At 37.2% G+C, this 72089-nt stretch overlaps 4 protein-coding genes and 1 pseudogene across 7 annotated transcripts; 2 read left to right on the plus strand and 3 right to left on the minus strand.

Annotated features, from left to right (window-relative positions):
* Positions 1-7164: 7164 nt before the first annotated feature.
* On the minus strand, positions 7165-12695 carry LOC104000268 (hydroxyproline O-galactosyltransferase GALT2). Its single transcript, XM_018819266.2, has 8 exons — positions 12361-12695; positions 11345-12220; positions 9932-10164; positions 9510-9800; positions 8337-8465; positions 8067-8240; positions 7667-7774; positions 7165-7580 (listed from the first exon to the last, which is right to left on the minus strand). Exons 2-8 carry the CDS (start codon positions 12213-12215, stop codon positions 7374-7376), a joined length of 2013 nt encoding a protein of 670 aa, XP_018674811.2. The 5' UTR covers positions 12216-12220; positions 12361-12695; the 3' UTR covers positions 7165-7373.
* Positions 12696-15514: 2819 nt separating this feature from the next.
* LOC103969081 (40S ribosomal protein S12-like) lies at positions 15515-17119 on the minus strand (annotated as a pseudogene). The gene is given in 3 exon segments (NR_165479.1): positions 15515-15791; positions 16955-16983; positions 17086-17119. The product of NR_165479.1 is annotated as a 40S ribosomal protein S12-like (transcript).
* Positions 17120-17417: 298 nt separating this feature from the next.
* Positions 17418-41508, minus strand: LOC135596477 (uncharacterized). 2 transcript variants are annotated; one of them, XM_065088523.1, is made up of 19 exons: positions 41098-41507; positions 40739-40842; positions 37509-37595; positions 37348-37423; positions 37184-37258; positions 37014-37067; positions 36328-36387; positions 36087-36203; positions 25359-25453; positions 25037-25239; positions 22684-22781; positions 22286-22389; positions 22043-22208; positions 21710-21832; positions 21098-21180; positions 19477-19615; positions 18785-18814; positions 18421-18488; positions 17418-18334 (listed from the first exon to the last, which is right to left on the minus strand). In XM_065088523.1, exons 1-19 carry the CDS (start codon positions 41134-41136, stop codon positions 17740-17742), a joined length of 2316 nt encoding a protein of 771 aa, XP_064944595.1. In that variant the 5' UTR covers positions 41137-41507; the 3' UTR covers positions 17418-17739. The 2 variants fall into 2 exon arrangements, with proteins under 2 accessions (XP_064944595.1, XP_064944601.1); XM_065088529.1 differs by lacking the exon at positions 18785-18814 and having other exon boundaries at positions 41098-41508.
* Positions 41509-45192: 3684 nt separating this feature from the next.
* On the plus strand, positions 45193-47533 carry LOC103969098 (patatin-like protein 3). The gene is made up of 3 exons (XM_009382531.3): positions 45193-46922; positions 47085-47147; positions 47231-47533. The coding sequence occupies exons 1-3, from the start codon at positions 46008-46010 to the stop codon at positions 47510-47512; spliced, it is 1260 nt and encodes a 419-aa protein (XP_009380806.2). The 5' UTR covers positions 45193-46007; the 3' UTR covers positions 47513-47533.
* Positions 47534-54673: 7140 nt separating this feature from the next.
* On the plus strand, positions 54674-61426 carry LOC135596494 (cold-responsive protein kinase 1-like). 2 transcript variants are annotated; one of them, XM_065088541.1, is made up of 7 exons: positions 54674-54983; positions 57101-57238; positions 57369-57484; positions 57564-57774; positions 57889-58126; positions 58404-58554; positions 60870-61426. In XM_065088541.1, the coding sequence occupies exons 2-7, from the start codon at positions 57169-57171 to the stop codon at positions 61233-61235; spliced, it is 1152 nt and encodes a 383-aa protein (XP_064944613.1). In that variant the 5' UTR covers positions 54674-54983; positions 57101-57168; the 3' UTR covers positions 61236-61426. The 2 variants fall into 2 exon arrangements, with proteins under 2 accessions (XP_064944613.1, XP_064944617.1); XM_065088545.1 differs by having other exon boundaries at positions 57378-57484.
* The last annotated feature ends 10663 nt before the right edge of the window (positions 61427-72089 follow it).

Genomic DNA, 72089 nt, shown 5'->3' on the forward strand with positions numbered 1-72089 from the left:
GATCCCGAAATTCCGGGAATTGACAGTTTTGAGCTCCAAATTTGAACCGGGTTGGGGCCTATAAATACCCCACCCATTCAGCACTGAGAGAGTAAGAACTTACCCGAAATCTTGATCTTTTTCAGTGATTTTTAGAGCTCAAAATTGTTGTAAAGGCCAAAAGTTCTCCTCCCTCTTTTCTTCCAAGTTCTGAGTTGTAAAGAGAGGAGAGAAATTTCTGTAAGGGTTGTCTCCTAAGCCCGTCAAAAGGAGTGAAATTGTAAAAGGGTGGTTGGCCTTCGCCTATTGAAGGAAGGCCTCTAGTTGACGTCGGTGACCTCGTCGGTGGAGGAAGCCAAAAGTGGAGTAGGTCAAGATTGACCGAACCACTCTAAATCTCGGTTTGCATTTACTTTGAGCATTTTATCTTTACTGCAAACCTCCTTAATAGCTTACTGCCCTCTGCGCTCTTAACGAACGAGTTTCTAAGTTCAGAGCTTTCTGAATCTGCGTTTAGACGTAAATCGGCTTTTTCGTACGAGCATCATATTTCAGTTTACGTTTACGTTTAGACTTCAATCATAACTGCAAACTGCCTTCTGCGCATTTATAAAACATATCTCAAAGTTCAGTATCTTCAGAATCGACATTTAGACGTAAACTGGTTTTATCGTACGAACATCGCATATCAGTTTGCGCTTGCATTCTGATTTCCATCATAAACTGCAAACTGCCTTCATAGATCTACTTTAACGTCATCTCGCTTAATCTTAAGTTAAAGTAATCTTAGAATCGGCTTTTACATCGAAATCGTTTTTATCGAACGAACGCAGCTTTCGAAGTTTTAATCGTCGAAAGATTTCCGCTGCACTAATTCACCCCCCCCCCCTTTGTGCTCTTGATCCTAACAGATATCATCACGAGAGAAACATTACATAATGGTTTATTTATGCTAAACACTCCACATATCATGATTGTATGTGTTCAAGAAGAAATGAGATGAGGTGAATAGTGTATACTTGTGGCATTGTAGGCTAGGTCACATAAATGAGGAAAAGATTCAAAAGTTGCTAAATGATGGATATATAGATCCATTCGTCTATGAGTTATATGCAACTTGCGAGCCTAGCCTCCATGGAAAACTGACCAACTCTCCTTTTAGTGGAACTAGAGAGGGAGTCATTGAGCTGCTGGAACTCATATACAATAATGTATGTGGACCCATGTTAACTCATGCTATAGGTGGTTACTCCTGCTTTATTACTTTTACTAATGATTTCTCAAGGTATAGACATGTGTACTTGATGAAGTATAAGTCCGAGGCTTTTGAGAAATTCAGAAAGTATAAGAATGAAGTGGAGAACCAGACTGGAAAGAGTATCAAAACTCTTCGATCATATCGAGGAGGTGAGTACTTGAGTACTGAGTTCACCTAGTTCCTTAAGAATTATGAGATTCTATTCCAATGGACACCTCCTTATACACCTCAGCTCAATAGTGTATCCAGAAGGAGGAATCGTATACTATTAGACATTGTGCAATCCATGATGAGCTTCATCACCTACCCATCTCATTATGGAGATACGCTCTAGAGACCGCAGCTTACCTTTTGAATAGAGTTCCAACAAAGTCGGTAGTGTCTAAACCATATGAGATATAGAAAGCGTAGAAACCTAATCTTAATATTATTAAGATTTGGGGCTGTCATCCCCACGTTAAAAGACACAACCCCGATAAGTTGAAATCGAGGACGGAGCGGTGCAAGTTCATGGGATACCCCAAGAAAACTTATAGGTATAATTTCTATCATCCCAATGACCAAAAGGTCTTTGTAGCCAAGAGAGCACTGTTCCTTGAGAAGGAACACATTCTTGGCAGAGATAGTGAGAGCGTGATAGAGTTGAGCGAGGTTGGAGAACCTAGCTCAAGCACCACTCCACAGCCTGAGTCTGTTCAGGTACCTAGCACACAAGTTCCGACTTTATATAGGTCTGGTAGAGTATCTCATTCTCCTGAGAGATATGTGGGACATATTAGAGAAGATGATGTTAAGGATATTGATCCTCAAACCTACGAGGAGGCTATTACGAGTATAGGCTCCGGGAAGTGGCAAGAAGCCATGAATTCTAAGATGGATTCTATGTACTCCAACAAGGTTTGGAACCTAGTTGATGCACCCGAGGGTATTGTACCCATCAGTTGCAAGTGGATCTTCAAGAAGAAGATCGGAGTAGATGGAAAGATAGAGACCTATAAAGTAAGGCTAGTGGCTAAGAGGTATCATCAAAGGCAAGGGTTGACTATGATGAAACCTTCTCACCCATAGCCATGCTAAAATCTATCCGAATTCTATTGACTATCACAGTATACTATGATTATGAGATATGACAGATGGATATGAGAACTGCGTTCCTCAATGGCAACCTCGAGAAGGAGGTGTATATGACACAACCTAAGGGATTCGTATCTAAGGACTGCCCAGATAGGGTGTGTATGTTATTTAGGTTCATTTATGGACTAAAGCAAGCTCTTCGAAGTTGGAACATAAGATTTGATGAAGCGATCAAATCTTATGACTTCGTTAAGAATGAAGATGAGTCTTGTGTGTTCAAGAAGGTAAGTAGGAGTGCTATCACCTTCTTTGTGTTATATGTGAATGACATCCTAATTATTGGGAATGATATAGGAATGTTATCCACAGTGAAAACTTGGTTATCTAGACTTAGGGGAAGCATCATATATCTTGGGGATTCGAATCTATAGAGATAGATCCAAGAGAATGCTTGGCTTGTCTCAATTCAGGTACATAAACACAATTGTCAAAAGGTTTAGCATGAAAAATTCCTAAAGAGGTCTCATACCGATGAGACAATGCTTGGCTTGTCTCAATTCAGGTACATAAACACAATTGTCAAAAGGTTTAGCATGAAAAATTCCTAGAGAGGTCTCATACCGATGAGACATGGGATATCGCTTTCTAGGAGTATGTCTCCAAAAACTCCTAAAAAAGGACAAAAATGGATAGGATACCCTATGCCTTAGCAATATGGTCCATTATGTATGCCATGCTATGTACCAGGCCTAATATAGTGTATGCTCTGAGTGTCACAAGCAGATATTAGGTGAATCCAAGCTTGGAGCACTGGAAAGCAATAAAGGGTATACTTGAGAAGGACTAAGGATCTTTTACTAGTATATGGATGTAGTAGCCTTAGGGTTGAAGGCTACACAGATTCGAGTTTCCAGTCCAATGTCGATGATAGCAAGTCCAATTCGGGGTATGTGTTCACCCTGAATGGAGGAGCAGTATGCTATAAGAGTTCCAAGGCAGATACTACTACTGACTCGACCACAGAGACAGAGTACGTTGTTGCAGTAAAGGAGGGGGTCTGGATGAAGACGTTCATCACAAATCTGGGAGTCATCCCAAGTAGCGAGAAATCGATTCCCTTATATTGCGACAACAATGAGACAATTGCTCAAGCAAAGGAACCCAAGTCCCATTAAAAGTGTTATAAGGAGGTTCTATCTGATTAGAGAGATCGTGGCCGGAGGAGATGTAGTAGTGAAAAGAGTTTCATCCGAAGATAATATCATAGATCCACTGACAAAGCCGTTGTCTCAGATTGTCTTTGAGCATCATAAAGGTCTGATGGGGATCAGATATATATGTGATTGACTTTAGTTCAAGTGGGAGATTGTCAATCATAGGTGCCTTGCAAGCCAATCATGTGAGTGATAGCACGTGTGACATGATATGCATTCTTTTTGCTTATTATATTTTTGACATTTTATAACTTTATATTGCTTGTTGCATATATGCATATATATTGTGATGTACATGGATCTGTGCAATAAGAATCAGATCGTGATAAGATCATGATAATAAGACTGATTCACCTTTAAACATAGATCCTTAATAATCTTGGTCATAAGTTATTCGAAAGGGACATTGAGATAACCAGACAGACTAGTGTGCTATATACCCATCCATATGATGGAGGCAGTTGGTCGTATAGCTGTTCGTGTGGCGCTCATCGGAGAATGAGTTCACTGATTGATCCGCTCACGGAATGCTGGATGGTTAAGAATACCTCATTGTCAGACAACGATTCCGTTGTCCCAGTGGTGTATTTGGTTCTTAAACTTGAGACACCAAGGATGTTTTGTATGAGTACTCTACTATTTGATATTGGACTTATAGGCTTGGAAGTTCTAGATCTAGCACAGTCGGTCATCGAGAGTAGTAACCAACCTTACGAGGACTATTGAGTGTCGATAGAGGATCCTCCACTCTCGGTGTCATGAGAGGAATATCTCATGTGTTCTTGCTCAAACAAATCCCTAGCTAGGGTCATTCGGATTGAGAGAGAAAGAGTTCTTTTGGAGAATCCGATTATAGCGAGACTCGACCAGAAACCGTATGGGTCTGACAACACCATGCCCGGTATACGGTCTCTGAGATATTCGATGAATAAGAGACTATATGTACATTGTAACTGAGAATAAATAGGTCCAAAGGATTGGATTCTCCTAAATCATATAGGGACTGCGGCGTAGTGGTCTACTACGTTCGTAGTCGATAAGTCGAGTGAATTATTATGAAGATAATAATTCATTAAGCTAGAAGGAGTTCTAATAGGTATGACTCATGGCCAGCTTGATATTGGGATAATTATACATTCATTTGTGTGCTTTCACAAATGATGACATCTAATGGTTGCGAACATAATTGGTCAATATTCATATTGATTCACACGAAGGTCCACAACAGACTTTCATATAGACAGTTGAAGAAACTGGTATATGTCCATTATAACATATAGCTAAGGTTGCGGTGTGACAAGCCAGATAAGGAGCTAAAGGAACCATAGATTGATCCATCGACCTCCAATTCTACAATGAAGATTCAAAGACGATGATAGAGTGGGTCAAAGCGACGAAGAACCAAGATGATACTCTACTTGATGAGGTGGGAGATCCTCAATGTCTTTCGTGTTTTATCACCGAGGCAATAGAAGAAGAGAAAGCACAACCCCAATAGGAGGAAATCCTCCTTGGTCAGAACGTGGTCAAAGGAGTAGAAAAACATCGAGTTAGATTGCTCGAGGAACTACAAACACCCAACTATCATGGTCATCCGCTCAGAGTGCAAAAACCTTTACAAAGGGGAAGGCAGTAATATCAATCGCACCATTGGAAAGAATCGAGTCAAGCGATAAGACACCTTCACAATCGCATTCAGCAACTTGTTCAGTCCAGAGACATGACAACAACGTGGATCGCATTAATTAATCGATGATGATGACAACGTCGGGTAGTTATTGGTCTCATCTACACAACTTGAGGGTGCGTGGACCAAAGAGTAGTATTTTACACATGCCACCTAAGATTCAGATCATGGAACCCAAAAAGGTACTAGTCAAGTTTATGCACGGAAGAGAAAGGGGAAGCTAGTGGATGAATTTGAGTAGATGCAACAAAGCCTACACGATGTAGACATCGAAAGAAGCTCATCGTATTTACAGTCATCATATTATGGAGAATCTTACGACCAAAAATAATACGATGATAGTTGATCATACTTTTTCGAGCAACAGTATGATACAGAATAACAGATTAGTAGCGAAAGTAAAAGCTCTAATATTCATCAATACATACCTCAAGAGCCACCTCGAACACGTGATTCATGACGATCAACCTACAATGATCACCATATTGATGCACTAGGCTTACGGTGTATCAATACATTATGTCGTAGGATCAATTTCAAGATTAAATCCAACAAACATATCATATTGATATGCATATATATATATAATTGAGGACCCCGATCCACCACCCGTGGAGGCCCATTGTTCGTTTTGGTGATAGAATCAAGTATATCTACACATGTGATTACTTAATTAATTTAAATCTTAAAATTTATATTATCTACAAAATAATATAATAATTCAAATAATTTTTTTTAGATAATTCAATATTAACATAAGGACTATTCGTAATAGACCAAAATTTTGAACCTTGCACAAGATTACTCCTCAAAGCCCGAAAAAAATATGTAATACTATTCTTACATAATTTACATTAATTTTGTTAAAATTATACTAAATATATATTTATTTCTAACTTAAGATCCTTTTTTTCTACTTTTAGGTATTTTCAGAGGATTTTATACCATTTTAAGATGTACTACTTGATATGTCATACCGTACTTTATCGAGTAAAGCTTAGTATACTAATACGATACAATATTCAGAACCCTGAGCACAGAAATGTTCGAGGTGATAACCGAAGTGGCTTCAAGGTGAAAGTGTCAAACTCTCGAGGCGCCGCCACCTACACTAAGACCAATGTCGAGAAAATTTTCTCGAATGAATCCCTCCGAAACTCAAATTAGTCACCAAAGTCTTTTTTAGATATGAATTTTTTTTCGGAAGAAGCGTCCCTCCACGTAACGCCAAATATTATCTTTTATACCTAGCCTGGGAGGGGATAACCTATAACCTATAACTTGTAGCATCAAAAATTATCTTTTATCTCAATATGTAATAGACAATAAATAATTTATCTGACACCATAAAAATTGATCTGTGCCACACCACTAACTGAAAATAAGGAGTTCAAAATCTCATCTAATACATATATCCGCATGCCGTTTTAGCACTGTAACTAGAATGAGCTATCCTCAGCAGCATCTTGAACGCATGTCTAACAATGTAGGATCATCTTTGTAGATGAATACTAACACAGTACACAAAATGGAAATTTAGCATGATATAACATAAATCTTTAGATGCCCAGCTGCTGGTTGAAACTGATTCAAGCAAATCCACAAGATTTCTGACCACCCACATTGTCCTAGGAGCAGAAGAAAAGGTGACTGATAGATTCTAATCACTGGGATTACATGGATCATTCGACACCAGCTATCAGCATGAGACAACTCGATGAAAGCCTAAGCCTTGACACCAAGAATCAGGAAAATGGTCAAACAGATGGAGAAGCAGATATGATGAAGATTTCTCAAGACCTTCAATTCTTCTGATGGTAAATTCTGCCTCAAGTAAATCTTTTTTCCAGAAAATAAGCAGGAAATCTTTGTTTTAGCATCAACATAAGTTTCAAGGTACAGCAAGTATACATCCAAAAAGAATGTCTTCCATCTTACTTGGAACAAAAAAGAGTCCTCAAAATTGTGTCCTTCAATCTTATCATTTTAAGTGCTGCCTGACAAACTAGTGGATGATAGAAATTGGTTGCAAGAAAAAGAAAAACATATACACTCATTTAACAAAATCCCCCGGTAGATGCTGTTTTCACCATGGTGAATGTCAATATAAAAAGAACAAAATGGGGATGGGGGAAACAAAGCACACGTACCACTGAACTTGTCATCTAAAGTTGCAACATTGGGCTCGCCCCCCAGCCAGTTTGTCCCAAAGGCAAAGCATTTGCCTAGGAGATTGATAATGAGCAGTGTAATAGTTCAGCATACATCCATACTGGCAGAACTTCCAACTATGAGAGTATTGTACTGGTATAGAAGCATTGAACTGTTCAACCCACATGCCCATACTTACATCCTCCATCTTGAATAGCTGCAACAACAATAACACAATCTGGTTCAGATGTTATTAAATTCTGTATTGGCAATGCACGTTCGCTCAAGGTATCAGGTTCTCACCCTTAGGCTTTGATTGGCATAAAGGGAACCAATGAACCTTGCGATGTCTCTCGAAATTATGTAGCCAGGCCCATTAGCATAGGGCGGGTATACGTACTCTGGCCACTCCTGTATTCACAATGGACAAATTTAGACAACATCAAAGACTTTCTGGTAATAAACAAGCAAAAGAAAAGCAGGTGCAGCAAATTTTCATGCATCAGTGACGATCCATAAAAATTTACACTTAAATAAACCAGCTTTAGAATAGTCCATATTTTGTTTTTATTCATATCACCACTATCGATTCCACAAACTATGAGTTTAGTGTAAGAAATGAGTAACGTATCACTACTTTGCAAAGAAGAGAGAACTTTATTAATCCAGAACCATGCATCAGAAGCCCCAAAAGTTGTTATACCTCGTATGAAACAGCCCATTTTCCACTTCTGAGAGGCCTATGCAAGAGATTAAGGTTCCCCATATACAATGGTCTTTTCTGAGAGATCCGCTTTATTTCCTTTAACACAACATCTATCCGTATGAAAGTATCATCATCACCCTTCATAATGTATGGAGTGGTTAAGTTATGAACCTGTACAATGATCAATTTATTACTTAACACTGACCAAGGAACTGCATTAACATGATGAACCAAAAAGCAAGGGAAAAAGTAAACTCATTAACTCACCCCATAGTTGCAAATAGCAATTGTCTTGAGAACCACCAGCTCATAATGATCCATAAATGGCAAAATGACAATATCTCCAAAATATTCTGCTTCTTTCTTTAGCAGAGCATTTACCTCCTTCCTTGGGTTCTACAAGTGCAATCAAAAACATATAAAATCAAGTTTGCTAATATAATATGAATATTTTGGACCATGGACTACAACAACAGTCTGATATTTCAAATAAATCTCTGTTGAATTTTGACTATAATGTTAGCATATAGATTTATCTAAGAAAACAAAATTAAACCTAATTTCTAAAGAATAAAGAACATATCTTTCAACCAAAATTTTGAGAAATTTCTTATTATATTTAAAATATTCAAAAATGTCTCTAGCCAAGCATAAGAAACATAGTTACAAGATATAGATCAATTTTAGCAAAGACACATTGATGGAGTTTTAAAAATCTTGAGTTGCCTAAGATGAAATTAGAAAATCAATTCTCCTAAAAAGCACCATAATTGGCATTGCCATAAAAGTAATAGTGTCAATTTCAAGCTAGTTACCATTGTCAAGGACACTTGTTCCTGTTGCCATTCACAGCAGAAAGATCATTATACATCTTTCTGAATAGAAGCATAACATAATCTGAATACTATAACCATTCTGAATCGTACAGTAAACAGTGACAATCAAGTCATTCCAAAACCACCCAAAAGGAAAAGGGGAAAAATGTATACAGTAACAATCAATATGGTGATCCCACATTCAAACCCTATCAAATGTAAACATTCACAAAATGTCATCTCACCATTGCTCCTTGCTTTTCTTCTGTTCTGTCCCACCATAATTAATCAAAGCTTTGTGCCATAATTCAGACTGAACAGAGGCACCAAGAAGCTAGCCAAATAGCAATTGACTAGCAGAACCAATCATCACCAGTAATTTTTTTAAAACGAATTCTTTGTCATTATCTTATTTAGATTACTAGGCCTCACATGATTGATTTTCATAGTGAGCTTTCTGAGTTCAGTTTCAAATTGATCATTTTGGTCAAAGTAAATTTCTGAACCTTCGGCTTACATGATTTAGTTCATCTCAAATTTCTTGCAGCAGAATGTATAAATAAGTCATTCCCAGGCTAATTTGTTATTTAAAACCCTCTAGTTAATTGTTAAAAGAAAAACTTACCAGTGCAACAAAGAAGCGAGCCACCACAATAGATGACTTGATTTGAGAAGATTGCATCCATGTTTTTCTAATAGCCATGCGCTCAGCAAAATGATTTGAAGCAGAAATAATTCCAATAAAAAGATCAATTGGACTTTCAAGCAAAGGACGAGACTTCCAATTCTCTGACATTTCCAAGACACGATCAAGTGAAATACTGGGATGAGACGTGGGAAGCGAAGTGGCATACACCGAGTGTACATCAACATCTCCTTTTATTGCGAATCCAGTTGCATCTTCAAGAGTGAATCCCTGAAGAACCAATCAACTACTCAGTAAGAAACTATTTTGTAACATGATTTCCTTGACAATAGTCTCTTTAACAACAACAAGAGAATAATGTTCAACATGCCAGAAATAATCAAACTTGCCAACTTGTTTACCGGTCGATATGGAAATGAAGCTACATGTCGTCCTCCAACAAAAATATGATAACCTTCAACACCAGCTTGCATTGTTAAGACAAACAGTCTTCCTTCCACAAATGGAAAAGACCATGTCATTTCTGGCTTCTTTGCGCGACCTATAAACCTCCTCAGCCATGAAGTAGTTTTAGATTCTTTTGTGTCTATCATATCGCTACGAGCCCATTTCTCACATTTTCTGAACCCATCAACTGTCCAAAAAAGGATTCGAAACAGGTCAAACATATATGCAACTATGCAAGCCTCGACATATCATTAATTGTCATACTTGAAATCAAGGTTCGTCGTACCACGACATACCGTCCGGTATTGGTGGTACGTATCGGTCCAATAAGGGATCGGTATGAATGGTATGTATTAATCCATTAGTACACTCCACTGTACCATGTATCGATATATAGGTACATACTGTATTGACAACTGATCGGTATACCGGTATGGATCAGTAAAGACGAACCATGCTCGAAATGACTTGTTATCATGGTCAACATATCATTGAAAACAAGCATCTAAAAGACTCAAATATAGTTCCAACTAGAATTAATAAGTCTTATCGACAATGATGTGACAAGAAAACATAAGGAAATATCATCATGTACATGTTTAAAAAGGACAAGAAACAAAAGAAATGGTCAACTTATACAAGTGTTTTTCATGTTCCTTAGAATTTTAAAATCTTAAAAGCATAATCACAAGTAATTTACAATAAAGAATTGAAGAGATGAAAAGAGTTAGCTGAGTGCATTCAGCAAACAAACTCCCGACAAACATCTATGCATATTATATCCACTTGGTAAGATTTGAGGACTCATTTTCTCGTCTAATAAAATTTTTCTTTGCAATACACACACACGTATATATATATATATATATATATATATATATATATATATATATATATATATATCAACTTCTGCTTATGTATATACAAAGAGAGCAAAAGAGAATGAGAATATTTATGCTTATATATATAGAGAGAGAGAGAGAGATAAAGAGAAAACTATAGATAGATATATTAGGAATGTAGATATGCAGATACATACCCAATATATCATAATTTTAAGTCATAGATCATATTCAATGGCATATAAATGGTTGAATGATCAAAATAGTATGATAGAAATGGGGAACACAACCAAGTATCAGTGAAGAGCAGAAAAGATACCCATTATAGATTTACCAAGGGCACAAAGCAACTAATACTACTTATTCAATATACTGATGGATCTTAAAATAAAGCACGAGAGCTATTGTTTCAAGAAGATGCAGATTCTCTGCTCTATAAAACTAAGTACATTTTTGTGGAGTTGGAAGGAGTTAAACTTGTTTAAAAGACATTGATAAGCGTGTTTGCATAGTCAAATCCGATACCTGTGTCATCATCATCTCCTGAAGGCAAGCCATCACACCTTATTGCTGTGCCCCATTGCATCCTGTAACATGAATTAAGCTCAAGAATAGGTCTCTTGCTCCAGTCCCCTGTGAGCCTTGGATTCAAATGCAGGATCTTTGGTGGGTCCTCCCCATCCACCACCCTCAATCCCTGAAGTTCAACCATGAACTGTGAGACCCAGACAGTTCCATTCCCATGCCTCATCCTTGCCAGCTGGGACACATACTCCTCATGGGCCTCCTGAGGCTTGCCAACAACTGTAATCGAAGAGCCTGCGGTGAGGCCACATGGAAGAAACAGGAGGAGCTCCCCATCAGAGCTCATTTCAGCTGAACTCTTCGCCTGCGATGAAGGGCAAGACTCAGGCTTTCCTCCTGTGACAGGTAGTTCATCCTTGTTGTTCACAGGGTCATAACTCTCCACATCATCCCAAGCCTTCTGGCCTAGCGTCCATGCCTCGTCGACCATCGCCTCCAGCTGCGTCAAGTTACCTCCAGATTTACGACCGAACCAGCGCCGGAAAGGCTTAATCGGTGCAAATCTGAGGGAAGGCTGCTCCTTTTGAAGGGCAGGAGGGAGGTTCCGGCTGTCCTCCAGTTTCCGGTGGAAGGTATCATGGTGGACCAAGACAGGAGTCGTATGGCCAAGGTGGAGGTGGTGGGAGGTAAGGTCGTTGACTGGCCGGTCGAGGCCGGAGAAGCTGTCGTCGCCGCTCAATGCATTGGCGATCTCAAGAAAATGGTGGAACTTAAAAGAAATAAAGACCAAGTAGATCAATGCAATTGCCAGGAGAGCATGAGAGAGCCTCCACCTCCTCGTCCCAGAGGATTCAGTGCTTCTGCCCCTCATCGCCTCTTCGCCCCAAAATTGGAAGAGAAATAAAGATCAAATTCCCCCCCCCCAAACAAAAGAGGGATTCATATACAAATACAAATCTAACGTTTCTCCTTCGGTGCTTCAACAATGTCATCAATGTATCCACGAGCTAACGAACCTCAAGGCTGCCGCCAAGATGCAAACTTTGGAGCCCGGATGCGGTAGCGGGCGGAGAGATTACCGACTGAGATGCGTCGATCTACGGCGGAAGTTGGACAACGGTGGAGATCGGACGAGGAGGGCTAGCAACCAATGGGATTTCCGCTCCGGACGGACAGATCTAACGAAACCCTACCCGTGGGGAGGAGAACGGAAGAAGACCGGGAAGCAGAGAGGGTGTTGCGGGTCCGGTTATCGGACGGTCCAAATGCGATCTCAGCTTCGAGATTGAAAGCGCCACTAGAGGCGGCGGGGCCCAAACGTTGACAGGACGCCTCGTTGGGGATGAATGTGTCAGGATTTAATTTAATTTAATTTATTTTCTTTAATTTATTTTTGGTAATATGCAGGTTTTAATGTTAGAAAATTATAAATAAAAAAAATTTAAGAACATATTACTTTATTCTTATAAGTATGGATTATTCTGATTTTTTTATTATTTTGACACATTTTTATCAACTAAGCTAACTTGGTATCTCCCTCCTAAAATTTGCTATGGATCAAAATTCACAAGTCAGATGTTCATTGGATATAGTTTCATGACCATTTTTCATATAAGCTATTGATCAATTTTTACAACATGAGCTACTTGACGATGCTGATAATGATGTCTTTATTGGTGTAGAAACTTTCATCTTATAATTAAAACACAACTGAATACATATTAAACTATTTTTCATCATCAATCCATCTAAAAACTTAAGCTTCTTGGCATTTCCTTGAGAAGCTCTAAGCCAAAAAACTTGTCAAAGTAATGTATGTTACCATCAAAATCTGGTCTTTACGGGTAGATGTGAAGATGCTCCTGAAATCCATATACTAAACGTCTGTAATAAAGTTGGATGACAAATTAACATCATCAAGTTAGCTACTAAAAAGTGGTTCAAAGAGTAACACCACGGGCAAACTTGATTGCACTCTATGAAAGACTAACAGCACCAGCCTGCCAATTTCATTTCAAGCACACTATTGAAAGATGACCTACCCTAAATGACTAAATACAAGGTTTTCCACCTCTGCAAATCCATCAATCACAAGCGGATTGTCAAGAACATCTATCTACTCTCAACACCTTTTGGGAAGAAGGATGGCAACAAGAAGGCTAAAGAAAGGGATATCCAGGATACCTACAACGAGAGTCAAGTTTGGGAATGAATAGGATTGCAAGGTCTTCTATCTGATATCATTCCTACATGACAGTGGATCAAGTTCTCCAAACATCCATACCTACCAACTTGATTGAACTTAAGTAATACCTATAGTTGAATTTGTGATAACTATTAGCAAGAGAATTGGCACCTGAGTTGGTCTAAGTCAAGTTTGAACGAGTTTGGAGATCTAGATAATTACTCGAGTTCGGGAATGGATAGGATGATAATTCATCCCGTTCCTACTTGGATATACAAGAATTTGAAAAAACCAGAATCCCTGGAGTAGGCAGTCAGAATTCACATCTCAAAGCAAAAGACTATGGCCAACCAAAAGGGATTATCCAGTCGAAATAACTCAAGCATGCTTACTAACCAGAAAAGAGAAACATCATGTTAAAGCACAAGAAGTAGAAATGGTTACCACAAACGCTAGGAAGTTCAAATTTTATGAGCTGTATGTTTCTACACTGCACCAGCAATCTGTCTCTTGAAATCCATAAAAGTAACAATTTATCAAAACTCAGTGGGATTTAACATACTCCTGAACTATATGAAGGCCCTCTGATTCCTCACCATAATCCTGTCGAAGAACATTAACAGATTGTATCATGACCAAAGATGATAAAGAAATGACAAGTATACTGCTATTTTCCGATTGATTACAGTACCTTGACGACCACACATGAACATCCCACAACTTTTCTAGCCTTTCCCTCAGAATCAATTTTGCATAGCTGCATTGCATGAACCAACTAATACACATTAGAAAAACATATCACAGAAGAGCAGTCAACATCACAAAATAACAGGAAAGCCCAAATGGCTGCAAACTAGGGCTACATCTATGCCTAACCAAGAAACTAGAAAGCGTGAAATAACATTTTCGAGCCTAGGCATCTTTGATGACAAAACAGCCTTAGTTGATAGAGACAAACAGATAGAAAAGCACCATCAACCATAAATGGAAATTACATTAAAGTATTGTTAGAATGCAAAATCTTAAGGGAGGTAAGAACTGTACTTGACACCTCAAAAGAAAAAAAATGCATTTCTAATGTCATCATCTTGGAAGATATCTGAAGTTTGTCATCAAATATTTCTAAAAATGTTTGACAAAGTGATTCATGTGGGGGCTGGACCAGAGACTCCATATTTTACTATGATCGTGAGAATTTTACATAACACCTAGGAAAAAACCAGAGTTAGGGAAAAGGATTGGACAGGACAAGAATCAGATAGCTTACCCTTGTAATTTGACTTAATTCAGTAAAAAGAAAGATTAGCTACAGCCAAAGATATGTATATATATACATACATATATATATGTATATATATATATATGTATATGTATATATATACATAATAATGGAGTTATGTATATGTATATATATACATATATGTATGTATATATACACATATACACGTAAACGTACACGTACACACACACACACACACACACACACACATATATATATACATATATATATATATATATATATGTACGCGCTAAGAAATCAAGGTGCTAAATCACCTTTTGCTAAGAAACTATATGGTTGCAAGGAAAACTGTTACAGAAGATATTTTCATAGAATTATACAATATTTGTATTGTAGGTAAAGTTAAAGAAAACTGATTTTCTATTCCATTTCTTGTGACTGAAGACCAAAGTGAAAGAAAGCCCAAAACATGGTATGCAAGGATGAGTGAACTAACAACAGAAAGGCCAATAAGGAAAGATCTATTTTCCATTTCACAAAGAAAGAATCTGATGAACAACCAGAAAAAGAACTTTTGTGAGAAATCTGGAAAACAGTTCTCCAGATTTTTTTGGTTTTCCTGCTAACCAAACATTAAAATAGAAGTTCTATAAGAGAACAATATTTTCCATGGAATTTTTATGTGCAGTAAAACACAGCCTAAGTTAAAAGTCAGAAAAGACAACAAACAAGAAAAGATACTAACCCCTGCCCACTCGCCAAGGGTTTTGGCACTTGGCACTGTTACTAGATGCACATTATGATCAGCACAAAGTGCTTTGACTAGCTTGACATAGTCAGCCTGGTTACAATCCTCAGCTAGAATGCAAAGTTGTGCTGCATGCTTCTCAATTGCCTTGGCCGCCTCATGGAGACCACGAACAAGCCCATCATGAGCCAATGATTTCTTCATCACAAGTTGGAGAGCTGTCATCAAGTCCATAGGCTCCCCAAGAGCTGGAGCAGTTTTTTCAGCCTCTTCACTGCAGAACCACAGGGAAAGGGAAAGAGTGTCAATAGTATACGATGCAAGAATACAGCATGTAAGGTGTAAGCTTACTGCTCATGGAAGAAGTGAAAATAACATAACATGCACCTTGATATAAACAAGAATCCAACAAATAAATAATTCTTTCTAAACTTATTAAGCAGTAAATTCAACCACTAACATTGCATATAATTAACTTCCATGTCAAAACCAAACTAAAATGGAGCCTCAGTGGCTCATTGCAATGTTGAGAACTATGAACATAACAACTAATTCACCAATTCCATAGAGAAGTGGCAGTGATATTGCCATACAATATTAGTGAAAAAGATCAACTATCAGTTGAAGGTTACACCTGTTGAAGAGTAGTGTTCAGTCAAAAAAACTGTCCCTCTCATGGTTTTGGCATAGCTAAAGCCTAAACGTCCTACAATGTCAGAATAATCCAACCATAAGCATATGTCCACTAGGAACCCTTGAATTAATCTCTGGCTAAATTTGCTGCTAGGTGGTCCTCACTATGGACTGTTATTATCAGTACAATGTGGCCAAAGGTAGATCCCTGCATCAATATTTCGGCCTAGCTCAAGCCTATGCATCCTAGTATGTCAGAATTATGCAACTAAAGAGATATTTCCACTAGGAACCCTAATAAAATCTCTAGCAAAAATTTGCTGTTAGATGGTCTTCAATATGAACTCTTATTATTAGTACACCGGCCGATGGTAGATCCATGCATCAATCTTGTTACTTGTAGATTCTTCTCCATGACAAGAAAAGCTTTTAGGCGATGACAAGTAATCACTCTTGTTATCAAATTTACACATCATATGAGCGGGAAAAGGACTAGGAACTTAAACAAAATCAAGTATGACAACAACGCACCCAAATTGCAGAACCTAATGAGATGCATTCTCCTTTACTCATACCGCAGATCCTAAACTAGACGCAAAGAGATAGTATATAGATATGATTAGTAGAAGCAACTAGTGTTCGCCTGATATTAGAATAAAGTCCCCAAACTTTTTGCAAGTATTCAGTTTAATACGGAAAATAAGCAATAACTATTCAAACAAACACAAGCTAATTAAAATCCTTGTCACAAGTCCAAATAGATCAACCGAAGACAAAAGGGAGTGCGGGGTATGGACAACGTACACGGCCATCTCCTTCAACTCGATCTCGATCTGAAGAAGAGAAGAAACAAAGAAAAAGAAGCGTGAGAAAAAGAGACGAATAATTGTAAGGAAAACAACACGCAGAAGAGTTGAACGGAGAGTGAGCTCCACCAACACGTGGTCCGATGGTCTTCGGATTAGGGTTTCCAGATGCGGAGAGCGGAAACGCGAGGCGAGATGGTTTATGTACGAAAGGCCGGTTTGGTTTCGACGAACCCAATCCGGCGCGAACGGGCCGGACTTGGACTTCCACGAGGCAAATGAATCCAACTCAAGTCTTGCATCAAGATCCGTGCTCATGTCCATGCTTTCAATACTTTATACGTACTTGGGTTCCGTATGCATCAGTCACGAAGGAGCGAAGGAACAAAGTGGCATCGGTAACCATGCACAGACTCGACAAAAGTAGAAAAAAAGGTGCTCGCACAAATCGACAGTGGGTGTCCGCTGCAATAAAATGAACGTGCATTTAGTAATACCACCGTGAAGCATCACAGCGTACAACAAAGAAGCTAAGGAAACAACAAAAATGCCAATGGTATTGGCACCAATCAATGTCAAAAATTTGCCAGAGAAGAGAAAGGCACAGAGAGAAGTGGCATCAGGAGAAATTGCCGGAGCTTCGTGGTCTCTCTCGTTGCTGCAGTGCTGGGTAAAAAGGAATAATGGCAGAACAATGAATGAGCCTCTTAACATCATGAGCTTTCCTTCAAGATGTACAAGGCTCTAAAGTTACAGTCGCAGGGGTGGTGCTTCAACTTCATCTCACTTCCCTGTGTTCTCGACAGTCGAGAATGCAAGTGGCTCCGGTAAATCTCCACATGGATTACCCTTGCTGGACTCTGGTAGTTTGACAGCGGGAATGTTGGTAGATCCTGGCAATACACCGGTTTCCCCGCCTTGTCCGTCTGCATCTCCAGACAAAGGTCGATGCTTATCTGTGTCTACTGCCACTTCATCCATGTTTTTGTCCATTCTGAGCTGACCATTTGGGACATCTGCAGTCGGCTCTACGCCAGGCATGTCAGATCTCGATGTCTCCCTCCACTCAATCCACCCTAGGGGCTTGTCACCCTTGCTTGTAGTTGAGTTACTAGTGTCCTCTCTGGGCTCATCCACAGGACCATTTCCAGATATTGTAGCTTCAGATTCCCCCGAGGTAGCTCCAGGATCCGTCACTTGCAAAGATGTTTCTATGTCACTAGGATCCTTGTTTTCACCAATAACCACCTTGTCTGGCTCATCCACACGAGGTGATGTCTCACTTGAATTTGGAGATGAAGCAAGAGAATCATTCGAATAATCAGTAACCCCTCTATCATTTTCAGAAGCAAATAAGTCGGAATTTGTAATTTGGGAGCTGCACGAGACAGAATTTTGATCAGCCTACTCAAAATTATACCAAGCAACCAAAGGGTCAGTGGATGTTTTTCAGTTTGCAACTACCTGTCCTGGTCATCCCCAAGACTCAAAGATGAAATAACTTCTGCCGACTCATTATTGAAGTAAGCATCCTGCAAAAATTATATAATACATAAATGCCTTTGGCACAAACCGAACATAAATTCAACTATATGATTGAAAAGTATTGACAAGTTCACCTTGTCCTACCTCCTCCAGATCTTAGTAGCACATGATATGAAATAGTAAAAAAATGAAATGAAACGTTTGTCGAATTGGCAAATCAAATAAATTCAAGAAAATAGATTCTCAAGGTTTCACGTCGTATTTATTACTAGAAAATCATTCCAAAGTTGATAACGAGAGCAAAAGGAAATAGGCAATGACGACTGTGATCATTGTATCATACCTCATCATCTCGTTCAAAAGATCCTTGAGCCTGCACCCAGCAGCCAAAGGCAGATAAATTAACACTGCCAAAGAATCCAAATAGTATACACAAAACCACAGAAATCCCGAAATAAAATTTCTTTATCATTTAACTATTGTGGGAATGGTAAAATCAGCTTCACAAGCATCTTAGATATCAATTGTTATGCAGAAAGCTTGTCTCAATGTCAGCTCCAATGAAAACAAGAATGGTGCTTCCAACCAAACAACTTTCCCAAACTATACAAAGGAATGATGTGACACTTGTTGTTTATCATGCTAGAACAGCTTTGCATGTTAGATACATTCGATTTAAGGGCATGTCCTAGTAGTGCATAGATCATGCCAACTCGAACCAACCACCACCTTAGGCCATGCCAAATGCCAGGCAAAGCTGAGCATGGGGGCATGTCAGTGCAAGAAAAACCTTGCATGTTTTTGCCTGATTCAAATATCACTGACAAAAGACAGAATGACATACAGAATGGCAAGTGACAATTGATACCACATTCGATGATCAATCTAGAAATCAAAGAAACATCAATTCAAACCAAACATAACATACAATCTAAGCAAAGAAACGATTCACAGATGAAATTTAACAGCAAGCAAACATTCAAAAAGCAGTACCTTTAAGAATTAAAAACATTTACAATGCATCATGATGTTTACCTCTTCCATGTCATTTGCATAAATTCCATGCCGAAAAGTTTGACTCAGATTACCAGCCAGTGTTGCCACATCAAAATCCCGATCTCTGAAGTCCTCATCATCGCTATCCCTGATTCGGTCATGTAGTGTACTAGGACGCCTTAAAAATAATGAAAAATATCAGGATTACTTCGTCCAGAGAATATCCAAGATGAAGGTACGTAATCACAAATGTAAAAGGTTTCAGTTTGTCCAAACAGCATAACTTTCATTAAGTTTCAGCATGAAAATGAGAATAACTCTTGAAAACTGGAATACACTTTAACAGGTCAAATATGATAACCATCGGACAAGCAATCGGTTTACAGGATCCAAGTATTAAAAGAAATCATCCCCAAACAAGAAAGTAATGGAGGTCTTTCGTGAAGCTTAACGCTTTGACAACTCGCCATGCAAAGATGAACTAGGTTTGACTGCCCTAGATCATCAATCAAGTGAATCTCCTACAAATTTCTATATTCAGAATATCTATCTCCAACTTTGGACAACTTAGAATACAATTATAATTGCATGTAACGAAAGTAAAATATACTAATGCAATATAGAGATTATTAAGTTCTAGAATTATCTGCAAGCACATGTTTATACAAAATTTCAGCAAAAGTGGTTGTGAAAGATTTGAGTTCAACTTAGATTATGTACACACTTGATCTATTATATAAAATCATAGCTTAAGTCATTATAATGCAAATGACAACTACATTTTAAACCAGTGCCTACCCATATGCAAACTGTAAAATCACATAAAAGAAATCTACACACTCTGAATGCCACAAATCCATAATCAACCATGATTGTGCCTAATTGAAACTTAAAACATATGTGGGATTTCTTAGTCAAATATGCATCACCAAATTTTGCAAATTTTCTTTAGTAACCAAAACTATAACAATTAAACCTTCCAAAATTTGTTGTTAACTTACCACCAAGTAAACTTCAAAGAGGAGAAACATTTACCTTGGAAGATCAATGATGATAAAGCTCTGATTGAAATGTTTGCATTTACCATATACAACAACAACCATAATGCAAAGGGCGATTAGTCAAAATTTGTCACATGGATTAAGTTCCATAAATACTTATGGGTACATACCGAGAAAAGGGTGTGTTCTTCTCTAAGAAATGATAAATAGAACTTAACAATAACAAAAAAAACAGATTATTCTATGTTGAAGACATAAAATGTTTGAACGAAATATGAATCACGGGGAAATTTGATGCTAACATAACAGAGTATGCATTCTAAGGAAATTTGATATTAATGAGGAAGAGTAGGCAAAAGAGACAAGTTAAGATAGAGCATATAGGATCTTGAAAATTTTGTGGCATCCTTCAAAACAACCAAAATGTCCATGTGCATTCAAGAGTTTTATTTGGAGGTATCCTGTTATCCTACATCAATATCTTTTTTTTGCTATTAATCACACACTCCTATAGACATCTTCCATGAAAAGAAGAAAATATACGGAACACTTGTTCCTCGATAAATTTTATCATCAATGCCATTCTAGGTTGTAAACTAGTATACAATAATAATGTTCAAGCGTCCTGGACTAATCATAAAAAGCATGAAATAGCCTACCCACAAGCCCATTGATGCACATTTTCAACAGAATTCCGCTTGAGCAAGATGTGATTATGCCAGTCAACCCAGTCACTGTTTTCCTGAAAATAAAAACCCAGCTGATGGATCAAGTTTTTAAACAATGAAGTATAGGATCAGAAGAAAAGGTAATCAGTATAATTACAAGCATCAGATTTCTAAATGGAGCATAGTCTGCACACTGCCAAAAAAAAGAATGATCTCACAGCTATGTAAATAGTAAAATCATCTAGAGAACTTTGGGTAGCATGAGCAGCAGGAAGTAATATCAGATTTAATAAAGCTATACTTATTTAATATATATTTCATAGTTTTTTTAGTAATCTCCTTGGAGATTTTATTGCTTTGTCATCTTATAACAGGTAAAATTATAGAACAACACCATATAAATGACAAACCCAATATGCAATGGCTGTACAAAGACCAAAAATTTTACCATACAAAAATCTAAAAAATAAGTTAAGCTTCCAACTTCCACAACAAAGAAAGTCCACAATCCACCAAAATACTTTCAAAAATTACATTGAACCATGACAAAGTAGAATTTTTTAAAAATTACACACACAGACATATATAAGGAAGCTGATTGACCTGCAAGTGTGTCTGGATTATGCGCTTGCTATTTGCCAACTGCATAAGCTTGTTCGCTATGCGTGTCATGTGTCCCACATTTCCTATTCTTGGCGGTAGCCGTCCCTCTGCAGATATTGTAGCCTGCAAACAGAGTTTTACACTTGCATGGTTGTTAATAAATATTCTGATGTTATCCTTGAGAAAGGGAACACACAAGTATCAGATGAAACAAAGTTAATTTGTGGGATATGACACATTTGGAGTATGAGACATAATAATTTGAGCATCGTAGTAGCATTCTGTTACACAAACATTATCTTATTAAGTTATGGTATTACAGGAGTTCCATACCTTAGTGGAATCAGTTGACAAGGAAGTTTGCTTTTCTGCCGCAATAATTTTACCAGCAAGGTCACAATCATGCAAAATATGTTCAACTAAAAGAGTCCTCTTACTCTCTAAGCACGATCCTACAACATTCTCAACATGATGATGCAAAAAATTATTGTAAGGGTACCTACAAATTCCATAAAGTTTTCACGGTAAGATTCAAGTGGATTGAAGCATCAGAAGTCATTCAGGTGTGCAACTTACTCAAAAAACAAATCTACAACATGCTTAATTGCTCCCAGCTGGGTCAGTTCTTTCTCAGCAGCTTCACTACCAATCGTCAATAAAACAGAGATGAACTCCACAATCTGAAAACAAATAAGTCAGGCAAAAACTAAATAAATATGGCATACAGTTTGAACTTTTAGGCAAGGCATATTTCAAGATACTAACAAAGTAACAAAGAATGATGATTTGTCAAAGTCAAACAATTAAGTTATTTTTCATTATTTAATAATACCAAAATAGACATGAAATATATCTTCAAAACTGTTAAGAAATCAAAAACTACAATGCTACACTCAAAAAGTAGGGGACATAATGTACTCAACAATCTTGACAACATGAGCTCACAAAAGAAAATTAAAATGATAGCAGTATACCTTCAAACGGTGTTTTCCAAGAGGAGGCTGTAATTTGCCATATGTGGTCTGTAAGTTGCTTTCCAATGAAGAAACAACCAATAGTTTCAGTAAATCACCTGTTTCATATTTGAATGAGCAGAAAACAGAGACAGAAGTTGATAAAGAGAAAATTAAAGTTATTGTCGACTGGAAAAGTTTGCCATACAAGCCATAATGATCATTCCCAAGAGAATAAAAAGAGTATAATATTAAAAGTCAAAATTCTTTTTTATAAGACCAAGTATGAAATGCATGACATCATCTGCGCTTCATGGCATAGAAAACTGTACGTATGTCGACAGTAGAAGTCTTCTGAGATCTTATTTATAGTTAAAAACATTCAACTACGACATGTATGCAAGTTTGAACATTTCATGCAACTGGAAGTTTTTATGGTTTCAAGAACATAATCATATCAAGGTGAATAAAAGATCAAGAAGTACTTTAAAATCAGTAAGTGTATAATCCATCATAAAATGAGTAGAGTTAAGCAAAAGAAAATCAGCTAAGTATTTAGAAATCATCAACAGTTATCACCAATCAAGAATCTACAAAGAAGAACCTCACATAGAAATGAGTATACACACACAAAAACTGAAATGAATGCTAAAAAAATATCAAGAAAAATTATAATGAAGTTGGATTAAAAAAACTAGTAAAATGAATGGACTGGCAAAGTTGTAATATATATGTGTATGTGTGTGTGTGTGTAGTATTTAACTTTGACCAGAAGAAGCATGCTCCATCTGCAACAAAAGAGATTCCAATTCTTCTGCAGAAATAGTTATTCTAGACAAGCTCAATGCGCTCATTCCAGAACCCAGAGTGTTTGATTGTTTGACCAGACAGTATAACTGTAATCAAATTACCATCTGATAGTAAATTGTCAGACATACATCACAGTGTCAAACATTAATGTGAGCAATGACATCCATGACACCCATATTTTTATATAACACCTCTAGATATATATGCACTTTGAGACAATTGGCAGATAAAACTTCACAATCCTGTTAAACCTAGAGGTTTGAGTAAGCTTCTTATCATTGTAGCAAGGCCATTGTACAAGTAAAAGCTTCTGAGGGATAGAATGGACTAGAATCCTTCAAGATCTTAGAGAAATATCCTAGTGATTTATATTATGGAGGCATACATGGCTTCAAGAAGAAGCTCAAACCTTTTTTTGGGGATTCGCCAATGGGTCTTTGGAATAAACAAAATAAACTAATCCTTAGCCTGCAAGCCTTTATGCATCTAAATCAAGACGGCTCAGCGCACACACACACACACACACACACAAATATATATATATATATATGTATGTATGTATGTATACATATACATATATATACATAAATATATATACATATATATATACACACACTTATAACTTAGTACAGGAAAAATAGAACTTAATTTAAAATTTTAAACGCTACAAATGGTATTAGCTTGATGGGCACACTATGTTTTGCAATAACAACAACGCTACAAAAGATTTTCAGCCAAATTTAAACAACCTAGACAACTACCATGGTGCTAAGTTGCATCCCCAGACTGGCTCAGAAACAAAGTTTGGTAAAGGGCGAGCGTAAAATTTGCAGGTCATCCAACAAAGATTGTTGCTTCATCACAAGGAATCAGATCTCATGCCACCATGCCAGCTGGCACAAGCAAAAAGAAAGTAAAAAAAAAAAGTTGACACCATTTCTATTATAGTGGTTGACCCCACTATATGTTGGCATCTTCAGCAATGGTCAACCTGACATGTGGCTATATCTTCCTAGCATGTGAAACTATTGACACATGTGAATCGGCACATCAGTACCAATACTACCAATAAGCTTCAAAAGGAAAGCTGAATCGCTTGTCAATCGATTGCTTTTCTGATATGTGAAGTCCAGTTCATTATCAAACTAGATTCTTTTACACTTGCACTTTAGGAGCAGACCTGCCTTTATGGTAGACCCATGTTTTCCAGTGACTTCTGCTGTTGCTTGACCATCATTGCATGTAGTCTCAAGATCTCATATAACATGAGTAAAAAGGACGGCATATAAAAGAAAGGGTGAACTGAAGAAGACCTGATGGAAATTGTGAAAAATAATAACTCAAAGTCTAAAATAATTCATGATATAGGATAACAATGGGCAATGAATGCAAAACTAAGAAACAATGTTAGAGTTGGTTGTAGTGTACCACAAATCCTACAGTATATCTTGAAAGTCAAAATGTTTAGTCATCCTAATAAGGCTAGACTTTTCTGAAGAGCAATAAGTTTTAAATCTTCGAATAGCAGCATTGTGCCAAAACACCAACAAAAAGAGCAACATACCTAATCTCTCTAGCATGCCCTCAACGGTTTCGTGACTAGCAATAACCAATGATCCATGAGTTAGCTGGCTTCTAAATGCTTGATAGGAAGATGCTACCAGTCGTTTGGGATCTAACAAACATATGCAGAAAGACAAGGAGTGAACTAGGACAGATTTAGGTCTCGAATCTTCCAGCGCATGATGAAATAATCTCCCCACATAACTGCATTTTTGACAGCACAATGGCATCGATGAAGAGTAGATCAAAGTTCAAAACCCATATAAACTACAATACAAGTTCTATAACAAGTTGACATTATATAGAAATCAGGTCATGTTTACCTTGGGCTGCAAATTTTAGCTGAAAGCGCTGGAGGGGCACATCGAGTAATGGCACAAAGAATTTCTGCTGCATTGGCATGGACATGAGGAGAGTCCTGCACAAGCATTGCAAAATTAAAGTACTCAGTCTCAGATAATAAACATGTTTCTTTTTTCTTTCTCTATTTTTTACAGTATATAGCATGTCTCATACAGGAAACACATGTTCCCCCTTATTTACTTATAGCAGAGTTCCAAGAAGGGATAGTCTAATACATAGTTTTACAATAGATTAATTTAATATACAAACTTGAAACTACACATCATCATTCCACGATGACTAGAAAATTTTAATGTATTGCAGTTTTCAGTGGCAAAAGTGGCCCAGTAATCTATATGCATTCAAACATAATCCAAAGTTGCGAAGTAAAGCTGTGTGCTTTTGTGATGCCTATATATAGCTGTTTTGCATACTCCAATGAATTTCACTGTGCCTAAATGACATGATCAAGACTTCATGTATGGCAGATAATCAATTCGAGGTCGAAAGAAGGCTGTTCAGATATTTAAAAAACAGTTCAAGACTGTTTGGAAAAGAAAACAACAGTACACCTGATGTAGAACAGCGAGAGAGATTGAGAGAGAGCAAGAGAGGAGTGAGATTCAAGAGGAGGACAAGAGAACAGAAGAGAGAAGATGCAAGTGTTTTTATTCAAATCTGAAGTGTTTCATCCATTGATAAACTCCACCATTTATAGGGGTTTAGAAGTCTTAGTACAATGAAAGCAATGATTCCAAGAGTGACTAGGAACTTGTATGACTTTAAAAAATCCAAAATATGACTTCTATGAGACATAAATAGTTTTTAAAAAACTTATCACAACTGAGAAGTAAAAGCGTGCACTTAATATAAGAGTGCACTTAATTCAAAAGCAGAGTCCCAAGGTTAACACCTAGATTCTTCAATTTTTCACACAACTCTAAGAGTTTCTAGTAGGGATCGTCGTACCGCGATATACCGCCCAATATGGGCGGTACATACCAATCCAATAGGGGACCGACATGCGGACCACTTTGTACCAGATGATCTATACTAAGAGGCTCTATATCGCCCAATACGAGCTTGTACCGCTCGATAACAGTTGAAATCCGACCATTACTGATCAGTACATAGGCTTGTACCACTCGATAATAATCAAAATTCAACCTATACCAGTCGATAATGATCGGATTTCGACCGTTACCGACAAACGGCTCATATCTAACCCTTTCCAATGGTCATATCCATTTGAATGGGTTTTTAAACCATTTCCTACCGCTCTTTCACCCCCTTTCATTCTCTTAAACTCTTATACTAAACTCTTATACTCTCTCAATTTCTTTCTCACTCCTTTCTCTCGTTCTCACATTTGCACTCTCTTAAAACTTCACAAAGCTATAATTTATGGATTGGATCAAGCTTGAGAGACTAATTATGAAGTATTAGCATCTAAGTTGAGGAAGAACTCTCTAATCAAAGATATATAAACAACTTCTCAATCAAATTCACCAACCCACTCAGTCTAGAGACATGGCAACGACGTAGACAACAGTGTCTTGACCGACGATGGCAACAACGCCAAAGAGTCAATGGTAACATCTACACAGTTTGAGGGAGGTGTATGGATCGAGGAGCAGTATTTTACATATGCCACCTAAAATTCAGATCATGAAACTCGATGTGATAATTAGTCATTCTTCTCCGAGTAACAGTAATAGTTGGTCATTTTTCTCTCTGAGCAACGGTACTATGACTGATCTTATAATATAGAATAGTAGATCAATGGAGAAAGTAAAAGTTCCAACATTCTCCATACTCCGCACCAATACATGCCATAATCATACTTGCCTCAAGAGTCACCTCGGACACATGTGGTTCACGATGACTAAACTACGACAATCACCACATTGATGAACCAATGACATACAGTGTATCGATATACTATATTATGGGATTAATTTCAGGATTAGGTCCGACAAACATATCAAATTAGTATACAAATACATAGGATCGAGGACCCCGATCCATCGCTTATGAAGTCTCATCATTCTTTTTGGTGGTAGAACCAGACATATCCATTAATCAATTACTTGATTCATTTGAATATTAAAGTTTAAGTTGTTTAACAAATAATCTAACAATTCAAATCATTTCTTTGTAGATAATTCAATATCAATGGAAGGATGATCTGAAACGGTACCATAAAGCTACTTCTCAAAGCCCAAAAAAGATATATGCAACTATTCTTTCTTAATTTATATTTTTTTGTTAAAATTATACTAAATTTATATTTATTTCCAACTTAAAAATCCTAATCTAGCTTTTTTTCTATTTTTAAAAAATTTCAAAGTTATTTTCAACCATATTCCGTGTCATCAGTACGCCCCACCATACCAACACATGATATGTCAGTATCGAACAGTACATATCATACCATAGGCCAACCAACACATCGGATTAGATCGATAAAGTGAACCTTGATTTCTAGGTCACCAATTCATGATTTTTTGCTAATTTCTTTGCCTTGAATAACCTCTTCTGAAATCCTTTGTAAACCTAGATGGTTCTCTTTCAGTGGAAAAGAACTTGATCCCAAAGAGAAGTCTATAAGGTACTGGTCCAATAAGACTGGTGCAAAGTCACGACGTTCCTCCAAAGTAACCCAAGTAGCATCGGAAGCTGGACGATCACGTCACTTAATAAGAAAGTACTAAGGGATGATAGTAGTATATGTAATAAAGCGATCATCAAAATGGTCTCTATGTCATCCCTGTATTGTGGGAGAGTCAATGCTTTAGGAGGACTAAATAAGGCGATCATCAAGAATGAACACTGATAGATAGAGGACATTCAAAAATACCATGACTCTAAATTGAAAACAAGACTCAACATGCAAATCATGGATATGTTAAGCGAAGGAGTGGGCTAGTCCAGAGGCACGATAGTTAAGTGGAATGGGTGCAAAGTCAATGGATGCAAGGAGTATAGCTGAGGACAACTTCAAATGGGCCTTTTTCCGGTGAAGCGGCTTGGTTATTATATGCCAGTGATTTCAATAGGCGCTCAGGCGCTCGCCTAAGCGCTCGAGCAAGGCGAGGCGAAGCACCCGACGCCTGGGCTCGGTCTCTGGTGCTTTAGTTGGTTTAATCGAACCAACTAAAGCACCGATATTAGCTGTCGCTGCCCAACCCTAACCCTACTCGTGTTCACGCTACCGCTGTTGCAGCTCGCTGCCACTCGCCGCTGCCGCTGTCACCACTCCTGCTCCTGTTGCTCACCGTTGCCGCTGTCGCCGCTCGCCACTCTCGCTGCTGCTGCTCACTTTTACCGTTGTCGCTGCACCCTCGGTCTTCCCTTACACACCTCTTTCTTCTCCTCTTTCGAAAGTATACTGTTAACAGTATACTTTATACTGTTAACAATAATGTATTTGTATTTATTAGATTAATAATATATTATTTTGATTTTAATACTGTTAATTTTTATTTATTTGAAATTATTATTAGATTTCAGGATAAATGACAAGTGTACAGAACAACTCAATAGAGTCTCCAATGGTATCAAAAAAAGATCCTGCATGGAAGTATAATTATATGAAGGATCCGAAAGATCCTAATGCAGTGACTTGCATATTTTGCGATAAAACTATTAGAAGTGGTATTTTTCGTGCAAAACAACATCTAGTAGGAAATTTCAAGAATGCAGCAGCTTGCAAAAAGTGTCCACCTGAGGTAAAAGAAGAGTTGCTTAGTTATATGAATGAAAAGAAGACACAAAAGGATAAATCTTACGGAAATTTACCATAAGACAATGTTGAACATCTCAGGAATGAAGAAGAAGATTATTCTATAAGTATTAACCCAAGTAGGAAAAAAGTATACGACAAAAAGGAAAAAAATTTATGAGTACTAAGAAGGGTAAAAAAGGACCGATGGATCTATATATGTTTCAAGGATCCCAGAAGCAACAAGGGCAAGCAGGAGGCTCAAAATTTAGACAAACAAATATAAGTGATGCTTGTGATAAAGAAATAAAAGGAAGAACAATTAAGCACATTGCTCGCTTCTTCTATCAAGCTGATCTTCCCCTTAGTACAACTCGTTTAGACAGTTTTAAGGATATGATTGAAGCTATTGGAAGATATGGTGCGGGATTAAAACCTCCAAGTTATTATGAGATGCGAGTTCCATTATTGCAAAAAGAGTTGAATTATACAAATGACTTACTAAAGGGTCATAAAGAATCATGGGCAACACATGGTTGCTCTATTATGTCAGATGTTTGGACTGACAGAAGGGGCAGGAGTATAATTAATTTTATGGTTAATTGCTCTTTAGGGACTATGTTTGTGAAGTCAATAGATGCTTCATCTTTTGTAAAATCTGGAGATAAGATATATAATTTACTAGACAACTTCATGGAAGAAATTGGAGAACAAAATGTCGTTCAAATCATAACCGACAATGGAAGCAACTATGTATTAGCCGATAATATTCTTCTTTTGAATTTTTTAATTATTTTATCTTCAATTAAATATGTTAAAATCTTAAGTCTTATCATTTTTGTTATCCTTTGTCTCAGGTAAATTGCTTGAAACAAAAAGACAACACTTATATTGGACTCCATGTGCAGCACATTGTATTGATTTAATGTTGGAGGATATTGGAAAGATCTTAGACATCAAGAAAACCCTAGAAAGGGCAATTTTTGTTGTTGGTTTCTTTATAATCATATTGGGGCTTTGAATATGATGGGAGAATTTACAGGAAATAAAGAATTAGTGAGATATAGTGTCACCCAATTTGCTACTTCATTCTTGACATTACAGAGCGTGCATCGTCAAAAACATAATATAAGAAACATGTTTACCTTTGAGAAATGGGTGACAAGCCAATGGGCAAAAAAAGCAAAAGGCAAGAGGGCTACTGATATCATCTTAATGTCATCCTTTTGGAATCATATAGTTTATACATTAAAGGAAATGGGCCCTCTTGTTCGAGTCCTTTGGTTGGTGGATAATGAAAATAAGCCTGCAATGGGATATATTTATGAGGCTATGGATAAAACAAAAGAGACGATTAAAATGTCTTTTAATGAAAATAAAGAAAAATATGAGAAAATTTTTACAATCATTGACGGAAGATAGAATTGTCAACTTCATCGTCCCTTACATGCAGTAGGATATTATTTGAACCCTAAATTATATTATAAGATTAAATCTGTTGGGTTTGATGCAGAAGTTTTGGATGGGTTATATCAGTACGTTGCAAGATTAGCTCCCAGCCTTAAGGTTCAAGATAATATTATTCATGAATTATGTTTATATAAAAATGCCGAAGGTCTTTTTGGAATTCTAATTGTCGTTCGATCCAGGACAACTACGTCTCCAGGTATTAATAATTTGATATAATTAATTTTATATATATTATATTACTATATTATTGCTAATAATAACATAAATTTTGCAGTTGAATGGTGGAGTCTATTTGAAAATTTCACCCCGAACTTATAGCAATTTGCTATTAAAATACTTAGTTTAACATGTAGTGCTTCAGGTTGTAAGCGAAATTGAAGTGTCTTTAAGCATGTAAGGATCACTAAATATTTTTGTTTTAATTAATTTATTTATTTATTTAGATAGATGTATTAATATATTTTTAAATTATATGACATGATAGATTCACTCGAAGAGAAGAAATCGGTTGGAACATCAACGATTGCACGATCTTGTTTACATAAAGTATAATCAAGCTTTGAAGGCTCGTCATGATTTGCAAAATAAAATTGATTCAATCTCATTGCAAGATATTGATGATTCAAATGAGTGGTTGGTAGGAGAAATGGTTGCTAACTTGCAAGATGCCGAAGACGAGCTTGTATTTAAAGATGATAGATTGACATAGGGAGATGTGGCAAGAGCTTCAGATGCTGGAGAATTACAAACATATACAAGACAGATGACAAAAAGATAAATGAGTGTAAAAGCATCAAGCTCGGCTCCTGCTATTGTTGAAGACATAGAGAATGAAACATATTTTGATGAAGAGGAAGGAGTCGAAGGACAAGAAGAAGAGGACAAATTCAATGAAGATGATTTGTGTGAAAATAACGATAATATTGATTATGATAAAAGACTTTTATGTAAAATTTTATTGTTTTGAATTTTGAAACTTTTTGTTAATGTGACATTGTGATTTTGTATCTTAGATTTTCTTAATTTAATAGCATATTTTTATTTAAAATTTTAAATAATTATATTTATTCATTATATTATATATTTTTGTATTTTAGCATCTCGCTTCGCTCGGGCGAGCGCCTAGCGCTTGGGGCGTTTTTGGACCTTGAAGCCTTTTGGCGCCTAGCGCTTTTTAAATCACTGTTATATGCAAACTCTGTCATAGGTAAGGTTAAGTCCCAGTTTTTCAGTTTCTCTCTAATTAAACATCTAAGAAGATTTTTCAAAGAACAAATAACAATCTCAGTTTGACTATTTATTTAGGGTGAATGGCTAAAGAGAACTTCAATATTGTGTCAAATAGTTTTCACAAAATTTTTGAAAAGTAGCTAACAAATTTCACATCCCTGTCTAACACTATGGTCGAGGGAAAACCATATAACTTAACCACTTTATGAAAGAACAATTTAGCAATGTATAAGGCATTGTTGGTCTTGTTACATAGATTAAAGTGGGTCATTTTATAAAATCGAGCAACAACAACCAGAATAGTCATAGCCACGAGATATTTTGGGAAGTCCAAGAAAAAAATCTAAACTCATATCTAGCCATAATGAGTACAGAATGAGTAATCAGGTATATAGGCCAGTATTGTGCTTGCGAGTTTTGACAATTTGACAAGTGTGACAATGCGACACTAGTCGAGCAACATCTCGCTTTAAGGAAGGCCAGTAAAATCTATCCTCAACTAAATGCAATGGTCTTGTTGCTCAAGTGACTCTTCAACCTCATTCATGGGTTGTTTTCAATGCATTGAAGATCTCCCAGGACTTGGATCATTTGATTAAACAACTAGTTCAACATTGTGTCGTTATATACTAGTTTGGTCCTATGGGTGTCTCCCTCATTGTACTGGTCTTAGGAATCATCAAGAATAGGTTGGTTTTCACCCCGTCTAGTCATGATTCTAATGCTATCAACAAATTACCTTTTGATAATGATGTTGTTAATTGTTGCAATGCACAAGATAAAGGTGTAATGATTCAAGTTGTTCTCTCACCTTTTTTTTTTAACAACTTTCTAGGTTTTAAAGTTCAATACTACTCTTGTTAAAGTTGTGAGAGAAAAAGGGTGATAAATGAAAAAACAAAAATGAGGGAAGAAGAGATGAAGAAAATCACGATATAAGGAAATACATAATTTTTTGTAACAATAATATTAGTGAAGTTTTCAAAAAATTACCAAGTACCGAGAGCTAAGTGGTTCACCAATTCCGTAGGAACAATCACCCCAAAGTCCAACTCCATACACAAGGGGTTGACGTTGGAGGTGCAAGGCTCTGAGTTTTGATTAAAGCTTTTATTGCTAGTTGGGACCCAATGGGGTGCAAGGCAGATTTCTTGATATACTCTGACCAAATTGATGTAGAACATAAAGAGAAATAGAGAGAGAGAGAGGGAGAGAGAGAGAGAGGAGTGAGGTTAGAGAGGAGGGTAAGAGACTAAAAGAGAGAATATGCAAATATTTTTCAGTCATATTTGAAGTGTTTCGTCCATTGACAAGCTCCACTATCTATAAGGGTTTTGGAGTCTTAGTACAATCAATAAAGACAATAATTTTCAGGAGTAACCTCCTAGGGAACTTGTATGTATTTTAGAAACCCAAAATGTAAATTCTATGAGACCTCAATAGCTTTAAAGAAATTATCACAGTTGAAAGTTTTCACAGCTGAGAAGTAAAAAAGTATACTTAATACAAGAGTGCACTTAGTACAAAAGTACAATCCCAAGGTTAACACCTAAAAAGACCAAAAGACTTCAATTTTTCACACAACTCTTAGAGTTTCTAGGTTACTAATTCATGATTTTTTGCTGATTCTTTGCCTCAAATAACCTCTTCTGAAATCATTTATAAACCTAGATGGTTCTCCATCAACACCAATCAACAAAAATGTTGATGTTGTTATTGAAAAGAGAACAATATGAAAAAGTTGAGCCAAATATTACTACCTTCAAGCTGTAAATAGAAAGAAAAGATGCCATTTCAACAGTAAAAAAGACAAACATTTGGTATGCAACTCAGTTGAAAACAAAATGAAAAACCTTCTTTTATCAAACTGCATCCATCATGCATCTCTAGTCTACAAAAATCATCACTTATTAAATAAAGCCCCATTAAAATGTCATAATTTTAACCAAGGTTCGCCGTTCCGTACTATACCGGTGTTTCGACCCGGGCTCGGTACGGTACGGTACCGGTGTACCAAATAATTTTATATATTTTCATTCTGTAGCAGTGCTACAGTGTAGTACTGTAGTACTGTAGCAGTACCGGGCGGTCCGCGTACCGATAACCTGTCGGACCAGTATGTACTGCCTGGTACAGGCAGTACGCTTCGGTATGACAGACCTTGATTCTAACCAAGGATTGTCTTTTTTGGGTACCTAACCCGTTTCGGCAATATGTCGGACCGGTACATACTTGTCTACCGACAAATACACCGGTGCATACCGATGTTTCGACAAGGAACAAAAAAAGCATGAAGAGGAAGTGGCGATAGAGGAACAAAGGAGGAAGGAGAAAGGGAGAAGGAAGAAGAGGAAGCAGTGGAGTAAGAAGAAGAAGGAAGACGAAGAAAGGAAGGAGAAGAAGCAACAATAGTGTACCTAGGAAGCAGCAACATTGCAGAAGCAAAGCGGAAGTCGCAACGACGAGGGCAGCACCATCGTATGCGAGAATAGGGCTCACGTTCGTGATCCCTTTTTTAATGCTGAGTTGGATAGGGGCTCACTACTTTTTTATTTTTTTATTTTAATCGGATCGCTCAAAATGGGGGTGGTCCGCGTATCGGCCCACTCTCAAACCAGTATGTACCACCCATACCATACCATTTCGAGCAGTACAATAGTCTATGATTCTAACTGAACTAAGAATGCTAAATCTATGAAACAATTTCTCTCTTAAAAGATGTAAAATTCTGTAAAATAACTATAAGGAGACATCTGCCTTCCTGAATTATGTTCTTGATGATAATGATTTTTTTAATCCAGTACTTACCTACAATATAACTTGTAAACGAAGATATAGGTAAATTAGCATCCTTGATGGCCTTGAAATTAGTTGATAAAAATATGAACATAAATCATCTGGAAAACAAAAGGCACAGAAAAGAACTGCATAGCTCAACTTGAAACAAGTCGAAAACACGATAGGATCTCAGCTCAGTTCAGTTTCATGTAATCAAACTGAAAGCCAAGAATAATGGTTGACACCATGATGACAGCCTTCTTTCCAGTGACACTAACTATAGAGAAACTAATCATCTTAGTTGCACATCTGAAAAATTGTTTCCACCAAGATGTGTGTGTGTATATATACACACCAAGATGTGTGTGTGTGTGTATATAACAATTATGCTTTGCAATTGAAAAGGTTCAATGAATCCAGGGATTTCTTGTTAAAGGGAATTCAATAAATTTCATTGTCTTAATGAGACAGCCATGATATTCTGCTCATCATCACAGCCGAAAATGCACTTGATTTATGTTACTAATAATTTAACGAAATAATTTTTTCGAAAAACATCATGAAGGAGAGAAAGAGATATCATAAAAGAGAACTATCAAAAGAAAAGGAAAAAAGGAAAAGTGCATGCAAGTAAATTAGTTCAACAATAGCCGTTATCCCAACCAGTTGGGGTTGACAACATGTATCTCTTGCCACCATTTTTGGTCCAATTTTATCATATGATGGCCTAGCCTTGCTTTGAAATCAGTGTTGGTACCATTTTCATAATTTGACAAAGCTTTATGTTTGCTATTAGTTGCCTAAAGCAATCCTTCTTTCCCTGAGAGGGACTACCACTGAAGTATTTTCAAATGTCTTATGTGCAAGATGCAAACATACAGAGAACCTATTAAGTGATTTTTCTCAAAGAAGTTTAACAAACATTATGCAATTAAATTCTAACAAAAACTTCAATTCTAAATTTCTGTGGGCTACCCTATCCGTTAATGAATGGCATTATGCAAAGATATTCTAACCTTCTTGATCAACACCTCAGACTTCAGGATATAGTATCACAACATAAATTAGCATAAGCCAAATATAACTCCAATGTCCCTTCAAAAATCTACAATGTCAAGACTAACCACTCATGTTTAAGAGAAATATTGTCTTTATTTTTTCTATAGTGAATTAGGTCTTCTTGATAATGGAAATCATCCAAGGAAGCCTCTGGTATATCGGCAGAGACCTATTGTTGACTCAACATTATTTGGCCTTCACAATATACTATTAGGAAGTCATTCATAATAACAATCTCACAAGATGACAAAAATTCTGTCAACTGTGCCTACTTAGATACTAAAACTTATGATGCTTCAAAACATTAGAACTTTTGTGGGGTCTGTAAACTTTCAAATATTACTGAGAAATTCAATACATACAATTATTTATAAGGACAACATATTCTTTTCATCAGGTAAATGATAAACAAGATCAATTATACATTGGGATCCAGCATATCACATACCGATGAACTAAACTTATCCACGATCATCTCGAGAACATCAGTATCTTCCACACACTGCATTGTATCCATGTAGCCGAATTGCATATTCTCATCAGCACCAATCAATCGAATGAGAACCTGCTTCACATTGCCAATTTCAGAACTAGTTGAAAAAAAAAAGACAGAAATGCTAAGGACCAGTATGTTTGTAGATTTGCATATCAACACAAGAACAAACATAATGAAACCATGAACTGCTAACCTCCATAATAGATGTGATTCCAATGAGATCCACAAGTTGATGAATTATTTCTCGATGACCCTAGACAATAACAAGAGAAGTAAATGCAAACCCTCATTAATGCAAGTGATAACAGAAAAGAGGACACCGTAGAACTTTAGCAAATAACAAACATTAATAGTTGATATCCAACAGAAACCAGATTATAAAGCTTGAAGCATCTATAAAACAACTCCAAGAAAGTGCAGATAAAGCGCAGTAGGAAAAACCAGTGCAAATCATCTTCCACACAAGACCTTAATGCTCAACATCTAGTGATGAAGTCAATCATTCAACTTTATGTTTTTCATAAAAAGATGGGAGAATTCATACAAATGTTCTCTCATTTTGATGGACCAACTGACAATTTGACCAACCATATTCAGCAGTTAATGCAAAGCAAGCATAAATATTTTTTTCACCATTTCCATAAGACCATATGAGAATGAAGGCTAATCAGCTTCCTCTTATTCATGGCTACTGTGCATACCAACAAAAAACAATGGAATTCAAATTCTCAGAATCCCTCATACAGTCATGTTAAGAACACAAAACAAAACTCCATGACAAAGAAAACTTAATACCATCTTGGTAGAGGCTAATTGAACGAAAAGAATCAAAACAGAGAAATTTTAATTTTTTTGCTTTACCACGTGAACATCACAAACCTGAACATAATTAAGAAGAGGGCCCGCTTTCCGCATCATTAGGCATATCACAACCTTGCCAAACAACATAAAATTTGCAATACTAGGTGTTAGACACAAAGAAAAGCTTGAAAATGCTGAGAAATCACTTGTAACATTAGTTGTCTCATATAAAAAGTTCCAGTGATTACCTTACTGAAGTAACCAGCTAGCAATGTACTATGTGGGTGATCAGGCTTAAGGAAGGAGAATAACAAATCCAGAAGCTGAAACAAGAGAAAAAAGGTGCAATCTAGAAAAGAGTGGTCATGTTTAATCATACATAAGCTGTTAGGAGTTTCATAGAGACATTTACTTGTACATCCTCAACTAAAGCCCTCAATATGATATCAACATCACAGGTAAATATCTCACATGCAATAAACGGAAACCTGTATAAAGACAAGTTTCAACAAATAAGTCGAGTGGCAAAGTATTCAAACAATATCTCAGAAGACAAAAAAAATCATAGCTCACTTGAAAATATTCTTCTTATCAGCATCCTCAGGCGGCTCCTCTATAATATAACGAAGTAATTGCTCCAATTGGGCCTTTCCTCTCAAACTGCATATGAGGATAGCAAAATAATAAACGACGAATAAAGCATTGCAAAGAGATCAAAACAAAATTGCAAATTACAGAGACGCCTATGTTCAGATTCGGCATTAACAAAAAAGGTTGAATACAAGGAGATGTCCAAAAATTAATTACAATATTTATGTCACATATTTACTTTATTAAATACAAACGATTACAATATAAAATAAATTAAAAAACAAGATATATTATGATTGCTTCATATTTCAAAATTAACATAATTTGCTCAGTGCTTGTTTCTTGCAAAGGAAAAGCGGATAGGCCATTCCAACATCAAATATAATAAGCATTGAGGCATCTGGCACTCCAACAAATAGGTGGCATCCAAAGATGCATCTAAAGAGATTCTTTTTAATTGACATGAGAGGATCTATAAGCTTACTAAGATACATAATACTTACTCCCCTCCTTACACAGAGATGGCAGTTTATCCTTTTTTATCAGTAAGTAAAAAACATTTTATTGCTTAAAACAAAAAAGAAAGCATACATTTCATCTATATGCTTGTTTACTAAGATACACAATGTTTGTTCCCCTCCCTATTACAGATATGGCAATTTATCTCTTTTTTATCAGTAAGTAGCTTATTGCCTAAAACTAAAATTTTCATTCTATAGAATTGAGTAAGACAAGAAACAAACTAACCAGTAACACTTGAAGCTATATAACAATTATATCATAGAAAACCTAAGATCATGAAGTTGCATTGCCTTCCTTACTTCTACGTACTAGTTCAGCAGTAGAAAAATTAAGAGATAGGAGAAAGAAGTCCAAAAGTTACCAAGAGATTCAATTTCATCTGGTCAGGTCTGTACTTACCAGACCTGACCAGACGAAACTACCAGTATTTACTAGACCAGGTATGAACCAAGACGTGGACCACCCCATTTTGGATGATCCGTTCTGTTCATTTTGTTATATGTTAGGCTGGAACTTTTTTCTTTTAGAACGCTCCAACACTAAACCAGATGCCTTTTAGGGCTAGCGAGAATAAGCGAGCCTGTTCTCCCTCTCCGCACTGTCGCACAACCACCATGGCCCGCCCATCGTCACCCATTGCCTACCACTCACCTCATCTCCTACATTTCTCATTCTCCTCCTTATCCCTTCTTCCTCCTACCCCCCCCCAACAGAACGCTACCACAGTTCATGCCGACATACAATGTATTGATATGTTTGCATATATTGGACCCGTACCACTCTAGCTATCAACCGGTATGGGTTTGGTACCCAAAATTTCATTCCTTGTTGCATGGTATATATCTACGTACCTCCAAAACACATGTACAGCTCAGTATTTCTAGGAATGGGTGATATATTATAACACAATTGACATATAAGAAAGCAAGCAAACGAATAACAAACAAAGAGGAAACAAAACATTACCATTGAAGGTGCTTGATTGATTACCATTAAAAAACGTGTTTGAAGGCTAGTTTTTCTAGTAAACCAACCACAATTTGTACCGGCTGATAGCCAACATGTACGTGAACCAATCAATTTCACCAATCTAGCCCAGAAGAAAGCTAGCCACTACATAAACTCAACATGTAAGGGTATCACCAAGCACCAATATCGAGGTTTTTCTCCCAGTACCAGTATTGAGTTCTTTTCCTATTTTTCTCTGTTTTTTATAATATCAACAGCATTTTTTTAGGTTCCTCTCTCTCTCTCTTCCTTTTGTTTCCTCTGTAGCCTTGCCTCCTTTTCTTCTTCTCCTCCTCCTCCATTACCACTACCACCACCACCACCACCTCCTCTTCTTCTTCCTCCTATGCCACCACCTCCTCCACCACCACATCCTCTCAATCCCTCCCTCCTCATCACCAACCAGACACAGCATCAACATGTATGCCTGCTGACACATAGGACACCCAGTGGCACCAATACAAATAATAGTATGCCCAAGGACCACTTTCAGCACTAGACAGATTTGTAACCTCGCTCAACTGTCCTTATCATTAAATTTCCTACTGTCCCTCTTGTTTCTCTTCCTTGCTCCTCCTCATCGACATTCATCCCCACTTCTTGTCTTCCTTTCCTTCCTACAACAGTGATGAATCGCCCATATTTGGCCAACTCTAGCTTATTGGTATGAGTCAATCTAAGTTTGAAAAGGACTTGTAGAGAGAGAGAACAGATAGCACTGACAACAATGAGGACTTCAAAACCAAACCTATGATCGTAACAACCAATATTACCAGACTGATCTCATACTACTCGAGGTCGACTTAATAGATCTGTTTCCCACCTTTAAAAACTACTGAGGCCAATATAACTAGAAAATGAAGAAAACCTAATACATATAATAGATACATTTTTATATTTTAAAATATTCAATTTTAAATATAATGATTATCTCAAGCTCGAGTCTCCAGGCATGAATGAAAAAACAAAAAAAAAGAAGATTGTGACTTTGGATAGTGACTCCAGAATCTCATTTAGACTCCTAACAATCTGTTTAGGCATAGAACTTTTAAATTGCATAATTTCCACATTTTTCTTCTGTTGTTATTTTTCAATGTGATGAGACAATTGGTGTTCCAGTGTATGAATGTATAAATCAATATTTAAAGCATTTAAACGACCTTATGGTTTATTATATTTGTGCGGTCAATTGTTCTCAAACCAAAACAGGTCAATTACTAGTTTGATTCTTGCATTCTTTTTATCTGCATTTATGTTTTCTTGAATTGTTTGAGACAGTGTGCATAGTTTTTTTTTTTCTTTTCTTCTAGACTTTCTTTGGCCCTGTAGAAGGATGCATCACCAAATGTTGGTAAATTTATTCACATTCAGTCAAAATATTGAAGATAATTTTCCACATTTTACATTTAATTGGGTTAGTAGCAGTCAGGTTTGTAGCTCATTCAAAGTTAGCTAACTAATGGATAAATAATTTAATACTATAGAAAAGGATACACCAAAATTTTCAGCATCCTTTTTAGTTTTTAGTACCATATCTCATTCAGTGTTAGCTAACTAAGAAAATTTAAAGTTCTTCCTATAAGATCGTTATCTCAACATGTAAAAGCAAATGATTAGAAGCAAATATGTATATTCTTAAACATAGACCAAAAAGCCAATACTAGAGTAAAACAAACTATTACAAATTTAAAAGACGAGTATTCAGTGCTTTGCATTCTTGGATTATTTCATCCTCATCAAGAAGATCTTCCAAGGTAAAGTTTTCCTTCTCCAAAATAGCGTCTACCTGAAACAAAGCTGGAACCAGTATTAAAAAATGCATTTTGTATTATACGCATTATATAAACTAATAATGACAATGCTTATGAAGGGAAGAAACAGCAAATATTTTCGCAATCATAAGTAACAATATACAAAAATTTCCCGTGGTGACAAATGGTAACACAACGCGCAACCCAAAATTCGGACGAACAAAACCCCAATCCCATCCAAGAAGGTGAAAGAATAAGAAATCGAATCCAGTAAGAGCGTAAAGACTCACGGGAGACGCTTGACTCAGTCCGGTCATGCGCCAGAACATCCTGACGGCCCCCGATCGAAAGATCCCAAGCGCGCCTCGGGCGCCCCAACTGCCAGATCTAGGGTTCCGGGGACCGGAACCCTCGCCAATTGGCTCCAAGAAAACCCTATGGGGGGGAACAGAACCCTAGGATCCCCGATCCGCTCTTCCTCGGGCGGCTTCTTGAAGGCGAAACAGATCGATGGTCGGAGGAAAACGCGCTTCAAAGAAGGAACGCGCAGAGAATTGGCCGGCGATTGGGAATGGGAGGGCTCAAAGGGATCGATCTCGAGGAGGGTTTGAGGGAGGAACGAGATGAGGAGGGCAGAGGAGAGGGAGGGAGAAGGGAAATGGGCGAGCCCTTCAATCGCGGGAGACGAAAGAAGGAGATCGTTAGGCCTACGGTTTGCTTAAATACGGTCCCCTGGCGAGTGCTTCCAACTATTTCGGGAGATAAATTAGTTTCTTTTTTATTTATTATTGTATATATATTGTATTTTTTATATCCTTCAAATTTTTGAAAATAATCATTTATATAACTTTGGTTAACATCCATCTATAAAATTGGCAACATAACATCTAAAATAAAATATTCTTTTCATTAATACACATGATAATTCATAATTTATGGTAGTCAAATAATTCTTGAGGCTTTTGATCGGATGAATTTTGACCCGTACGAGTTTTATGACTCATTTGAGCAGGATTTCAATGATCAAAATCTTTTTAAACTTCAAAAAGACTTATTTTAACTTAGGCATCATGCCTCATCCCAAATAAAATATTTGGATCGCATCATCACAGAGCAACAAATGGATCGATGCATGATGTATTGACTAATTTATCTTGCATGAACAAACACGGAACTTGTAATTAATTAATTAATTCCTTACAAAAAATATTCTTACGAAAAATAATGATCAAGTTAGCTTTATATCAACAACCAAAATGGGCGTAGCAAACTCTCAAATTATTTGTTTGCTTATCTCTAATTACTAGTTCATAGGCCAACCAGTATCATGCTCAATTTAATTTGGTCAAATTCCAGTCAATATAGCTTCCAATTTGTGATATCATTTGAGCTACCTTGAAGGTTAATTATGATCGTTCTTCTAATTGAGATCCAGCGTCGTTTTGGATGTGATCTTTATTAGTTATAATGATCAAAGACTAACTATGGTAATGTGAAGGCAGATCTTGATCATTCATACTGCATAAGAAAACAATTATAGTCATCTATTTATTTTGTGGCCATGCATAAATTTTGGAGCATTTTGATATAATTTCCTGCTAGTTTAGACCCAATATAACTATTTTGATATCATTTCTCATCAAGTTAATTATAATTTTACTTTGCATTTTTCAAACATAAAAAAAAAAGAAAAAGAAAACTAACGATGCAAGAGAATGCAAATTTATCAATTAGATAATTGAGTGAGTTGGTTGTGAAAACAAGTTTAAAAGACCAAAAATAAATTTAATTATGCTATTTTAACTTTGTGTGGAGAAAAATCATTTAAATTTGTTTTGAATTTAAAATCAGATTTTTTTTAAAATTTGAGAATATTTTCCATGTTTAACCAAAACTGGGATGTTATGGACTGGTGAAAAGAAATTCTTTTTTGAAGAAATTATAATATTTGTTTCTTGAACATGTCATAATGGAATATAACCACTACCCTCTCATAATTATTAGGCTTTGGCTGAAATTATAGATATTGTGGTTAGAAGAGGTGAGACAATTAAATTAGTATTTGTATGATGAGTATAGGTAGAGAAACATATAAAAGTTTTACTAGAAACTATATATGAGGATCTGTATGATTCTAAATTGACTAAAAATATTATTTTATGTTGAACTTAATGATAACTCCAATTTGTATGTGCAAAGCAAAGAGATGGAGAACAAATGTAGTGCTGAAGGGGATGAGAGAAGAACCATAACAAAGAAATGCAAGCAGAAGATTTGTGGATTGATTTGGACAAAGATCAAATAACCAAGTTGTGTCTCTACTTTAGCCATTGTTTGTATGTTCTTAAGCAGCTTGCTGTTTCCTTTCATCTTGAAACAAATGATCTATTATACATCCTACTGATTCATCAGAAATGAACACAAGTGTTCCCTTTTTGATCCAAAACATCTTCCAACTTCTCTTGCAAAAGTGATATTGGGATGAAAAGATATTAATCCAAGAGATGAAAATTTTTTTGGTCTTCAGGCTTACTGATCTTACTAGAACATTAGATTAAACTTGCTGTGATGAACTGATGTCTGAAACAGTTAATTAGGCCATCCAAAATAAGCTGCATACAATAAAGAAAATAACAGAAGTGTTGCAGAATTAGTTCCAACAGATTAATGCATACTTTTGATTAATGATTGTTATATCTTCATATATTATCAACAAGCAAAACCCTTATTCTGGCATTTCTCTGAACTAGGAAATATATTTTTGTATATTAACACATCTTTTTTACTTGTACAAATGGACAACAATGCTGTTCAACCTGCGGAATTCCTAAGACAAATATATACCAAGGATTCATACACTGATTCTGATTCTGATCCTAGTCATAGAGGAGAGAGGTTTGGAGTAGAAAAAGAGGGAGTTACAAAGATTTCTAACGCCACACCTTCTTCAACAACCAGCATGAACATGAAAGCTTGAGTGTTTCAGACACCACACCTTCTTCAACAACCAGACCATGGACCAGTATTGTATGTAGATTTTTCCTCTTTATTCTTTTTGTTATAGATACTGTTTGCATTTTCTTGAATGAAGCAGAACAACTGCTGCGGAACCAATTGAATAATGAGATAATTGAATTAACCTTGTTATATGAGATAATTGAATTAAATAATTTAATAATGAGATTAAAAAAAACCTTGTTATATGTCTTACATCAACAATAATGAGATAATTGAATTAAATAGATTGATAATGATTGGTGAGGATGTATATCCTGTCGGATGCTTTTAAGGTATACTCTATAGTTATTGTATAGGTTGTATGTAACAAAAGAACGAATAATATGAACACTAAGTCATGAAAACCCGTTGCCTCCGTTTATTGAAATCTTTCTCTTATTGCTTCTATCTTCTTCAACAGATCTGCGGCCTTTACATCGGTGCAACCTAACTATCACGTCTTTGACTGCATTCCGAAGCATTATCCAAATATCCAATCCACCTGCAGCAACTTGAAGAACCCCTCACTGCTTCAAACACTCGACAGCCTCACATGCAAGATTGCAAACCTGGCTTTGGATGCTTCGAGGAGAACGATTAGCTGAACAAGTTGGCAACCCTCAATAATTTGTCTTCCCTGACGGAGCCCCCTTGCAGAGATGTTTGACAGGAAATGGCAGATCTCACTGTGCTAATGGAGATACAGATGATAGTCCACTCCATTTTGCCCTGGTCCTATTTGTGCATCGCATGTGAGAGCAATAAATGCCAAACACTGTGGATTTGTATGAAGCTGCAGCAGAAATCAATTGTCCTACCTCATGAGTTCATGTCTTTTTCATGGAAAACATCATCCAACATCAGATGTGTATTTTAACTTTGAGTTCCCCCTCATCAAAGCACTCTGACGTCAATAAGAAATGCCAATATGATACAATAAACTCTCAGAAAAATGCTGCGTATATAATCCTTGCCTGCCAGTGATATCTATGATCCACCATTTGGCTCATTCCAAGCATGTAGAAGCATGACCACGTGATATCATACCCCACATGAATCACAGGTCACAAAAATCGATGTGCATCAGAAATAAACAAATCATTCTCATCCTTAGACTGTTAGTTTCTGTAGCTCTTTCCCTATTAATGACCAATAATACATCATCACCTTACGGTGGAGAATGATTTAAACATGTTTGGGTGTATTGTACGAACAAGAAAAACCTGAAGCTTGAAGGTCCTGTGAAGATTCAAGCTCACAAGTCATCAGAGTTTATCTTTTGGTCTGCTACAGTACAGCCTGTTTCTGCATCCCCGTGGAGCTGAGGAGCAACTCGCCATGATATAAAATCGGCGGAGGTGTTGTCATCTGCAGGTAAACAGGTCCGGAGGCTGCAAGTGGTTCGGCTTGACGTAGCAAGCAGTGGCTTTTTGTTCTTCCATGGCCAGTACGGATGACCTCAAACCCTGGACGAGGAGGAAGACGACCTTCCGCTTGCACTTATCTGACACAAGACTCACACGCAGAATACAATCATAAAGAGGTGTGGGGGGATTCGATAAATCAAATAAATATATATGTGAATCATCATCACATGAATCAGAAACATTAGTAGAGGGGGATTCCATTATAATCTTCTCGAGTCATGCTAAATAACACGGTGGAGAAGCCATGCTACGGAGTGCCGTGCTCGTCTCGTTGGTGAGTTCCGACCGGTGCGCGTGGCCCACGTGTCCCGACTCGTCGCGCCAACCACGTGCGACTCGGCCGCGTCCCACGTCGCTGCGACAACATCTGTGGGCCGGGCCCACCGCATCAGAACCGTCCGTCGGCGTGGCCGTGAACGCACTCCGGCGCTCCCTGATTCGCACACGTGGCGACCTTTTGTTCTTCCCCCCTCGCTCCTCGCCGAGAATACCGCGTGCCGTCTGTCTCTGACGCCAGCCGTCCATCCTTTGATAAGCATGAATCGAGAGGTCCCGCCGTGCCGATTGATCGCCGGGACCAACGCGACCTCGGTAAGCTGCGCTAGTAATGCTAGCGTGTGCCGGTCCGCCTCCCGCCTATAAAGGGACCGCGACCTACTCGTCAATGCGATGGTCGTCTACCCGTCCAGGTCGGCTTAATCGGCTCGCCGTTGACAGGACCTGGGTGGAAAAAAAGTGGTTGGTGGTTATATTTTTCCGGTGTAGTACACAGAAAGATGTCGTCGTCGGCGGCTTGGATGGAGCCGAGCTTGGACGTGGACAAGCTGAGCCACGAGATCTTCTCGATACTGGAGAGCAAGTTCCTCTTCGGATACGACGAGCCCAAGCTCTTCCTCCCCTCAACTCCCGCCACCATCGCGGCAGCCGGCAGGGTTCGCGTCCTCTCCATCGACGCGGCCGACGGTGCCCTCGCCGGCGCCGCACTCGTCCGCCTCGAGGCCTCCCTCCGCAAGCAGTGCGGCGACCCCGCCGCCCGCGTCGCCGACTTCTTCGACCTCGCTGCCGGATCCGGCGCTGGGGGCGTCCTCTCGGCCCTCCTCTTCACCCGCGGCCCCGACGGTCGGCCACTCTTCTCAGCCGCCGAGGCCCTCCGCCTCCTCACCAAGCACCGCCACCGCCTCTCCTCCGGGGCCCAGCGGAAGGGCATCCTGCGTGGCATCCTCGGCCGGTCGGGCGGATTGTTCCGGCGTGTGTTTGGGGACGCAACGTTGCGGGACACCCTCAAGCCGGTGCTCATCCCGTGCTTTGACCTGGCGACGGCGGCACCCTTCGTGTTCTCGCGGGCAGACGCCGTGGAGGCGGACGGCTACGACTTCCGGATGGGGGAGGTGTGCGCCGCCACGTGCGCGGACTCGTTGGCCGGGGCGGCGCCGGTGGACATGCACTCGGTGGACGGGCGGACGCGGATCCGGGCGGTCGGTGGCGGGCTGGCGATGTGGAATCCCACGGCAGTCGCCATCACCCACGTGCTCAACAACCGTCAGGAGTTCCCCGCCGCCGCCGGGGTGGAGGACCTCCTCGTGGTTTCACTCGGCGGCGCGGATTCCGCGGCCTCACCCAGGAAGGCAGTGCGCAGGCCGACGTCGGCGGTGGAACTCGCGAGGATCGCAGGCAGTGCGCAGGCCGACGTCGTAAGGACTCGCCACTTAATCCAGCGTTATTTCTTAGTCGCATTAAGGCACAGCATCGCATAAAGACTAAACTATCCTTCGCAAAGGTCGCTTGTGACAGTGTAGTGTTGGGCACTTCGGTTATTTGCTGTAATCATTAAACTATTCTCCTGTTCATGGCAGGTCGATCAAGCGGTGGCGATGGCGTTTGGGGAGAACCGGGCGACGAACTACGTACGGATCCAGGTATGGAGTACGGAACTCAGATTTATCTAAACACCCCTATCAGGGGGCGCTAACTTTGGCGTTCCCTGCGGTGGGTTTCGCAGGGACACGTGGCGGTGCCGGTGACGACAGCGGCGGCGGAGGCGGCGCTGGCGGACAGGGGCGTGGACTCGGCGCTGTTCCGGGGCAGGAAGCTGTCGGAGCGGACCAACGGGGAGAAGCTGGACCTCTTCGCGGCGGAGCTGATCAGGGAGCACGACCGGCGGCGGAAGCGCGGCGACGCCCCGACGGTGGCGATCAAGCCCTCGACGCCGCCCTCTCCGTGCTCCTCAGAGTCGACAACATGGCCTGCAATCCTTCTCCCTGTTCAAGAACTCAGAAATTAAATAGGAAAACTAAATAGAAAATTTATAATACTTCCGTAAGAGAAAACCTTTTCTTTCAATTTTTTAGAATGTAATTATGGTCGTGATTTTTTTTAGTTTATTATAATTTCATATGACCCATAAAAATATGTGTCAGTGATCTTTATGCTATGATCGAGATGTCAGCACGGCTTCAAATTCTGGATGTATAAGGTTATGCATGTGGATACTTGATAGTAGGAGCGAGCGTCGGGTCGAGTTGAGTTTAAGACTCGTCTCCTGAGTGTGGTTTTCTCCTTTAGCATTGGCTTGTTTCTTCGTCGTTAAGCTCCTGCACGTAGATCGAGGTTGGGAGGAGGATTTCTGACTCGATCAAATATTAAGTTAGTGTTGTGTGAAGTAAGAGGGAGTTGAATACTCGAAGTCCTCCCCCATACGCTGATCAAGGGGTCGGCTTTTATACCTGCGAATAAAGGTCAGTCATACGTGATCTTTTAATGGTGACCGACTTCTTAAGCGACTGACTTGTATCTTCTATGAGAGTGTCGACCGACCTGCATGGATTCGCACAACGTGACGCCGTTTCAAGCTTTCGGAAACAGCTTTATGCTATGCGATGTCATCTCGTACGACCTCGGATAGTGTAAGAACGAGCACCTGTCCTATTCAAGTTCGAGATGTCATGTCGACATAATATATTATATTAGTCCTGAGGCTCCACATTGGCACTGACATGACGGCTGATTGTTACCGTAGGGGTGATACCAAAATATGCCTTATCAATATGTAATTTCATATAATCCATACATTGTTAATTCATACATGTATAAGATTATCCAAAATTTTTCAGGTATCTATAATATTATGATTATATGAAAGGGAATATACGAAAATTATCATTCTTTTGTGAGTAGCAAATTGGTATACCAGAGACTAATGTGCTATTATTATACACTATATCTCACCCTGTTTAATTGGAGTCTGAAATATATTTAGACAGAAGACTCTACGTTGAGTGGGATTACCATTTGTTGTTTCCAAAACAAAACTTGTATTTTTAGAATTTATCAATATATTTAAATAATATTTAATATGTCATGACAAAATATAAATTATCGCATGTAGTGGCTAAGGTTCCCTCGTAAGTTCATCTCAAGTTAAGGTATCAAAAGTTTGGATGGTGAAGTCTAGACCTTATATAATTTTGTTGCAATGTATCGACAAAGTCCATTTAATATTTAAATTAGTATAGATTTAAAAGTTCGATCAAATATCGAATTAAAAAATGATAATTAATCAGTGTCTTGAAATGATACTTAAAATATTTTATAATGTATATGCGTCAGAGTTGAGATTAAGATTAATATTGAAAATACTTATCAATTTAAGAGATATGGTCATTATGATCATTAAATCATGTATATGCACACCATCCCAATATCAATATGGCCATTAAATTGTGTATCAAATCTAAGAAATACGAAGCAACAGTTTATCGAGTTAGTTTTTACTGTCAACACTACATGATACCGAATGGATCCTTTGATTGATTGATAACAAATTGTTAGCCTAGTAGATACAGCCCACGTGTCATAATATGTCTACTAAGGGGAGTTAATGTACCGATAATTGTCCACGTGTCATATTAATCTTGTCAAATTAATTTTAAAAACTAATGTGAAGATAATTAACGAGGTGAAAGTGACGTGCGAATGGGTTCCGCACGTGCGGAAGACCCTCCAGCAAACTCAGGACGGAGTCGTTGTCGTACGTGCGAACTCTACAAACACAGTAACACAACATTTTTGCCAAGGCGAGCATTCCACAGCACGTGTGCATGCATGTGAAGCGTGCCGTGACACAACTCCGTCCTGTAAGTTGGCCTCTGAGGACAGCACAGCACAGCACAGCGTGTTAATTTGTTAATAATCTATCATTAAAACAAAATACAATCAATCTGATACAAACACAATCATCTAAACTTATGGGAAAATACATCTATTGCAAATACAAAAAATAAACTTAGGTAGTTTTTCATAATTGTCCAGATTCACAGTATTTTCTCTTATTATTTGGCTACTTCAAACATCATAAAAACAAGTTTTCTCGGGAGGAATTCCCTTTCTTGGACTCCCTAACGGCAAGTTCTTCCTCCTCCCATATTTATCTGAAAAGAAAAAAAAGAAAAAAAAAAAAACCTCACATTGGGTTGGGTAAAATAAGAGATATAGATTTCGATTAATTATGCCAATACAAATTAAAAACAATAAATTAAAGGAATCTAAAGGCTCGTTGTTTTAAGATGACGTGGGAAACATAATTTTAGAGAGAGATTATTTTCATAACTCGAACCATAATTATACTATTATACTATAACTCTCTAAAAATTAAAAGAATAATCACATGCAATCATCACCTGCGCTTGCTTCTGTGGGCATGGCTGGCTGATGCCTTCACTCACACAAATGTACACCAAGATGAAATGCTCCTCTGGATATCCAAAAGGAAGAACTATCGGACATGTCACAATATATATGTTATTAGATAAGTCACTATTGGTGTTGTCACAATATACATGTGTGTGTCACTGTCCAAATGAAAATTGTATGTGATATAATTATCATAATTTATGTTCATCTTCTTCCTAACTTGTGACCTTTGCACACTCAGATGTACATACATTGCACTATTTGACAGACCCCACAGCTACTTCCCTTGAGCAGTGAGACAAAACTGGAATGCTACTTATTTGGACGAATGATGAATCATTGAGATGATAAAAGGAAAAAAAAAGAAACCAACCTTTTCTATTTATGTATTGGTCTTATTGGACCGAACAGAAGTCGCAAAAAAAAAAAATTCTTTGTCAAACAATGAACTAAGTAAGATCAGTAAAATTTAATGGTATAATAGCAGATAAAACTTTTCGAACTACACCAAAAAATCTCAGAGGCAAATTCTTTCTCTTAGCCTCTATAAATAGCAAAAACATATTATTGAAAAATATAATTTTTATCTTCTATCTTCTATCATGGTATCAGAGCCATTCTTGCCTTAGCAATATCTACTCTCCTTTAAGACTTATCACGAGCTTGGATGGCCGTAGCTCGTTCTTGTTGGAGCGAAGCATGTCCAGGGCATCATGAAGCTACAGGAAGCACTTGCCCTTGACCTCCGATGACATTGATTTGAAGTGTTTCTACATTGTCCACTCGTTGTAGCCACATCTTTCTACCGTTGTATCTTACCGTCGAACTCCTAATTTGCCACTGAACACCTACGCTGCTTCTCGCAAGCCTCTGCATTATCCTCTCTTGCCATACAAACCACTTTGACAAACATTTGTCACTGGAGTATACCTTCGATCCTGTCAGACGAGCCTCCCATGACACTGTCTAGTTCCTCTCCTCAAGATCTATACTCTATAGCTACTCCAATTCAGTAATTGCCCATTTCCTCCATTACAACTCCATTCCCTTCTTCTCAAGTTTCCCCCATTGATGAGACAATACATTTAAAAACACAACTATTGTCTTTACCTCCTTCTAGACCTAGTGACACTGAAGTACCTCAGCCTAACCTAGCCCGTGTCAATGACTCTCCATCGCCTATACTAACCACACAACCTCACAATCCCATAGCCTCTAGACATCCAATGACAACACGCTCCAAGTATTTTCAAATCACGTCAAGTCCTTGATCTACATACTATTATAGAATCCTCACTTAAGACCATTGAACCCACCACGTTCACTCAAGCCCAAAAATCTTCACACTAGCGTAAAGCAATATGTGAAGAATATGATGCCCTCCTTCATAACTTAACATGGAACCTTGTACCCTTTCATCACACATAAAACATCATCAGGTGTAAGTGGTTTTTGAAATTAAGCGGAACCCATATAGATCAGTTGCCAAATATAAAGTACGTCTAGTTGCCAAAGGGTTTCATCAATGACCTGGTGTTGATTTCACTAAGGCATTCAGTCCCATTGTTAAACTTACAATAATCCGACTTATCTTGAGTTTTGTCACCACTAGAGACTGGCAATTAGGATAATTGGATGCTAACAATGCTTTTTTATAAAGGACTCTAACTGAAGATGTTTTTATGTAGTAATCTCCTGGTTTCATCCATCCTCAATATCTAAAGCATGTTTGCAAACTATAAAAAGCTATTTATGGATTTCATTAAGCTTAAGAGCCTAGTACACCGAACTTAGTTTATTTTTTACTTCAATTAACTTTATCAACTCCAAATACCTCGTTATTTCTACGGTAACAACATGAAAGCACAATATATCTTTTAATGTATGTGGATAATATTATTGTCATGGACAATAATCCTATAGAGATCTAGGCATTCATTAAGCAATTGATAGATTGATTTTTCCTTGAAGATATAGGAACCTTGAGCTACTTTTTAGGAGTGGAAGTAACATATACATCTTCAGGTCTCTTCCTGTTACAAAGAAAATAAATGCAAGATTTATTATCAAAGACAAACATGTAAGATACAAAAGAGGTTACAACTCTCCTCTCTACTAGTGAATCCTTAAATTATATGATGCAAGTTCTACTATGGAACCTACTCAATACCGACAAGTAGTTGACTCCTTACAGTACTTAGCTCTCACCCATCCAGACATCTTCTTTGTGGTCAATAAATTGTCATAATTTATGCAGCGACCATCTACTACGCACTGGTTTGCAGTCAAACGAATCCTGTGATCTCTTAAAGGAACCCTCAATCATGGTCTCTTTCTTCGTAAACACTCTCAACTTCATCTCCATGCTTTTGCTGATGCTGATTGAGCAGGAAACTTTGATGATAGAACATTCAAATCGAGGTATATTGTCTTCCTTGGAGCTAATCCAATCAGTTAGAGTTCTAAGAAGCAAAAGACAGTCGCACGGTCTATAACTGAAGCTGAAGAACTTAATTTGATCATAAATCTACTTAAGGAACTCAACATTGACTCCTCTCTTACTTCTAAAATATATTATGATAATGTCGAAGCTACCTACCTATACGCCAATTCAGTGTTCCACTCTCACATAAAATATATTGCTATCGACTTCCACTTCGTGCGAGATCAAGTTATCCGACATTAACTGCATGTTTCTCACATACATATGACTGATCAACTAACAAACTAACTCACGAAGCCTCTCATCCGTAAACTATTTTCATTGCATTGGTCTAAGATTGGTATTTTGACAGGAGTATCATCTTGCAAGGGTATGATAGAAGATAAGATTTCCACAACTGAAAAATATAACTTCTATCTTTTATCTTGTATCTTCTATCATTTTATAGGTTTTAAAACTATATCTGAAATGAGCCTTTAATAATAATTCAATAATTTAGGATGTTTAATGAATAAAATCCATGAGGATAAGTAGTAGATCGAAACTATGCCTTTTGATTTGTAGGAAGAAGGAATGCCATAGAGTGGTATGGATCATAAATACATAAGAGAATTTTAGACGCATGTGTACACATTAATTAATCACATTATATTCCATCCCACGAGGGAGATAAATATCACCAATCACCGATAGTCTTTTGGCACTTATTTTCTCTTTGATTAAAATGAGGTGACATATTTCAATTCTTTAGTGAAGATAATATATATGGACAAGATTAGAACAACTAATGTGCATGTCGTGACTCTTTTATATTGTAATTTTATTGTGGTTCCATAGTACCAAAGGAAGTCAAAGTAAATGGCAAAACTATTATCTTCACCAATAGTTTTATATTATAATTTTATTGTGGTTCCATAGTACCACAGGAAGTCAAAGTAAATAGCATTTTAAAGTGTCAACATTATTAATATTTCTTTTATTATCATTAAAAAATTATTTGACTTAAATATGTAAGTCCATATTTTGTCTCAATAATAATATAAAAGCCATCAATCTCACAAGTCAATTATATGATAAGAAAATAATAATATTTAGAATTTGATTAAAATGATTAGTCTTCTTATGGATCAGCCATGCGGAAAAGTGAAAGTGACTCGAGTTGACAAGAGGGGAGCAAGGTAGAGCACCAGACTTTTGGATGAGAAATAGATGACTCACAAACCTTCCTCGTGTAGCAAAAACTGATGTTTGATTTTTTTTAACAGCTAAGCTCGATTTTGCTGATAGCTAAGTTAGATAATATTTGAGATGAATAATATGAGATGAGAGAGTCCCATTACTTAAGTCACAAAAAAAAATTCTTTCTAATCATCTTTGAACAAATAAAATAGCTATTTTGACATGACGAATCACGAATAAAATAACTAGATGCCGGAATGATAAAAAAACTAAACTTAACTCCCCTTATTTGACTTTTTTCATATTTAAAAATATGAAAGGTTCCATCGAGAAATAGAACTAAACCTAACCCAAAGGGTCGAGAAACTCCACGCGAGTCATCTCTGACGATGAACCAACAATTCGAAATATTTTTCTTGCGTATTCTCGATGAACTAGCATTTATACATAGATCCCATTACTCAAGTCATAGAAAAATTTTTCTAATCATCTTTGAACAAATCTTATACAACTAATCACGAATGATCAATTTTATTCAGGTTAGATATTAATTTTAATTAAAGATAAACTAATAATCATGTTTTTATTCTTGAAAAAGAAAAAAAAGAGAAAAATCCAACTTGCACTTTGTGGTTAGCTTTTTCTTGAAGTCAGATATAGTATAGTCAAATATAGCCGACAGCGAGACGATTGATTCGATTCATCAGCCTGGTTCGGTTGAATTTGAACCCGGTTTGGAGCCAAAGTTTCAGCGTTTCAAGCTTGGTCAAATTTCAGCAGCGGGCAACCAATAATTAATTTACGTATTGATTCCTCCCAAATGATTGATTTTTATAATGGTTCATCTCCCATTTCAAATCACCTTTAATACATTATCTCAAATGCCCTTTACATAGTATAAAAACGTTTTAGAACAATTAAAACTTTAATGTATTTTCTAATTTAAAATACCTACTTCCAATCATGATGAATAGCGATTAATATACATACATATGGGATTTCAGTATTCTGAGGGATATATATATATATATATATATATATATATATATATATATATATATATATATATATATATATATATATATATATATATATATATATATATATATATATATATATATATATTGAAAATGTTGAAAAACCGTCGGGTGCTCCTCTGATCTCCACTCGCTCCTTCTTTAAGTCTCCTCGTTCGACGGCACCTCCTACTCCTCCTCCTCTGCCTGCTTCCGCCGCGTGCATCCACCCCAGCCCCGCATACGGACGCCGGAAGCCTCCGCTAGCCATATCCCGTGGATCCCTTGGAGAACCGAATTGGTGTTGCCTGATCCGTTCCTCCTCTTTGCGTTACTAGTTTCGGGATCGTGGCGGGTCGGAAAAGTGGGTGCGGGAGTTCGCGGAGGAGCTTAGGTGATAGATTCGACTGGTCGAACTTTCGAAGGTGACTTCCGCATCTGGGTTTCTTGTTCTGGTTCAAAGTCTCGTCCTTTTCGTCATTTTTCCTGCCAAGAAACGTTGGGTTTTTGGGGCAAAGATTGTTCTTTGTCATCTCCGAGTTGTGTTCAGATGGATACAACAGATCTGGAGTTTTTTCTTTCTCATATTGATTTCAATTTGTTTCCCTGTTGTCTGAACTCTGGTAATTTTATATGACTGCTTTTGCCAAAAAGGTGAAGAATTAGTTTTTTTTTTTGCATAAGAGAGCATTGAATTAGATTATTGTGACAATTCAGTATTGTAGATATCCGTCTTGTTCAAGTAGTTGCTGATCAAAGGTTTGGAGAAGTACTTGATAGAGGTGTATGGACATTTTATACGATGATGACGATTAAGTTTTGCCTCGTTTTGTTGATTGCTTGAAAATCTAAACTTTTACCTTCTATGTACTTTTCAAGTAACTCTTGGTAATTTTTTATTTGTTTATGTTGACTTTTCTTTAATGTAATTAATGTAGCCTTTTTCTATATTGGGAGATCCAAGAGGAAGAGAAAAAAAGAATGAAAAGAATAATAAAGAAAGAAAGTGAGGGAGTTGAAGTCTTAGGTTTGGTTAACTGAGGGGTGCAATGGAAGCAATCAGCTGTCGTGTTGCCTTTTTTTTTTATTTTTATACAAGCTATCCCTCATTTATGAAAAAATTCAACCAATAAAATAAAATGAAGAGGAGGGTCAATTAAGTCTTGTGTCAGATGCTTGCAGATAAAAACAAAACCAAAATAAGTATCTTAGGATTAGCAAGGAAAAAAGTTCAAGAAAAAGGAATACACAATATCACATATTAAAATCATAAAAAGAAAAAAGTTCAAGAAAAGCAAGGAAAGAGAACTATTTTTGTTTCTAAAAATATTTTTCATTAAGTAGGGATGATCCTTTTGATAATTGATCAACTATATCAAGGTATATTACCTACCATAATATGGAAAAGCCCATTTTCTTCGACAAAAGTAATTGAGAACTTCAGAATCATCAAATTGATTGGAACCATTTGATTGAATGAATCTCTGCCCAAATGAAGTGAAGAGAACTGGAAAGCGGAGATAAATTATGAGTAATCCCTTTTTTCTTCTTTATGTAAAACTTTCTCTTCTCCATCTCTCTTTAAATTGGTCCTGGGCCCAAAGACAGAACTCCCTTTTTTGTCTTCTCTAATTGTTCTACACTTCTTTTGTCTCCTTTAGCAAGTTTCGGACAGAGTTGTATGTGCATGTAACAAGTTAGATCTCTAATCCTAAGTAACTCAGAACCTATCTTTTGGTTAATAAGAAAAGATGGTAACAAATACTTGAGGTCAAAACAGTGAACTAACTAAGATGGCATGAGCATTTGCAGTGAGATTCAGTGAAGGTCTTTAAGACTAATTTAGCTAGATAACTTGTGCCAGAGGGAAACATTTCTGTTCATGTGGATGAAAGTTGTGGAGAAATCTTGGCATTGCATGTAGTGAAGATATAGCATTGATTGGGGAAGATTTGGTAAAGCTGATTGTTAGTCTGGAACATGTTGATGAATAAGCTTGTTGGTATCAAAATTCAGTCATCATTTCTTTTGGTTCAGAGGATCTTGTTTCTGGTAAGTGAATAAAAGCATATGCGTAGCTGTTGCATATAGTTAAACTAATTATTGCTTCAAAGTGAGTGCACATTTTCAACGAGAACTATTCCAAGTGAGATATTCAATAAGTACTGGCCTTTGATGTGATCTTGAAGTGCAATTTTGCTTGAGCGTATAGTCTGGTGATGGTTGGTTGGATCATGTTAGATTGTTTGCTTGGTGTCGTGGTTATTGATCTTGTTCATTTGGATAGGTGAGGTGCAGCTTCTTGAGGTAGCTAAATGAGACTACTTTGAGCACACTGAGACTGCAATACCAGTATTTGAATACCTAAAATCAAGACAAGTCTCGACAAGTGAATTATATTGTTTTTGTTGGAAGTTGATGTTTTGACTTTTGATTGTCACCACACTGGCAAGATGCAAAAGCTTGAATCAGTTAATTGGTGTGTGACGATCAATCAATCAAAACATGCAAAATTCTTCCTCACTCGTATCTACTTTTGCAGGAAACTTTTCATTCATATAATCCAACATTCAACAGACACAGGAAGATCTAGTAGTTGGTTTTTCCAGGATGACTTGTTGCTCTTGCATGTTCAGAAGGAAAAGAACTTCATGTCAGCATCATGATCAACTCAATGAAGGTAGACATGGTGTTTGGTGGATTAAATGTGATTTAACTTAATGTTTATTTGCCTTTTATTGAATATCTATTTGCCTCTTCTATTGCAAAATTCTACTCCACCTTTCGGTTAAGCTATATATTTTATCTAGATATTCCAGGAATTGAAGGTGTAAATATCTACACTTACAAGGAATTGAAAATTGCCACTGATGATTTTAGCGCTGCTAATAAAGTTGGAGAGGGAGGTTTTGGTTCTGTATACAGGGTAACTTTTTTATACTTTAAAGTGGATTAATGCTATTAATTTTATAAACAATCCTCACTAAATCGGATCATTGATGTAGGGAATTCTTAAAGATGGAACAGTTGTTGCTATAAAGGTGCTATCCTCTGAGTCGAAACAAGGAGTGGGGGAATTTCTGACTGAAATTAAAGTGATCTCTGGTATCATCCATGAAAATCTTGTCAAGCTGTATGGTTGCTGTGCTGAAGAACCTCACAGAATACTTGTTTACAACTATCTTGAGAATAACAGCATTTCACAGACCCTTCTTGGTAACATAATCCCTGTTTATACTACAAAATTTGAATTTTGTGTACACTTGAGGGTGGTCATATCCCATGTTGTTTTGAATGCATCAAGATGTGCTGGTTCTTGTCATCTTTCAGGTTCCAACCGTGGTAACATTCAGTTCAACTGGAGGGCACGAGTCAAAATTTGTATTGGTGTTGCTCGTGGACTTGCATTTCTCCACGAAGAGGTCCATCCACATGTGCTTCATAGGGATATTAAAGCAAGCAATATTCTTCTTGACAAGGACCTCACACCCAAAATTTCTGATTTTGGTTTAGCTAAACTTCTGCCATCAAATGTGACTCATGTCTCCACCCGTGTTGCTGGGACATTGTGGGTCTTCTTGCCTCTTTTAACTTCACACGATCTAATTCTTATCTGAAAATACAAATGCAAACTATTTTTCATGTGGTTTATCACTGTTGAGTGCAATTCATGATATCCCAAATCGAGAACTTGTAACTGGACTTTGACCCTGCAGCATGGGATCTACAATAGTTGGCTACATAACAATAAAAGGCCTGAAACAACAATGTCCATGTCATATTGCTTGTGTACTTATATGTATACATTTTTTTCTTTTTCAAGTCTTAACTTTTGTCCTCTGCAGAGGTTATTTGGCACCTGAGTATGCAACTCGTGGACAAGTGACCAAGAAGTCTGATGTTTACAGTTATGGTGTTCTTCTGCTAGAAATAGTTACTGGCAGATGTAACACCAACACAAGGTTACCTTTTGAAGATCGATTTCTTCTCGAACGGGTAAGGAAATTGTACATTAAATATAAATTAACTGATGATTATATGACATAAATTGTAAGTTTTTTTTATTGTATATGTAACATCATTTGTTGCTGAAAGCCTGAAACTGTTTTTTTTCATTGCATCAATTTTTTTGTCATGGCCTAGCATGCAGTGAGTTGCAAACAAGGTCGAAAACATTTAATATACATTGCACATAATTTTCATGAAGATATTTCAATCTTGGTGATAATCGTAGACTTCTACCTAGTTGTTTGATTAATTGTATGATAAATTTAAGCATCTCTGTAGAGTCTGCACAAAATTAAGTTCAAACTTTAAATTAACAAAGATGCTTATTGTGTAAAATTACTGTTCCCTTCCCCTCCAATCCTCAAATGGGTTTTGCTGTTGTTCAATGCTAAAATTGATAGGTAAAATCAACTGTAAAGAAGGCTGTTGACTTAAATTCACACGTCAGGAGAAAAAGCTGTGCTCAGAAACAAATATATTCCAAGTTCCTTTTTCTTTATCTAATGCTATTATGAATATTCAAGCAATAAACATTGAATAGTGTTAACTTCATGTGAGACTAAAAATAATCGAGAAACCATGTTTCGTTTTAAAAGGAAGAGTAATGCAGATGATGTAGTGTATATGACTACTGTCATCTTCAATGGCATGCCGGAGTTTCATAAACTTAAGAAAACCAAATTTCTCACCTCAAATGGCATCACAAAGTCATATTGTGAAAATGAGTATGAATTGGAACCCACTGATTGTATGTTTCTAGTAGGTTGAAATGTTCCACTAAAGATTAAAATACTTAATCAACTTCTATCTTGATTTGTGGCCTTTATGTTGGAACTTCATAAACTTAATATAACCAACTTTCTCTCCCCAAATGTATCACAAAGCCTATCCTAATGAGAGATATATGAGTTGGAAACCATTGATTTTTTGTCTATAGTAGGTTGAGATGTTCTGTTGAAGATTAAAATACTTCATCAACTTCATCTTGATTTATGACCTTACCAGATAGCATCTTTTGAATTCACAGTACTTTCTCATACTTTCTGTTTTTGGTCTGTTCTCTAAAATGATTGGAGTTTCAGGTCAATTTGACATTTACAATTTTGGATGTTACATCCGGATTTAATCCCATTTTGTTTCTTGTTTTCTATTTTTAAAAATTTCCATATTGCTGCTTACAATCTTTTCAAGGGTAGCTTGTCTAATTAATGTTGTAAGGTTTTGTGATATAAAAGTATATTGTCATCCTTGTTCAATTAGTTTGACATTGGCAGATAGTTCTTTCTTTTACATTTGAGACACGTCTGGTATGCCAAAAGACAATAGTTAAGGGCCATTAATTTAGATATGGTAGATTGCCTTCTCTTTCTGTATATTTTCCTATGCATTTTTTAGTGAGCTTAATGATTCTTACATGCTTTCCCTTTATCGTGTGTGCATATAAATCCAGACATTCAAATTTCAACAATTTGCCTTTTGAAAGATAGAATTGCTCTAGTTAGTTGGATGGGGCATGCTGAAGGATTTGATAAGTTGATTTTGAAGAATATGTACTGGCTGCCCGGAATAAAATTCAATATTTTGTTGTAAAAGCTGACAATGAATTATGATCTGGATCGAAGTTTCAGCTGGGGAAAATGTAGAATTTAAAAAATACCTGCTCCATAGACAAGTAGTTGTACTCACCAAATAAAAAATTCCAATCTACTCATCTGTATTTCATCAAGGCACAAAAAGATAGGAGTGAGGTGTTTGTGTTTAATGGACTTGTAGTGATGGCCATTCTGAGTCTCTGACTAACAGCTAAATTTGGATAAATCTGAATGATATATACAATATGGGAACATCTGTGATTATAAGTTTAGTTTGAAGTTACAGTTAACTTTTGCCTGGAATCCAGAAGCTGATTGGATGGTACTGATGGTGTGAAAGGGAAGTTCAATGCTTTGTTTTCTTTCTTTAGTTTTATAATGATTCAATCATGTATCTAGGCTTGAGAAAGAAATCTGCTTTCTTAAACATAGTATGGAGAAAATAATGGAACTAACATCAACTCTGTTCCGAGATGTGTTTTAATTTACTGCTATCAGTTATTCATTACACATGCTAAAATGATTTTGCATCTTCATTATAAATGAGCTGTTGTAAGTATTTTGTTGATATACATAAGTTTAGAAGATAATTTATAACAAACCATCATAAAGAGTTAATTCATACATGCCATTTGTGGCTGTTTTACATCTGGCAACATGCTTGACAGCTGCATGGTCCCCGGTATTACTAATGGATTTCTCTTCTTGCAGACATGGGCAGTATATGAACATGGTGATCTGAAACATATCATAGACAGCTCTTTGACAGATGACTTGGATGCTGAAGAGGCATGTAGGTTCTTGAAGGTTGGACTTCTATGCACACAAGATGCTATGAAGCTTCGGCCCTCAATGGCCACTGTCATCATGATGCTGACTGGCGAAAAGGATGTGGACTTGGAAAAGATTACGAAGCCTGGCATCATTAGTAATTTTATGGATCTTAAAGTTGGTAGCAAGAAAAAGGCCGATCAAACAAATAGATCTTTAATCATGTCATCCATTCTGGAAAATTCACCCTTGTCATCAGAGAACACTACATCTGCATCTATGACCTTCACAGCAATATCTGAGTGAGACTGAAAAATCAGTGGATATATAAGTTAACAGAGTTCTGAGGTACATAATCATGTAGAATATTGTAATTCCTTTTCTCGAAAGAAAATATGCTTGTTTTTCTATTTGCATCTTATAGATTCTAGTTTATTGTATATATCCGTATCAATTTTGGTCAAAAGAGAACTTTGTTTATGCATTTGTTCGATTGATTTTCTTGGCTAACTGAATGTTTTTCTTTGTTTAATTATAATTTGATGAGAATGTTGAAGTGACACATGATATGGTCCAAATTTTATATCTTCCAAGAGAGCCAAGTGGACTTGCATTCAATAAAAAAATTCCTGATTACATATTTCCAAGTAGAGAATTCAAAATCGGATATCAAGAATTACCTGTATTTATGTGTGGTTCATCATCTAGAAATACTTTTTTGTATGTATATCATACTTTCATCTGCTTCTGAGTGAATAACAAAACCAAGGGTTGCGGAGGATGGTCTTTGTACATCTTCATTGCATGCTTTTGTCACTGAAATCTCACATTGTATTATCTTCTAAAACTTGGTATCTTGGGAGGAGAGAGAGAGGATCAGACACAAAACTCCATTCCTCTTCAATTAATCTTTTTTCGACCTATAGAAGAAGGTGTCATGATTCCCTGTTTCTCTTTTTTCTTATGATTCTTCTGCTAGTTACCTTTACACTTAATGATGTATCTGACTCCTCTCTGTGCCCAGAGAAACAGGGAATCAAGATTAGATCTATCACATGAAGGTGAACAATGTCCTTTTAATTAATTTGTCATTGTTGGTTTGTTATTCTGTCTACATTCTGTGAGTTCACTGTGTCACTATTGATAGTTCAATGATGCCTTTCTCTGGACCACATCAACTATTTCTTAAGCTTTTGACTTGAAATCTGGATTATCTTCTACTGATTTACTGTTGCTTCTTATTCTACACAAAAGAACCTTATCTTGCCTGATTCGATTGTTGGTGAAATATTGAACTTTTGGATCTAGAAAATGTTTTATAGGTGTTATTTTATAGGTGTTATTTGAAAGTTATTTACTATATATCAAAGTCAAATGCTCTAATGCCTTATGCTTGAGAAGTATTATTTACTTTCTTTCTCGTCTCTAATTATTAATAGCTCAATGATGCTTTTCTCTGGACCACATCAACAATCTCTTGAGCTTTTGACTTGAAATTTGGATTGTCTACTACTGGTTTATAATTGCTTCTTATTCTGCATAAGAGAACCTTATCCTGCCTAATTCACTAATTGGTGGGGAAATACTGCAACCTTTGGATTTAGAAAATGTATAAAGTAGATGATGATTGGAAGACAATTCCTATCCTCATAATTATGGGTGTCGTTGGACAGTCATACTGCAAGAATGCTCCATGTTAACCCAAAAAAGTGTGGAGCAAAGCTCTACAATGCTTTGTGGTTGAGAAGGATATTACATGAGCATGAACAACCATATCTTCAGTGATGCTTGCATCTTTCTTCTCTCTTCCCTCATCCATTTTTCCTCTTCTGAGTTTTTGAGGTTAAGGTGGTTCTGTGCATCATGGTGTACAGCTGATTAGCTTCTCCAAGACCCCCGTCCTAGTTCTATACCAAAAGGTACTTTTTGCTGTTGTCCTTTGGCCACCCTGGGCATTGTAGGTAGGTGCCTTTCTCTCAAAATGCCCAATTGGCCTGTTGATCAGAAGGCTGGCTTTCTTTACTTTTATCAAGTCCTTTTGGGTTTATGCCCACCCAATTAACATGACTTGTGTTGGATCTTTGTGCGTTGGCCAGAAACCAAGCCAGGTTGGTTCTCTCTCTTCTGAGGCTGGCATTTTGGGCAGGACATGGTCAGTTTGGTTCCATTGCTCTCAGTGTGCCAGTAGTTCTTGAAGCTCCATTATTTGTCAAGACCATACTCTCTGCTTTGCTCATTATCTACAGAATTGGGACTTGGAAGTGGCTCAGTGGTCCATTAGATTCAGGTGGTCCTGAAAGCTAAGGCTGCATCCAGACCAGGAGGAGGCATGAGCAGGTAATTCCTTGACTGAGAGAAAAGTTACATGCAGAAAAGTGTTCCTAGTGGCCAAATAAACACTTTTATCTCTCTCTCTCTCTCTCTCTCTCTCTCTCTCTCTCTAAGAGATTTTTGTGAAGCATAACAGCATTTCGGTAAGAGTGGCATATGACTTCTAATAGTCATCTTTTATTCAGAGGTAGTTCCTTGACTAAGAGAGAAGTTACATGCAGAAAAGAGTCCCTAATGCACAACAGTCATTGTTATGGAGATCTCTTTGTTCCTCTCTCTAAGAGAGTTTGTGAAGCATAACAACATTTCACTGACTGGCACATGACTTCCAAGCAGTCATCTGACTCCATGACTATTTGAAATGTAGTTCCTTAACTGAGATGAAAGTTACAGACAAATATTTTCCTAGTGAATAAATGGGCAATCAATGTTATGAAATTCTCTTTGTTTCTCTTTCTATGAGACTCTGAACATAACAGCATTTCACTGAGCGTGACACATGACTTCCAAATAGTCATCTGACACCATGACTATTTCAATGGTAGTTCCTTAACCGAGAGAAAAATTTACAGGCAGAAAAGAATTCCTAGTCAACAAGTAATCAATCAATGTTATCAAATTCTCTTTGTTTCTCTCTCTAAGAGGCTTTGTGAAGCATAACAGATTTCGCTGACAGTGACATGTCACTTCCAAATAGTCATCAATGTTGGAGACACCATGGCTATTTCAAAGGTAGTTTTTAACTGAGAGAAAAGAAGTAAGCAATCAATGTTATGCAGATCTGTCTTTCTCTCTCTCTCTCTAAGAGACTTTATGGAGCATACCAGCATTACAATGAGAGTGGAAACAGTTCCAAATAGTTATGTTGTTTGAGACACCATGGCTATTTCAATCCAGCTTTCACCTGTGTCATTCACATGTGTTCTTGGGACTGTTTCCTGTCAGATAAATCACACTTTTATTGAGCTAATAGTTTACTCCTTTCTGACAAATGTTAAGGATAAAGAAAAGTGATACAGAAACAGCTTTCTTTCGGATAAAAAAAAAAATCAGCCACTTCAACCATCTCTGATGCCAATCCAAAGAGAAAAGACACCTCTAATTAGCTGCTACTCCAACCAAATCTTTCTATGGGCTGCTGCAATTATTGTTAAAGGGCTTTGGACTCTCGAGTGATGAAGATTTTTATTGTACAATATTTATATGGCTTGATATTTTGATCTTATATTCTGCACGGGAAAAAACATATCAAACTCTCTACTATATGTGAATATATTATAAAAAGTAACACTCTCATATTAGTAATTAAATTTAACTGAGGTTCCAAATGATAAAGATTATCTTCCTAATAATACATTTTACGTTTCAGGGGGGACAATCAAACACTTATCGTGTGAGAATAAATTATAAAGAATAAAACTTTTCTTCTAGTAGTCAAACATGCTCGAAAATCTCTTGTACACATCTCATCGTCGGCTTAGTCAACTGTACATATAACGCATTAACCACCAGAATGTCTCTGTCTGTTTGCGAGTAAACTTACAACAGTTTTGAGGCAAAACACAAGTTGATGCACCCTTTTAACCTGTTCATGTGATGTTGCAGGAACAAGTTCGCAGCATGTTGGGGGAGGAGGAACCTTTTGGGCCTCGGCAATTGCAGCATGTGTTCTGCCTGCAGCAGTGTTTGGTGGTGGACATGTCGCTGCGACTGTTCACGGCAGGGGGATCAGCTGCTGCTGCTGCTCCTCCTCCTCCTCCTCCTTCCGCTGGAGAGCGACATGGATAGGCTCCATCCGTCATCTCCTCCATGTTCATCAGGGAAAACGAGGAGAGGTGGGAAGAAAGAAGAGTTGAATGCCATGCATGAACGCATGCACAAAACAAGGATCACAAGGTATCCACAAAAAGCAAAAAGATACTACTGTTCATTGAAGAGGGAGACAGGCTATTTTTCTGCAGTCAAACATGAGATCTAATGCTCCGAGTTGGTGGATTGGTTGAGGTGGTGCTGTTGGGGGACCTATCATGTCCTCCCAGAGAGGAAGCTTCCCCCAAATTCTTCATTCCACAAGTTCCAAGTCAAATTGATTTGGATTAAGACGGTTTGGTCAAAGGTCAAACTCAATCAATCGTAATTTCTATATCAATATATTTCTAATGTCTCTAACTCAATCTGTAGTTTTTTTACCCAAACTCTTATCCGCCAACTTTGGATCTGATGCTATATTGAAAATTTTAATTGATAGGGTTGACAGTATAATTTAATTCAAAATTTTATACTTCATCTCTTGCATGAATATCGTTTTAGAATATGGTGAATGAGTCGCTTGTCTACGTTAGGAGAATGTTTGGAGTGATAACGGTGACGCACAGGAGATCGTCCTCCTTTCCTATATGGTACGTGACCATCACTTACTTGTTCTCGAATGCATGAACCTTAGAATTAAGTGTATGACATTGGATGGACGAAGAAAGATTGTATTGAGTGAGAGCATATCATCCTTCAAGTGCTCTGAAGGTTACATTATGTGTGAAAGACTTCCCTTCCGCAAGGCGGATGTACGATGTTGCTATACATGTGCATGTCGACGTCCTTACAAGACCTCCAACCTTCACACTGTGGAGTTGCACTTGCAAGTACTCAAGCACAAAACCCTAAGACAATTTTACCCTCGGATTGCTACTCCGACAAGGCCCCAATAATGTTCACGGAGGACAACGTGAGTTGATCGTTTCCATGCAAGTTGATTTCGCCATGTCTAATCCACTCTTTCTTTTTCAACATGAGATGCTTCTGATGATAAGAACACCAAGATCAGTAAACATAATAAGATGGGTGTTTTGAAGGGCTGCTGCTGCTTCTTTCCCTAGCTCCGAGAAGTCCATCTTGGATGGATGGCACACAAAGCTGTCTCAGTTCCTTGGAAGGCTGGAAAGCTGGCATGAGTCTGAGGCCAAAACACTTGGGCTCTTCTTGCTTGCACTATCACCAACAAAAAGCGAGGCAGAAAGTGTGGTGTCATGCACTAGCCAGCCAGCCAGCCAGCCAGCCAAAAAATTATTTGACCTACTGGTGGTGGGGGGTCCTCAGCACCACCTCACATTCTGGTGGCCACAGCCCAGTGGTGAGAGTGGGGTCCTGTCATTGCCCTCACCATGCAGAATAATGAGAGAGAAGGAAAAGGGAACAGTTGGAGCTTCTTTTGAGGAAAGAGAAGTACAGTAGACCACTCAAGGCACCTGGAGGCAGTTTCAGCATTGTACATCAAGGATGGATTTGATGTGTTGAGGCTTTCATCTCAGATACTACTCTCATCACTTGCACAGAGAGAGAGAGAGAGAGAGAATGTGCAAAGATAGATATGTTTAATCCAACAAGTTAGATCCTTGAGGCATCAAGAACATGAACCTGAGTAGAAGAAGATGCCATTAAACTTGGCCAGGACCCTGCTAGAGTTGGGTAGCAGATGAAATGTAGCAGTACGGCTGCTTCATGCCAACATGTGGGATTACCATGAGAAGAACAAACCTGTTGCTTCAGATCTTTTTTCTCTTCATACATGGTATTACGGTTCTTCTCTGTCAGAGATCAGATCTCATTGCGATGAGCTGCATGAGGGAGAAAGAGCTCAAAACCGAAAACATTCAGTACACTAATCAACATCCACAACATAAAATGTCAACCATTTATGTACCAGAAACAAAGTAAGTCAAGATGCATATGGATGGCTGCATAAAACTTGCTCCTAGAGAGAGAGAGAGAGAGATCACAGCTATATTTCTTGTGGCAACTGTGTATGTATGCTATTTGTAATCTTTCAACCCAAAAGAGCATAAAAGGCAGAGCTCGTCATCATATATCTTGTTCATGATCATGTGAGAGCAGTTGATGCTCACATGTTATATAAGAAAATGAATAGAAATCAATACTATTAAAGCAATATATCTTTATTTGAGATTCAATATGGAAGAGAGAGAGAGAGAGAGAGAGAGAGAGAGAAGCCCCATCCAAATATTTCTCAGGGATCTGACACATCTGAACCCTAGAGAATCTCAGCAGAGAGAATGAGACTTACATTGGAAACTATTATAAGCATATACAACCACACTGGGAGCAAAGGAATTAAAAGGAATAGAGAGAGGAAGGAAATGCTGATCCAACTTGACAAACTACCAAAAGTGTCTCTCTCATTTACTCACATTTCTAACGTTTACTCGATCCATATCAAAAGATGAAAGAATCATAAAATCTCTACAAAAATAACAAGCTATCCTGTCACACACATTGAATAGGAAAAGATACAATAGAATTCTCACTGGCATACTTGACATACAGAATGGATATATGCACGCCATGCAAAAAGATGTCTTCCATTTATTTGTATCCATGATTTGTGGTGAAGCAGTAAAATACCATCGAGAAGCAAAGAAAGGATCTTTGCATAGAATAAGAACACTTACCTTACATCTTCCCTCTAAGAAATGACAAACAATCACGGTTCTCTGAAACCTTCAATCCTGTCTCTGACCAGCGCTTGAGTTCTGCAAAGGAATGTACCCCATCACCGACAACCGAACCTTAGATTTGAGATCATATGCTTCTTATATCCAAATCTGAGCGCCATATGAAATGACTGCAAGATCAGAGAGAGAGAGAGAGAGAGAGAGAGAGAGGCATGCTTGGCTCCTTGCACGCCACCCACAATAGAGCCAATCACCCCATGAATTGGTCTATATGTGTGGCATACAGGGAGCCAGGCATAACCCATTTCACCTGCGCTCTTCCTCTACATGGCAGAAACAAACCTAAACCTATACTCACTCATTCAATGGGAGTAAAGGAGTGCAAAGGCCATTTCTCTTCCCACTATAACCATCAGGCCGTGACTACAAAGCTGTTCCCCATGGAGAAATGGATAGACAACATGATCTGAAACCCTACACCGCCTAATATTTGTAGAGAGAGAGAGAGAGAGAGAGAGAGAGAGGTAAAGAGAAACAGGAGGAAGGGATGAGGGGGCCAAAGGTAGAGGAAGAGAGGATTTATAGCCCTCATGGCGGAGAGGATTTCCTCACTAAAATGTAAACATGCATTTAAATATTACCAAAAAAATCATCCACTTTTTTTATGGTTCAAACTCACCACCCACCCAGGAAAATCTCATCCCACCTCCCCAAACTTAGCAAACCCTAACACAGGCTTTACTGGTCTCTCTCTTTCTCTACCTGGCCGTGGGACTGGGTTTGGACAGGGATGGAGGGGGAGAAAGAATGAAAGAGAAGCAACTGTTCCCAGCTTGCAGGACCTGAGAGCATACAATTAAAGCCGGCTGGTCTTCCTCACTCCCTTCTAATGGATATTTCTATTTCTTTTACTCTTCTGAACTGGGTTTTGTCTGGAGCACTTGGATTAACATCAGATTCTTGCAGCCAACTCACTGTACCAATCAGAAGCATTAAAATATTTTTTTTCTTCATACATTATACACGTTTAATACATTTTCTTGCCCATATATTTCTTTTCTGCAGTGTCATTCTTCTGCACAAGTTCCCCAAGGCTTTCATTAAATAGCCAAGAATGGCAAGACAATTATGCAGACCATAAGCTTTCTGGTGCGGTTAGAAATGTGGGTTGGGATGTACTTTTATTGGTGATACAACTTTGTTTCTTGCTAATGAAGTAATGATCATCAAATTATGATGTCCTCTTAAAGGAAAAGAGAAATACTGCATTTTGATTGTCAGATTTCCTCGTTATCTTTGCTTTGTGTTATTAACTAGTCTCTAATAATCTTAGAAGCCTGCCAACATTAATATGTCATACTTCACCCTATAGAGTGAAGCTCTCCTTGATGCATAAACCTCATCCTTTAGATTGAGGTCAGTCTCAGTGCAAAATCGTTTGGATCATGAGCTTTGATCATTCTTGTTATTTGGATTCTTCCATTCTTGTTCTCCATCATACATTGTATATGAACAGGAATATCTGATTCAATTGAGATCGATGTTTGGCTGGCATTTTTTATTGTTAAGCTTTTGAATGGAATGAGCGTAAGTTCTTGTGATTGCTGCACGAAACAAATGAAACGATTAAGAAGAGGAAAAAAAATGACATCAATTGATTGATATCACCTCTTATTAAGTTGTAGAGGATCTTGTCCTGAGATGGGAAGATATTGCTGTCCAAATCACAGTGTAGCTCATTGTTCTGCAATCTAATATATGATGTAATAAGAATTAGCAAGAGATATTACATATTGATGCATTCAGCTTAAGCTTTTGGATTGTGTTGATGTCCAACTAATGTATCGTTGTCATTGTCATTTCACATGCATTCCCTTGAAATAAAGATCTACCCACCAAAATGTAACTACACTTGAGCCTTTGTTTGTTTGTATCACTTAGAATGCTATGTAATGCAACGATATGGAAAAAAATTATTTTACATTTGTTTTAGTTTTGCATCATCATTTATGCATCTTATATTGGAAAATTTTCACAATCATCGAGCATATTTATTAAAAATAGTATTAGGCATACTCTAATTGTTTGAGATGAGTGTAGAAATCCTTCGCAAGAATGAGCATATATTAGATTTATTTTAAATTTGCAACAACTATTTATATTCTCTATATTATAAATTTTTTATTGTTAGAATTTTAATGATACTAAAAGAAAAGGGTGAATTAATGTAATAGCATTTTTAATCGATTTTAAAACTAGATAAAAAAAATTGATTGTGAGTAAAACGAATAAGACTAAGTCATAAGTAAAGAAAGACAAATCAATTTATAGTGATTCCTTTTCCCTTGAGACTATCAACTTTTATTATCGATCTTCTTTTTAATAGGCGAAGATTAACTATCCTTATTACAACTTTCTCTTTTTTTTAACTTAAGATAATCTTCGTACTCTCTTTTTACACAAGAGATTTCCCACCTTCTATAACTTAAAATTTTAACTAAACTTAAGTGGAGGAAAAGACTTAAACTATACTCAAAATAAAAGCTCACAATACTTTATTAACTTAGGAATGGATTCTCCATCAACCAAATGAGGGAAGTATTTATAGACCCTAAAAAGCTTCTAAAATGAAGCTAAAAATTTAAATTTGTGAAATTTTCGGATACAAGCAACACTATCATCGACTCTGAGTGGTACTATTATTATACTTTTTGACATAGTTATAATACCAAATTCTAATAGTACCACTACTATAATTTTTGAATTTTGGATGGCACTAACATTACCCTAAGCGATACCATCATGGAAAAAGCTGACAAAGCACAAATAATATTTTTTAGTTGACTCAAGTGGTAGAATGATCTATGTTTAATAGTACCACCATCCAAGCCGGTTCAGGTCACTAATTTGTCATTCTAATGGGCCCAATTTGAATTGGCTTCAAGCCCAATAACTTTTATGACAAGTGGACTTTATTTCATCTCAATACTAACTTAAATTGATTGTAAATGACCTCGATTATTACCTTGATAACTCTACTACAATCCAACATATTTACAAATCTTTCGATGCATTGTATGTGCTTTCGACATGTCATCCGATCTTTCAGTACTTCATCCAAAGTTATAGCACATCATCCTTTCCTTTGGTATATCGTCTATTCCACTAACATATCAACTTTTTCATGATATCTAATCTTCTAATAAAATATTCGATCCTTCTAGCATGATGTTGAAACCTTTAGCACAAAGTTCGATCTCTAGTATATCGATCAATCCTCTAGCTCGACGTCTAATTTTTGACACAATAATTTTTTAATACAATATTCAACTCTCTTACTCAATAGTTGACGTTTCAGTAGTTTGATTCTTTGAGTGAAGTATTTTTCTATGTTGCTTATCTCAAAAATGTCTCATAAACTCATCAATTGATTTCATTATCAAAATTAAAGATTTAACAATCTCTCACTTTTTTATGATAACGATCAATTGATGATGGCAGACTCTCTCTATCTATATACCACCTTAAAAGTATAATAAACTTAAATTCAAAATAATTACCTTTCATGTTAGTCTTGAATTCAAGTTAAAATAATTTGATCATAAATTCTAGGATTTTTAATAATAATTATTACAAGAATTAGATGCATAATTTTAATTAAAAAGCATCAAAGGGCATTATCATAAGTTAAAAAATATCATAAGTTTTCTTATTAACATGAAAAGGTAAAGACATACATAATTTCAATTTCATCAAACGGAAAAGATAGGCATAGTTACTACTCTCTCTTTATCATCAACAAGAAGGAGGAATATACAATCTATTCAGGTGGTGACAATCTAAAATGTTCAAATAAAATATGAAAGTATGCATTAAGAGCATAAATACACTAATAAATATGCTGCATCTTAGTTAAAATGTGGTCCTAATGAGACTAAAGATAATCCAATCAAGCTGCTATGGAATCAAAAAATGAAGAAGGTGTTAGACCTGCTTGGGTCTCGCTTCAAAGGGATTAGTAAGAGGAAAATAACTACCCTAATATATAGGTGCATTTGGGACAAGCTTAGGTGGAGGAGGATTAGTCCTCGTAAGTAATCTAGTCTATATTTTATTAATTACAATGCACCTTAATTTTCTTAATAGGCTTCTATTAATGATATTAAATCTATCAGTTTCATTATTTCTTCATATGATAAGATGGCTATCGTTTGCATGTAAAAGTCTAGTAATCAAGCCTCCATATTGAAGCATATATCTTTCTAAGATATATCAATCATATTTTAACGTAAGGTGTAACTAAAGTAATAATCACGTCTTGCCATAATCCAGTACATGGTGCCTATTTTTAAGATATTAATTT

The sequence above is a fragment of the Musa acuminata genome, chromosome BXJ1-2, assembly GCF_036884655.1.
Source record: "Musa acuminata AAA Group cultivar baxijiao chromosome BXJ1-2, Cavendish_Baxijiao_AAA, whole genome shotgun sequence".
NCBI lineage: Eukaryota > Viridiplantae > Streptophyta > Magnoliopsida > Zingiberales > Musaceae > Musa > Musa acuminata.

What these genes read in the sequence shown, in the direction of transcription:
- LOC135596477 (XM_065088523.1), bottom strand. Translation starts at nt 41,136, where the DNA reads ATGTTCTGGCGCATGACCGGACTGAGTCAAGCGTCTCCC. An exon ending in GGGCATGCTAGAGAGATTAG is followed by an intron (nt 22,782 to 25,036) that starts GTATGTTGCTCT and finishes AATATGAAACAG; the next exon opens with GTGATTTACTGAAACTATTG. An exon ending in TAATCCAGACACACTTGCAG is followed by an intron (nt 21,181 to 21,709) that starts GTCAATCAGCTT and finishes TTTTATTTTCAG; the next exon opens with GAAAACAGTGACTGGGTTGA.
- LOC135596494 (XM_065088541.1), top strand. Translation starts at nt 57,169, where the DNA reads ATGACTTGTTGCTCTTGCATGTTCAGAAGGAAAAGAACTTCATGTCAG. An exon ending in CATTTCACAGACCCTTCTTG is followed by an intron (nt 57,775 to 57,888) that starts GTAACATAATCC and finishes GTCATCTTTCAG; the next exon opens with GTTCCAACCGTGGTAACATT. An exon ending in ATCGATTTCTTCTCGAACGG is followed by an intron (nt 58,555 to 60,869) that starts GTAAGGAAATTG and finishes CTCTTCTTGCAG; the next exon opens with ACATGGGCAGTATATGAACA.
- LOC103969098 (XM_009382531.3), top strand. Translation starts at nt 46,008, where the DNA reads ATGTCGTCGTCGGCGGCTTGGATGGAGCCGAGCTTGGACGTGGACAAG. An exon ending in GCAGTGCGCAGGCCGACGTC is followed by an intron (nt 46,923 to 47,084) that starts GTAAGGACTCGC and finishes TGTTCATGGCAG; the next exon opens with GTCGATCAAGCGGTGGCGAT. An exon ending in CGAACTACGTACGGATCCAG is followed by an intron (nt 47,148 to 47,230) that starts GTATGGAGTACG and finishes TGGGTTTCGCAG; the next exon opens with GGACACGTGGCGGTGCCGGT.
- LOC104000268 (XM_018819266.2), bottom strand. Translation starts at nt 12,215, where the DNA reads ATGAGGGGCAGAAGCACTGAATCCTCTGGGACGAGGAGGTGGAGGCTC. An exon ending in AGGAGATGATGATGACACAG is followed by an intron (nt 10,165 to 11,344) that starts GTATCGGATTTG and finishes TTTTTTGGACAG; the next exon opens with TTGATGGGTTCAGAAAATGT. An exon ending in CTCGCTTCTTTGTTGCACTG is followed by an intron (nt 8,466 to 9,509) that starts GTAAGTTTTTCT and finishes TTGCACTTGTAG; the next exon opens with AACCCAAGGAAGGAGGTAAA.